Below are 72,089 nucleotides of genomic sequence, written 5' to 3'. Positions count from 1 at the left end.
GTCTCGACAGCACCAACCAGCCTTGTCTGATACTGAGACTACAGCAATACTCAATGCTATAAAACTGCATCACATAGTCCTGTTCAGGAGGAGCAAACAGCAGCTGCAAAAATGGACCACTCTGTGGACCGAACTAGTGGCAAATGTTAACAAGCTGGGTCACCATGGGTGAACCTATGAACAGGTCAGGCACACGGCCACTGACCTTATCCACCATGCCTGGCAAAGGGCTGAAGCTGTGGCCAGGAACTGTACAGCCACAGGTGGGGGTCCTGGTATGCAGGCCCCATTGGGACCAACAGAGGGGTTCCTCACCAACCTTGGGGCAGCCATCGCACCACAGGAAACCATACACACCTATGTCATGCAGGTGTGTGGCACCCAGATAACAGGCAAGGAGTGTCCAAGCAAGGCCTCAGTGGACATCACTTCAATACTGTATCATTCATATTGGGATCCTTGGAGTATCTAGATGCATATGTCAGGACAAACTGCATTTGTGGGTGGAGTTTTGTAATGCACCCAAATGCACATCTATAGTGAATGACGGCAAGTTGTGTAGTATCAGAGCTTGTACTGTCAATGTTCAGAGTTGGATCAGTTATCCTGTACCAGTACCACATGTGAATGTGCTGACAATACCTCTCCCCCACAATTAGATAGGTCCCTCTGGTCTAGCTGGGGAACAGCAGCCTGAAGCCAGTGAGTATGGAAATGTCTTGTGGCTCACCGATACCCTAGGCATGTTAAGGGTGTGCATTTTCCATGCACACAACTGTTACTCTTAGTGATATTGCAATATGTGCATGTTCACTTGTAGTGGGGTTAACTGCAGTGCATCACAGTGGTCATCATTGGACCCTATTCACAGGAGCTGTAAAATTTCTGTAGGTGTTTCCACTCTGCTATATAGGGGTACATCAATATTGAATACATTGGTGCAGTGTGTGTGTTAGGTGAAGGTCCATGACCTAGTACCACTCCTCATGTATCGCAGAGGTGTATATTATTAGCAACATTAAGTGGACAGTGGACACAGCTGCACTGCATGTTGTTAGGGGCCTGTCCAGAGTATGTCTGTTGTGGTCTGAATGTGTGGCATGCATGTCATCATTCAGAAATAGTGTGGTCTGTATAATGCCTTTGTGCCACCTCACCTGTATGTGTCTGTGTGCATGCATGCGTGTGTGAATGTGTGAGTGAGTATACATGTGTGCATGTGTGTGCGTGTGTGTGTGTGTGTGTGTGTGTGTGTGTGTGTGTGTGTGTGTGTGTGTGTGTGTGTGTGTGTGTGTGTGTGTGTGTGTGTGTGTGTGTGTGTGTGTGTGTGTGTGTGTGTGTGTGTGTGTGTGTGTGTGTGTGTGTGTGTGTGTGTGTGTGTGTATCAGAAAACATTATAATGCTCATATTAATTTACATATGTTGTCTTCCTCTCACAGGTGAACATGGGGGTTGGTGTCTCTCCTCCTCACAACCTGATGTCAGTGTCTTTGCTGACTCTGATGATGATGGTGGTCATAGTGAGGCACAGGTGGGATTGTTGGGGGCTAAATCTGTGCCATTGGTTAGTATTCCACTTCCACCCACAATGTCCCCGCACACATTCAGTATGCCCACACACACCCAGTCCCCTGCAGCTCAGATAATGAACAATTGGAGGATAGTGGCATGGAACAGGCTAGTGTGGTGACTATGGCAAGTGTGAGAGCAGACACTTGCCATAGCCAGGCAGCAGGTGAGGTCCCACACAGGCAGATGGATAGGAGTGCTTGAAGGAGGACTGCTGCCCATCAAGCCCCTGTCACAAGTGTCACAGCATGTGTCACCAGACACATGTTTCAGTCCATCATGGAGGCACAGGCACATTCTGAACAAATCACCAGACAGATGCTCAGAGTCATGAATTCAACATTTCTGCCATGCATGATGACCTACACAGACCTTGGCGATGCCATATGTTATTATGCTGATTTCTTGGATAGATGGTGGGATGAGACATTGTCATTGCTTGACCGAGCAATATCTGTGTTTGAGCATGTGGTGGGAGTAGGGCATCAGCCACATGGACATAGGTCAGCAGCAAGATCAGTTGAGAGTCTACATCACCATGCACATTCACACTCCCATAGTGGCAGTGCCATCAGCACTACCACAGGGAGGGTGTTGTCCACACCACAATGGAGCAGGCCATGGGTACGTGATCCTGGCCAGTCCTGTCATGGACATGGATCCAGCAGACAGCAGTCACCATTGAGGAGTAGTACTTCATCTGGCCTTGGGCCTGGTGGTGCCAGTGAGACTCCTGGCACAACCAATTCTTGTGTCTGTGGCCAGAGACGGTGAGCTGTTCATTCTGCTATGTATGGTCTATGGCTGCTCAACATACCCCTGTGTAGGGCAACCACATGGCTTGACTGTGTGCATATAAACACTCACACATCTCTATCACAGGCAGGTCACCACCAGACACACACAGCTCGTCTGCATGGCCCAGTTGAGCAACACCCCTCCAAACACACTCACATGATGTCAACAGTATGGCCCAGCCTAGGCCTCTGGCAAACCCAAGCCATACCCTGTGCATGTGTTGACACCTGTGCCACATCCCTGTTATCAATACCATCAATGTAGAGACATGCTAATATGGGTCTGATGCACAGGGTAAATATAGTACAGTGTAGTATGGTGCTGTCTGCTGGCAATTGTTATGGGTACACATCAAAATGTATGTACCATTTTAGCCATGATGCATTATTGCTGTTAGTACTGCTGTCTGACTGTAGTCTCACATACTGTATTCTGTTTGTATACCAGGTGTCTGTGCATCTGCAGTCTGTGGGCCTGCTGACATTGCCAATGATGAGTATGGGGGTGTGGAAACACAGTCATATTTTAATAGCCAAAATACAGCTGTATATGTACATGTTTACAAGGTGCGTATGCATGCAACAGTGTGTGAGGGACACTGGGGGCAGAGAGTGTGACCTTACCTTCATACTCCTTGACACAGCCAGCTAGCCTTCATACATCACCTGGGTGTTCTGCAGTACCACAGACTCATACATACAGGGGAGGTTACTTGAGTACTGGCACTAGGTCCTTCACAAGCCTAGCCATTACTTTAACCCCAACAAATTCACCTGTCTTGTGGGCTCCAGGTAGTCACAGGGCCTTCACATGTCTACATTTTGCACACACATAGGCAACACACAATGTGTGTGTGACATTATCAAATGTGGAGTGTGGGACACAAATTATAGAAATGAGACAGTTGGCAGGACATAGCATGCCCATGGCAAATGCAACATACAGGACTTCCTCTGGTTTGCTACTATGACATCTTCTTTGTGTGAAATTACCTTAGCTTAGAGTATTTCTCATAACATTAAGGTGCTTCTGATGTGCAATAACTGCTCCATGCAATTGGTACTGAACTGTATGACATGTTTCTTGTCCAAAAGTCTTTAACCTCTTTTCACTGTTCAGTTGTTGTCACAGGTTACACCTTGCCAAACATGGACTGTAATCTGTAGGGTGGTACAGACATACCTCTCAGCTGTACAGAGTTCCACAGAATGTCTGGATTCTTGCCTCATATTTTTGGTCCATTTTCTTATAAACCTGTGTTTTTCTGGCAAATCATTGCCAAATCATTGTGGATTGATGTCAAAAAATAATGGCAGACATTATGAGTTGCAGACTTCATACCTTTCACTCTATCTATGCTAATGCAAAACCTGTTATTCTAGCACCTTTATAAGTTTGTAGGAGCAATATCTGAAAAGTGTCCCTGTTATGTGGCCTTTGTCACCGCCTTATTTATGGGTTTGTAAACATTTCTTGCTCTAAGAGCTTGGAGGCATGGGTAAACATGGTGGCCATATTTCTGACCTCTGCATATATCTGCAGATTGTCCTGATGTCTGACACATAATTTCTTTCCATCTGTAATAAACATGTGGTTTTCTGGCCAATGTTTTGGAAGATTATGACAGACTGGCATTGTGGATTAATGACAGATATTGTCATGTAACAAAACTTACCCTCTGGAAAGTGCATTCAAATGCACAACCTGTTCTGCTTCCCATGTGTGTCACAGCAACATGTGAAGTGTGTTCTCAGTGTTTTCTGTTTGCCCCAGCCTCCCATATGGCTTTAACCAGATATCGTTCTGTGAGTGGTTGAGAGGTATTCTGGTACATACATACACACACACACACACACACACACACACACACACACACACACACACACACACACACACACACACACAGTCATGACCTGCCCCTGCTGATAGCTGAGCCTCTACCTGCCCAGTTTCACAAACGATACTGCTAGACACATAACAGATATAACACAGATATAATGTAGTGTTGCAGTGTCTGCCACTACTATTCAAGTGGGTGGCAACTTCAGGGGCTGTTAGGTTCATAGGTTCATAGGTAGGTACTAGGCTATTGGCCCAAGGGCCTATGTAAGCCTAGCCAGCAAGGTTCCCTGGCTTATGCCACCCAAGAAAGTTATTTTCCTGTGCCACTATCGAGCAGATACACAGAAGTGATCCCTGGGGTGTATTTTCTATTTCCCATCCACTTATCAAGATTTTTCTTGAAGAGTGCTAATGAAGAACTTTGCTTGACATAGATGGGTACCCTGTTCCTGAGTATGGGAAGTCTCTGGAACAGGAATCTATCCCTCCAGCATGTCCTGTTTATTGTGGTGATAAGGTGTAGGTCCCTAGAGCATGTAGCTCAGAGGGATTGGGATTTCTTTAGGTGTAGCATGTCCAACAGCTCTGGGTTTGACATAGCTTTATATGTTAGGCAGAGATCACCTCGAAGTAGGTGATATGCTATGGAGTAAAGCTGGAGTTTTTGAGGCAGTCAGTGTAGGGCATTTGATTGAGGCCAGTAATCCTCTTTGTGAGGTACTTCTGTGGCCTTTCCAGCTGCTGCAGATGTCTTGTGAGGTTCATTCCAAAAGGGGCGTTGTACTCTATAATGGGTCTAATAAGTGTCGAGTAGAGGGGAACAATGACCTCTTTTTTCCTGGATGAGAACCCTTTTATGATGAGGTGTGCCATGTAGAAGGACTTCCTGACTACAGTGGCGATGTGACTATCAAAGGAGAGACTACTGTCCACCTGGGTCCCAAGGTCTCTTATCACACATTCAGTGTTAAGTAGATTGCTGCCTATGTGGTAGTTCATGGGTACAGAGTTTTTACCAAAGGGGATGACACTGCACTTTTTGGAATTGAGCTTGAGGCCATGGCTCTGACACCAGGCATCTGTCTCAGTGAGGCCCTTCTGTAAGATGTCCACATCATTTGGGGACTTGACTATAGCTCCTAGTTTGCAGTCACCTGCGAACTTTGTTAGCCAGAGGCCTTCTGTGTTAGCCTGTACTTCAGAGAAGTCAATACCAAACAGGAGAGGTCCCAGGACGGAACCCTGTGGTACTCCACTTGTCACTGCTTTGAGGTCAGATTTGGAGTCTGCAACTTTTACAGTGTGGGTTCTGTCAGTGAGCCAGTTGGCAACCCATCTTGTGACATAGGGATTTATACCTAGTTTAGTGAGTTTAGCTATAATTTCAGAATGGGGGTGGTGTCAAAAGCCTTGGCGAGGTCAAGATAGGCTGTGTAAACCACCTTACCCTCATCTATGGCTTTGGTGACTGCCTCAAAGAAGTTGATCAGGTTCAGGAAGCATGATCTGCCTTTCGCAAACCTGAACTGCGTGAGATCCAGAGTTTGGAGGTTACCAATGTCTTTATGAGTTCCATGATTATACGTTCCATGGCCTTGCAGACCAGGCTTGTCAGGCTAATAGGTCGATAGTTCCCAGGCTCAGTGGTGGCTCCCCCTTTGTGGAGTGGGATAACTGTTGCTGTGTGCCATTCAGTGGGCACAAAGCCTGATGCGAGGCTATTATTGAAGATGGTGCTTAAGTGGGGAGCCAGTTTGTTCTGAAGTTCATGTAAAACGCAGCCTGGGATGTTGTCCGGTCCCATGGATGCTGTGTTTTTGGCTTTACAGAGTGCAGCTTTTCCCTGCATAGTTGTGATTACAGGGACTCTGCATTCTTCCTGTATAGATATGGATCCTTTAGAGGGTGAGGGGAGGTAAAGTTAGCACTGAATCTATCTGCCAGGATGTTGGATTGCTAATGAATTAGTATTGCTAATGGTGGGATCAGAGGCCTTTAACATGGTAGAGCCACCTGAAACACACAGATACACACACACACACACACACACACATACACACACACACACACACACACACACACACACACACACACACACACACACACACACACACACACACAAACACACACACTCACACACTGCTGCATGGGGACATGCATTGAAACACACATGCACATGGAGTTGACACATCTCATATTAGATGACCCACCTATCTATGTGCAATACACAGTGATATGACAATTGCATGCATCACAGTGCATTTGTATTAGAAACTGTGTGACTGTGCTTGTAAGGTGGATGACATCTGTATGGGCTGCAACTAGGTTGGCAATGGGGGAGTTAACAGGGTGGAAGAGGCACACAAAATGGCATAACCATCACATACACACAGTAAAGACATTCACGGGGGATGTGCATAAAGAAACGCATACACAGTTGCCAATAGATTACTATCCCTACGTATCCACTTGTCTGTACTACTGTGCTACGTACAAATTACATGCACCACAGAGATTATATGCCGGGGACATCATTTACTACCTCTTACAGCAAGTAATCTTGGGAATGCCTTCATGGATGCTGGGATAAAACACCCAAAATAGCAAACAGTCTCATATATTGCTCTTACATACATGGACAAGTTACAGAATAACAGACTTTGCATCAGCATGATGTTTCAGACAGGTACGATGTCTGATGCTGACATGTCTGTCACTATGGTAACTGTGACATATTTTGCAATGATTACTCACAAATGCCCAATGTTAGGGGGCACAGACCACATATAGGTTGCAAACATCTGGCTATTCCATATACATCTGTACAGATGACTGGTATGGCCTGCATAGTTAACATGGTGCATGTAAGGCAGATGCCATAACTGCCTCCTTAAAGTAATGCCATGGGGAAGGAGTCAACAAGCCTTAAAATGGTATAACCAACCAACAAAACAGCCACAGGGGATATGCTTTATACACAAACACACACAGTACTGTAGTTGCCAGTATTGAGATTAGAACTCCTACCTATCTAATTATTTGTACTATAGTATTACACAGTTATTGCACATGCCACAAAGCTTATAGGGCTGAAGAGTATATACAGGTACTTCTAAGGTGAATTACATCAATGGGCCTTGTAAAGTATGGCAATGTGAAGTGTACTGGGTGGGAAAGCCTTCAAAATACTTTAACCTAGCAACACGTATACACACACATTTGCCAGAACTGAGATTAGAACCCATGTCTATCTAGTTATTTCTTTCTATACTGTTACATAGGTATTGCATGCACCACTGAGATTACAAGGCAGAGAGCTGTCCAAATGTACTTCTTGGATGAATAACATCAGCACCCCTTGTAAAGTATGGCAATGGGAAGTGTATTGGGTGGGAAATGCCTCAAAATATTTTAACCTACAAACATACACACTTACAAACACACACACATTTGCCAGAACTGAGATAAGGACCCCTGTCTATCTAGTTATTTGTTCTCTACTAGTATTTTGTTATTGCACACACCACAGCGCTTATAAAGTTGAGGACTGTCCAAAGGTATTCTAGGGTTCAGGACTCTCCAAAGGTACTTCTAGGGTGAATAACATCAACAGCCCTTGTAAAGTATGGCAATGAGAAGTGTACTAGGTGGGAAAGACCTCAAAACACTTTAACCTACAAAGATACACACACTTATACACACACATTTGCCAGAGCTGGAATTATAACTCCTGCCTGCTTAGTTATTTGTATTATACCGGTATGTAGTTACTGTACATGCCATGGAGATTCTAGGGCTGATGGCTGTCCAAAGGTACTTCTAAGGTGACTGACATCAGCTGGACTGCTAAAGTAGAGCAATGGGAAGTGTAGTGGGTGGGAGTGGCCTAAAAATCATTAGCCTACAAACACACACATGCACACACTTACATTTGCCAAGACTGAGATTAGAATCCCTAGCTACTTAGTTATTTGTACTATAGTGTTACACAGTTATTGCATGCACCACAGAGCTTACAGGTCTAGTAAGTGTCCAAAGGTACTTCTAAGGTGAATGACATCAGTAGATCTTGTAAAGTAGGGCAATGGGAAGTGTACTGAGTGAAAAAGGCCTCATAATATTTTAACCTACAAACATTCAAAGGGGATCCAGTGTCTGTCAACCTGGAACGACATGCTCGACAAGCCGCGTTGCTTTGCAAGAGATGGCTTACACCTGTCACCCCTAGGCTTTTGAATACTGGCCAAGGCTCTTGCGGCCTCCATAGTGCCTTTAATAGACAAGGCTCAAAAGTCAAACCCACCTCGATAAACAGCACAATTAACAAAAAACTGAGGGTTATGCTACTCAACGCCAGGAGTTTAAATCTCAAAATGCATGCGCTCAAAGCACTCCTCAGTATGGAGAACATCAACATCTGTGCACTAACTGAAACCTGGTTCAAGGCTCCAGAGATCACCCCAGCACTACCGGGCTACAACTCATACCACACATTTCGGCCACAGAACACAGACTGAAACACAAAAGGAGGGGTTGTATCCATATTCATCAAGGATACCTACACCTCCAGGTTAGTGGCGCAGCATAATAACTCTGAGATCATCCATGTGCAACTAACATCGGGCAAATCTGCAATGCAAATTGTGGCCTGCTACAGATCACCCTCCATGACCCAGGACCACCACTTCACCTTTCTGGAGACACTGGAAAACATGAAGGTCCTACCGAACACCCTGATATTGAGCAATTTCAATTACCCTACCATTAGCTGGGAAAACTACTCGAGTACAAATTCCCAGGCCCAGCGCTTCCTGGAATTCATCAACTCAAATGCCCTGGATCAGCTGGTAAACTCCCCTACCAGATGTGAAAACATATTGGACCTGGTCATCACAAACATGGGGGACAGGTGTTTCACACTGGAAGTCAACCCATCACTGGTTAGATCAGACTGTAAACTAATCACTCTGAATGTCCACACCTCACCACCACCCCCAACTAAGGAAACCACAGTAAAAACTTTTCTAAAGCAAACTTCACCTTATTTAAGACAGAGGTGGTAAGTTTCACAGCCCCCACGCTAAAGGATAATGCTGCCCAAGATGCAGAAACCTTTACAAATGCACTCTATTAGCACCTACAAGGATGTATGGTTCATGCCATCCCTATCAAAACCAAGACTCACTCCTCAAAAAGAAGGAAACCAGTCTGGTTGACCCCTGCCATAAACAGGCTATACAATAGAAGGAGGAAACTAGTTCAGAAAAAAAGCAAATCCCAAGAAGGAAAGACATCCCTGATCAGTATCAGTAAAAAACTAAGGTCCCTCATAAAATCATCCAAGGCTAACTTTGAAACAAAAATAGCCAAGGATTCAAAAGATAACCACAAAGCCTTCTTTAGCTATGTTAAGAATCTAAATGGCAACTCGCAGATATGCATTGAACTAGTGCAAAATAGCACAAAATATACTGGACCTACTGATATTGCCAACATCCTGGCAGATAGATTCAGTGCAGTGACCCCCTCTCACCCCCAAAAGGGCTCACAACAATACTGTAAAAGTGTATTGTCCCAGAAATAATAGCTGCACAGGTGAAAATAGCCCTTTCAAAAGCCAAAAACACAGCATCAATGGGGCCAGATGGTGTCCCAGGCTGCTTCTTGCATGAACTACAGAACAAACTAACCCCCCACCTAAATATGCTGTTCAACCTCAGCCTCTTCACATGCTACATGCCCATAGAATGCTGCACAGCAACAGTTATTCCACTCCACAAAGGAGAGGCCACAACTGACCCTTGTACCTATCGGCCCATAAACCTGACTAGCCTGGTCTGCAAGGCTATGGAGCACATCATCATGGAACTCATTAACAAAGACATTCAGAACCTCCAAACATTTGACCCAACCCAGTTCGGCTTTGTTAAGGGCAGATCATGCCTACTAAACCTGGTTGACTTCTTTGAGACAGTCACCAAGGCCATAGACGAGGGAAAGGTTATTCACACAGCCTACCTTGAGCTCATCAAGGCTTTTGACACCATTCCCCACTCAGGTATTACAGAAAAACTCACCAGCCTGAACATAAACCCCTACATCATGAGATGGGTTGCCAACTGGCTTACAGACAGCGCTCACACGGTAAGAATAGCAAGCTCCAGGTCCAACTCTAAATCAGTCATAAGTGGTGTCCCACAAGGCTCGGTCCTCGGACCCCTATTGTTTGGCATATACTTCTCAGAAATACAAGGAAGCACAGGAGGACTATGGCTAACAAGTTCACCGATGACTGCAAACTTGGGAGCCATAATTGACTCTCTGGCTGACATGGACATCCTCTGAAAGGGCCTCACTGAGATGGACACCTAGTGTCAAAGTCATGGCCTCAAGCTAAATGCCCAAAAATACATAGTCATCCCGTTTGGGAAAAACAAAACACCCACAAATTACCACATAGGTGACAGCCTCCTTAATACAGAAGATGTAATAAGAGATCTGGGGACCCAGGTAGATAGTAATCTCTCCTTTGACAATCATATTGCCAAAGTAGTTAGGAAATCCTTCTATGTGGCCCATCTAATTACTAAAGGGTTCACATCAAGAAATAAAGAGGTTATAGTGCCCCTCTACTCGTCACTCATCAGACCCATCATAGAGTACAATACCCCATTTGGGATGTACCTCACAAGACACTTCCAACAGCTGGAGAGACCAAAAAATTACCTCACCAAGAGGATTACTGGCCTCAAACATATGTTCTATGCAGCCCGACTGAAAAAACTTCAGCTGTACTCAGTGGCATATCACTTATTCAGAGGTGATCTCTGCCTGACTTACAAAGCCATGTCCAACTCAGAATTGATGGACATGCTCCACCTAAAGAAATCCAAGTCACTGTGAGCCACACACTCTAGTGAGCTAAACCTTACCACAACAATAAATAGAACATGCTGGAGGAATAGATTCCTGTCATAGAGACTCCCCCATGCTTTGGAACAAAATTCCAAACTACATTAGGCAGAGCCTCTCACTAACACTCTTCAAGAGAAACCTTGACAAGTGGATGGGTAACAGAAAATACACCCCTGGGATCAGTTCATTGCCTCTGCTTGACAGAGGATCAGTTAATTAATCAGTGGGGTGGCAAAAGCTGACACACTCTGGCTAGGCTTATAAATGCCCTCGAGCAGATAGCCTAGTACCTACCTATGAACCTATGAACCTATGAACAAATGCAGGTGATGTGATATTACAACCCCTACCTCAGTACTATTACACAATGGAGCTCACCTTCATGCTAGCACATGACTGTTTACAACTGGTATGCAACTGTCCGCAGCAGGACATCAGTCTATACCTTTAAGGATATCCCTGTCTGTGACTCACTCTCTATGTATGTCTCCAGGGTTTGTGTGCTTACAGCCATACCTCTCAACCCATTAGTGCAAGGAATCTGAAGATAGCCTGCCAAAATGGGGGGAAAATGGCCCACACATAGGGAGATACTGTAAATATTGCTCTTATTAATGTGGAAATTTGCTAGTGTAACAGGGCTTGTTTTAGCAGACATTTTCTGACATATATGACATCTGACACTGAAATGTATTGTGTCATTACTTACTGACAGAAATTCTCAGATCATCGCAGTGATTTGCCTGAAAAATACGAGATGCATGATGGAAGGATCCAAAATTATGAGCCAAACTATGGTCATTCCTGCCCAATCCAGTCAGTTGAGAGGTGTGGCCACAGCCGATTGGCTGATGAAACTGTGTAAACAGTCCAGCACCTCAGTGATATACTGGCTGGGGATCACCTGCTTGTGTGTTATTCTTCTTAACTCAAAAGTCATATCCTGTGTGACTCAAACCTTTCAACTGTACAGTTTTTTGCAGACTGTCCAGATGTTTGTCTCATAATTTTGGTCTGTTTTTCATAAAATTGTTGCTTTCTGGCAAGTTAGTGGCAAATAATTAAAGACTGAAGTTAGAAAATAATGACAGAACATTTGAGTTTCAGACTTCATAACCTTCAAAAAATTCATGCTAATGCAAAACCTGTTGTTCCATCAACTTTCTAAGTTTGTGAGAGCAATATTTAAATATCGTCCCTATTTTTGGGCCATTGTCCCTCTTTTATTTATGACCTTGTCCAGATTTCTTGCTCTAAGATTTTGAGAGGTATGGGTGTGGGTACAGATTGCATTCTACTGAGCAGAGATGTCCATTATATGTGTGTTATATTTCACATAGCACTGTGATTTCCAGATATATCAGTGGCAGAGCAGTATAGGGTAATGTGGGGAACCAGTAACAGACATTTGTTTATAGGTTGATAGGTTGATATGAGGTTACTAGGTTATTGGCCCTGAAGCCCTTATAACCCTCGCAGATGAGAGTGTAGCCCAGGTTAAGACATGTCAGCACCCAGAGCTCCAGTACAGCAAGGACACAGGTGGAATCACAGGACTGTATTTTCTGTTTCCCATGCACTTATACAGAGAGCACTTCACAAGGGGTATTGAGGCACTTGGCTTGATGTGGATAGGGAGTGTATTCCACAGATGGGGGAGTATGTGGGACATGTAGCTGTCACATCAACAAGCCCTATTGATATCACAGAACAGGTTGATGATGTGCCTACAGGTTGATTGAGTGGGCCTTGGCTTCCAGATGTGCAACAGTCCCATCGAGGTAGGGTCTGGATTGCTTTGTATGCCAGAGGTCACCTCTGAGTCTGTATGGAACTGAGTAGAGGAACAGTGCTGTTAGCTTATCTGTGTAGGGTAGGTGTTTGGGGTCCTGGATTCTCCTGGTGAGGAACCTCTGTGGTCTCTCCAGCTGCTGCATGTGCTTTGTGAGGTACATACTGAAGGGGGCATTGTACAAAATAATTGGCCTTATAAGGTTAGAATACATGGCTCTTATGACCTCTTTGTCCATGGATGAGATACCCTTACTTTTGTGTTGACCCATCTATGAAGCTTTCTGTACAATGGAAGCAACGTGGTGCTCAGACTTCAGGTTGCTTTCAACCTGGGTGGCCAATATGTAGGACATTGCTGTTAATGGGTAATATGTGGGGGCGTCTGTCTCCCCAAAGGGGATGATGATGCATCTGCAGGCATTTAGCTTGATGCCATGTTTCTGGCAGTATTCATTTGTTTTGGTGAGACCTTGTTGCAGGATGTCCACATCACTTTGGGTATTGATAACTGTTCCCAGCTTGCAATCATCTGCCAATCTGGTCAGCCATAGGCCAATGTTTTTGGCCTGCACCTCTGGGAAGTATATCCCATAAAGCAGAGGCCCCAATGCCAGTCCCTGGGGTATGCCACTTCCTGCTTGACTTGGCTACCCCTATTATTATTATGTGGGTTCTATCAATGAACTAGTTTGCTACCCATCTGGTAACATATGGATTTCTGCCTAGTTGACAGAGTTCATGTACTATGGCCAAGTGAGGAATAGTGTGTATGGCCGAGTCAAGGTGACCAGAGTTCACCATCTTTCCATCATCAATGCCTTTGTTGGCTATCTCAGGGAAGTCATCCAGAGTTCACTGACATACCTCCCCTTGAGAAAGGCAGACTGTGTGGGTCAAGTATTTGGAGTTTGCCAATGTCCCTGTTACTGAGGTCCATGATACTCCATGATGATCCATAATGATAATACCTCAGATGGTTTGTGTTGCTATGTTATGATGCTACATGTAGACCCTAACTATCAACCTGTCACAGACTGACATCTGTACAGCCCATATATAACAGTCAGACACAGGCACACACATGGGGACAGGGTGTTAATAATGCTCTTGCAAACATAGACAGATGGGAGACCGGTTTGGTATAAGTTTGCTTTTTCTTATGGGTATGACATCTGCTTCTCCACTGTCTGCCATTGATGTTTTGACATGAACCTTTCTTGTTTGGCAGGCAATTGCAATGTTAGGACAAGCAGAAGAGATATATGTGGCATACTTTTGATCCTTCCTGTTACAGCCTGTCATTCCAGGGTTATGGATGTTGGCCAGTGACTTGTTGTTAGTGCTGACACAGTAAGGTGGTAGCCATTTAACACCTGGCAGTACACTGACTTTCGGATACCTGTTGTCCTACTAGGCACTGTGTGAGTTACTCCAAGCTGTGTGCTGTCCATATGTGTGCCCCCCTGTCCCTGACTTGTCCAGCTTTGCTGCAGTGACAGATATTGATTTCTAGACAATGTCTACACTTCCTACCATAGGTGTAGCTGCATGCAAAATAGTTGGCACAGAAGGTCTTGGGACATGGACCCTGACAACCACAGTACTGTATCTAGGCCAGTAAGCCACAACAGCCAAGAGTAAGTGCTGCCCAGCTCCTGACAGTATTAACCATGCATATACATGGCTCATTGACCCCTGCATATTGTGGACATGAGAAAAGTTATCAAGTTGATTGGGACAGCCCTGGGAATGTTCTTTCTGCTGTTAATACCCTACAAACATACATGTTACTGCATTTCTATGGGAACAAGGGTATGTTTGGGAGGCATACCTGTCAACTGTACACATTTGCACAGATTGTGCAGATATTGGCTTTACATTTTTGTTCCATTTAGCATAGTGTTGTGCCTGCCTTGGAGAATACTGGCATATCACTTAAGACCAAAGATTAGAATGTAATGGCAGACATTTGAGTTTCAGACTTCCTACCCTTCAGAGACTTCATGCAACTGTAAGACCGGCTGTGATATCACTGTGCAAGTCTGTAAGAGGACTATTTCATCATTGTCCCTATTTGTGGACCTTTGCCAGGCATGTCTTTATGGTTTTCTATGGCTGACTTGCTGGGAGAGGCTGAGGGGTGAGTATGGGACCCCAACATTGACATCCTTGCATGTGACCTATGACCCCCTCAGTTTATTTGTTCCCCACATACACTGCACTGAATTTTATCACCTGGGGGACTACAGCATACCCTGTGGAAGCCAGTATTGGGCAGACATTTCCTGTTGCCCCACATAGCTGTCAGTTGTCTGCTGCTATCCCAGTAGGCCATCCCATTCCCTTGCATACATGCAGCAATACTTTAGATATGCTACCAAAATGTACTACTCCATTCATCCATTGTTAAGAAGAGTGGCTTACCTTGTGCCTGCAGCAGTTGTGAGGATGGTGCTTGAGGGCTGACTTTGTCGGATGCATGCAGTACACAGCCTATGCATGGTAAGGTACAGGTAGTGTGATGTGTGTGGCCTCCATTTTGCTGTGTGTGTGTGTGTGTGTGTGTGTGTGTGTGTGTGTGTGTGTGTGTGTGTGTGTGTGTGTGTGTGTGTGTGTGTGTGTGTCAAAGAGAGCTGTCAGTCCCTGGGTCCCTAGGGTGTCAGTGTATGTGCTATGCATTGCCTCTTTGCCAAGGCCAGGGCATATTGGACATGCCTACATCTGCCTACAGGGGCAGGCTCAGGAGGTTCCTACTCCAAATCCCCTTTTGCCTGTGGAGACCTTGGCAATGGTGGGGGGCTGTGTGCCCCTTCCCTGTGATGTTCCTGTTGCAGCTGTTTCCACAGGCTCATATTGTGTAGTATGGCACATACTATGAACATGTGTGCACATGTGGCTGGAGAGTACTGCAAGGGTCCACCAGATATGGCAAGGCAGCGGAACTGTGACTTGAGCGTCTCAAACACATGCTCTATAATTTTCCTAGTTTGTGTGTGTGCCTCATTATGGCATTCTTCAGTGGATATGTGTGTGCATTTCTTATGGGTGTCACCATCCATGGTTCCATTGCATTGCCAGCATCCCCCATGAGATGGCCATATGGGATGTCCCCCCTGACAAATGCCTGGTACAGCTGTGAGGCATGTCAGATGTGGGAGTCATGATAGCTGCCAGAGCTGCCAGCACACACATTCATGATAAACTGCACGTGACCTGGCAGTTGGAGTGATAGCCCTTGCGGTTGACATGCACTCTACTGTCTTGACCGGGTGGTGCTTTGATGTGGATGTGAGTGTAGTCTATGGCACCCAGTACCTCTGGGTAGTCTGCTACATGATGGAAGAGATGCATATCGCTGATCATCTCCTCAGGGGTGCTGGGGAAATAAATGTGGTAGCATGGCATCCAGGAACTGGTGGAGTACTCTGAATGCAGATGACTGTGAGACCCCCATGATGTCACCAGTAGGTCTTTGGAAAAGTACCTGTAGCTAGTATTCTTAAGGCTACACATACCTTGGTTTCAACTGGGATGGGTTTACCTCTGTTGACTCTGAGGCTGACAGAGCTCGGTGAGTTGCTGAAGTATGTCTCTGTCCACCCAGTAGTGCTCTAGTATCTCCAGATTATGTAGCCCCTGGAAGGTTACCCTGCATCTGAACACTCTTCTCCTCCTCAGTCTGGGCCGGTTGTCAGCATTATCCTCATCACCGCCCTCAGTCTGTAGCACATACAGCTGTAGCAAAGCAGCAGCAGCCCCTATCATTTTGTCAACTAAAATTCCCAAGTGTGTACACCAATGGTGCAGTGTTTGTGGGACAAAACGGACTGAAAGGCGTTTGCATACTTTATACTGGTGTGCTTCAAATGCTGACTGTGTGATTGGCTGACTCTGATACATTCCACCTGCCAGCTATATTATTGAGGGATTTGATTGGGCCACTATGAGTGGCAGAGTCCGTATTAGTGATTTGTAGTTCATTTCCTTTATTCTGCTATTTCCTTTTTTTCCTTTATTTTCACTGTGTTTAAACCCCATGGTGCACCGCGCAAACTGTTTTAGCTAGTGTAAACATTGCTGAGCAGAAAAGGTCCTTCCTTGGACACATTAGCTGAGTGCTAATAGGAGCCAAGGAGCTCCAGTGTGCTTACACCAAGCATGACAGACCCCCTTTTCATGTCAGCTGCTTCTTCTCCTTACACCAATACATTATAGCTCCTACATGGTCCGTTACCCATGAACACGGTCTCCCATTTTGCTATTCAATAAATTAAACTCATTTACATACCCCTACTGGCTTATACCCTAGTTACACCACTAGACCAGAGCCTATGTCCTTAGCAACCACTGTTACCTGTTATTGTTATGAGTCTGCATGCTGCTCACTATAATGGCAAACTTACTGTTTCACATTTAGTTGCCATTTTGCTAATTTATTTTTATTTTCTGCAAGGTCACGTTTGCACATCACTGCTCTCCACTTAAACGGCCAAAATCAGCCAAACAAATTTTTGATTTTTGCAATTTTGCAACACTTTGGCATGTCAGTAGTCATAGTTTTGGCCATTGGCATTCCTAATAAACATAATACATGTTTTACTTTGAGCTGTCATGCCCCCATTTTGATTTTTGCAGAAATGTACACGGTTACTAACCGGATACATTTCTGCTGCAGACATGGCTCTTACATGGATGCCTATATGCTTCCTGGATTGCAAATTTACATCATTTCCATGGTTTTCACCAGCAAATGAGGTGATTTGCATTATTCCATCACGTCTGTGCCGTAATAGTGCTGGGAGACTCGTGCATGCCGCCAGCCTTGTTTACTGGATCACTCAGGCTCCAAACTCCATGTTCAAGCCGTGGCAATATGCTTATATGGAGATTAGCTCCTTGTAAGATTTATTGAATTCCTCCCCTTAGTCTACCCCCCAGTCAAGAATTGCATGACTTATATAAAGGAAACTTAATTATCCACCAGAGTTTCCATAGTATAGAATAGAAAAATGTCAGTAACAATAATGACTAGGAGTTTGTAATCCTTTAAATGACTGTTGTATACACTTTGATAAATGTATAATCCACTTGGACCACAATACAGACACACATCTAGTGAGGCTTTGAATCTGTTAATGAACCAGCACTGAAAGCTTGAAGAACAGAAAGTTTAGTCAAAGCTCAGATAGTAAGAATCAAGTCAGTATTTAAATGTAATTGTCGGAGTGGCTAATTGTGAAAAGCACTTTTTTTCATTTAAAATGAATGTAGTTACTTGGGAGTGAATTTAGATGGACAGCATTGTTTCTGACAGATGTATTTGATTTTGTGAATGCAGCATGCAGAATTATGTTTGTTGTGTTTTACTTGATATTTAATCTATTATTATTGCTGTTGTGTTAATTAAATGCAGATTTCAGATTGCAAGATCATAGGGAACATGTTAAGCTATCTGGGTATTACTTGTGTATCTTTGTTTGGTATGTAAGGTGTGAATTGCCACTTTATAGCTAGTACTGTAAATATGGTGGGATTAAGTGGTCATGGCATGAGAGGACCAGCTGTCAAATGGGAGATAAAGTAATAGAATACCAGCTGTTTTAATTTAGAAGAATGTGAAACAGATGCTCTTGATAACTGTCTTATACTTAGGTCATGGATTAGCAATGCCCACAGGATGTATTAAAAGTAAAGAGCTGCCTGCGATGCTCCATGTGTGGATGTGTGCACCCAATGTATAGCATGCACTGCATACTCATCCCTCCATTCGATGAGGTTGGTAAAGCTATACATCTCTTTTAACAGCAATATGATGGCCCTAATAGCACCAAGACTCACCTGATTTCAGTGACCAAAACTGAAAAAAAAAGTCCATATCATTTTTCTTCTTAAAAGTAGGTACTGACCCTACAAAAGTACAGCAGTGTTAGGTTTCACCTTCTACAGCTGCAGAAAAACTGAGTCAGCTTAAATCCAGGTAAGGCCAACGTCAGTAGTGGTAAACATCAGGGGTGTAGTCAGGCATACTCATTAAACTCTGCAGAGTACATTTTTTCTGAATATCCCTTAAAAATGGCATAGCTTTTTCAGGACCAGAAATATCTGGGTGACTGTCTAAATTAATATCCCCAACAACTGATACAGAAGTTTAGACCATAAATCCTTTCTGAAATTAAGGCAATATATTTAATAGATTTAGAGGGAACCGGTGCAAATAATGCATGCATTTATTAAGTGTTTGGGAGCAATGATTTGTGAGATGTGCACATTTTTAATGTCAGGTTAGTTTGTAGGGCAACAATAATAGATTGTGAGTACAAAATAGAATTCTCTGGCCATGGCTTGGTAGACATTAAAGCCTATTAACCTAAGTATATAAACAAATGACACCAGCCAGAAATTAGCCAAGATTTGACTGCACACATCATAGTTGTTTTCATTCTAATTTCTTTTCAGAGAGTAGTGATGATTAATTTTGTAATTAATTGCTATGTTAATCAAATTGTTAATTGCTATGTAAATCCAATGTAACTATTGTCTGTATATTTTAACTGTGGTGCTTTTCTCCCCGGGCCTCCACTGAAAATGGACCTACATCCAGTCGGACACTCCAGGTCAACAAATGTAAATAAATAAATTAATAAATAATTTCCTGTGATTCATTTCAAGATACCTTCTACTGAAATGGTATACACTTAGGTATATGGATGTTGAGTAGGTTCTCTTGAAAATTGGATACATATTTTTTCTGCAGTTTTTGCAATTTTCGTGATGCTCGCCACACAAAAAAATCTACATTTTATAATCTATAACATATTTTAACTAAAAAATGCTGAAAATATTCAAGCAAATCTAAAAAAGGATAACAAAAGATTGAAAAATGTTGTAGTATGTGGTTAGTGAAAAACAAGGTAATTCATTTTTGAGTGATTATTTCATGCCTGGCTTTATTATTTAGGCTATGTATTATAGCTTCATCACATGAATCCTGACAGGCATCCAGAGTACTTTTCATAGGTTCATAGGTTGGTACTGAGCTATCTGCCCAAAGGCATATATTAGCCCAGCCACGTTGTGCAGTATTCACCACCCCTTTAGTAGTTCCCTAGACCCTTGTACTAGCAGCTAGTACCCTTGGCCCCTATCTAGTAGTGCTGTTGGTGTGATCCCCGGTGTAAACTTTCTGTTACCCATCCACTCATCAAGGTTCCTCTTGAAGGGTGATAGTGAGGGGCTCTGTCTTATGTAGATCGGGACCCTGTTCCATAGTAAGGGAAGTCTCTGTGAAGGGAATCTATCCCTCCAACATGTTCTATTCATTGTTATGTTGAGGTTTATATCCCTAGAGCGTGTAGCTCGTGTAGATTTGGTTTTGCTAAGATGGAGCACGTTCAACAATTCTGGGTTAGACATGGCTCTATACATTAGACAGTGATCGCTTCTGAGAAAGCGGTATGCAACAGAGAACAGTCTAGCTTTTTCAATCGTGCTGCATAGGGCAACTGTTTGAGGCCAGTAATTCTCTTGGTTAGGTACCTCTGTGGTCTCTCCAGCTGCCGGAGATGTCTAGCCAGGTACATTCCAATTGGTGCATTGTACTCAGTAATGGGTCTGATGAGGGAAGAGTAGAGGGGCACCATTACATCCTTAGATCTTGATGCGAACCCTTTCATGATCAGATGGGTCACATAGAAGGATTTTCTAACCATTTTGGCAACATGCTTATCAAAGGAAAGCTGGCTATATACTTGGGTCCCTAGATCCCTTATTACTTCTTCCAATTTCAGGGGATTACCTCCTATGTTGTAGTTTGTGGGTACTCTGTTTTTTCCAAAGGGGATTACTACGCATTTTTTTTGCATTTAGCTTGAGACCATGGCTTTGACGCCATGCATCAGTCTCATTTAGGCCCTTCTGGAGGATCTCCATGGCGGCCGGAGACTCTATTACAGCACCCAGTTTGCAGTCATCTGCAAACTTAGTCAGCCACAGCTCTTCCGTGCTTGCCTGTACTTCTGAGAAGTATATGCCAAACAGGAGGGGCCCCAGGACAGTAGCAAAGAAATACATTAGGTATGAAAAGAAATGAAAATGTCTGTGTTCACATAGTTGAGACAATGACTACAAAGGTGTATTCTGAATGGTTGCATTTCTCAGCTAATACTGGTTCATCCTAAATGTTATTTTAGATATATTAGAAGAAAGTGTATGAGAAGTTAAACTGGCTTGTTTTTTTACACTGTTAAATGTGTTCAAAACAGATGAGTTCACTGACTCTACGTTCAAATGACCTAACTGTGTGCTTATAAAATATAAAGAAATATACATCAACACATTTACTAGTTGCCTTTATTGTGAAGGTTATGCACTTATCACAGTTTTTGACAATGTATGTTCTTTGCATTTAAATGATTTAAATGGAATTTTGCTAAATATCTTTTTGGGTGTGCAGTTCACTGACTGATAAATAAATTCATGCCCTCTCCCATTTCCAAAAGAAGCAGAGCTTTTTAGGTTCCCACTATAATCTGTCCAAGATGGCATACCTGAATGAAGTGTTATGGCATACCTGAATGAAGGGTCTATTACAAATGTTTGTTTGGGTTAATGGCATAATTTTAGATTTGCGAAAATTTGTCTATAGAGTTTAAAATTTTTTCAAGTTCCGTTGACGGAAGTTCTAAATAGATGTTTAAATCGTCTGCAAAGGCAATGTATTTCACTTGTATTTTATATAGGTAAATTGAACGGTGAAATGTTTTCTGACTTAAATTTAACAATAGAATTTCAAGATAAATATTAAAAAGGTAGGGTGAGAGTGGACAACCCTGTCTTGTTCCATTTATAATCTGGATTGGCATGGAGTTTTTTTTTGTTTATATTTAGGGAAGTGGAAGCCTTAGTGTAGAGGGTTTTAACCATTTTGATAAATTCGTCAGGGATGGAGAAGTATTTCATGGTTTTAAAGAGGAACTTTAAGTTTACCTGGTCAAAAGCTTTTTGGGCATCAACAGAAAGAGCATATTTGGGGGATTTGTCGAGATTTGTTATATATGTTATGGCTTCAATGGTTAGAGTGTTGTCCCAAACATGCCTATTGTTCATGAAATCAAGCTGGTCATATGAAATAATATGTGGTAATACGCTTTTTAGTCTATTTGCTAAGATAGATGATAAAATCTTTATGTCAATCTTAATTAAGGCAATTGGACGGTAGTCATTTGTGCTGGTAATGTTGTCATTAGATTTAGGTATAAAAATGGTCATAGAATTATTAAGATATAAATCCTAGATGCCAAATTGAATAATGTAATTATAAATTTTAAGCAAAATGGAAGCAAGAATTTTTTTGAAGGACTTGTAAAATTCTGACACGTAACCATCTAGATCTGGCGCTTTCCCTGGCTTCAGTTTGCTTATGGCCATCAAAATTTCATGTCTGGTTATAGGCGCCTTAAGTAAATTAGAGTGATTTATACTTATTTTAGGAAAGTGTAACCCATTTAGGAAAGAGTCTTGAAGGCCTGGTGATTCAAGTATTTGGGGGCCATAAATTTCCTCATATACTTCCTGGAAAACCAGAATAATTTCCTTATCTGTGAAATATGATCGACCCTTGTAGATAATGTGATTAATTTTAGTAGGCGGGGGTCTGATATTTATAATCCTAGAGAGAATTTTCAAAGGTGTTTGCACCCATTCAGCATACTTATGGATAAGTCTAGATTCCATAAGTGAGTATTGATTGAGGTGTAGTTCGTGAAGTTGCTTTTGAATGTTGGATATTCATTTCTCAATGTCAGGAGAGAACTTAGTTTGAAGTTCTAATTCTAGATTTTTTAGTTCTGTTTCTAGCACCAAAGTACAAATTATGCCATTAACCCAAACAAATCAATAATCTTTCTGCTAAACCCCCTCGCACACAAAGAATTTTTAATTCCAGAAATATCAATCAAAGTTAACTATTCCCTATAATATTTGGGTATAACCTTCACTCACCCCCAACAAGAGCTAATAAAGTGTAATTTGTACAAAACTTGGACTAAAATCACTGAAGATCTCACAAGATGGAAGAGTTTAAATCTTTCTTCTCTCAAAAGTAGCTATTATAAAAATGAATATCCTTCCCAAACTTCTTTTCCACTTCTTCGCTCTTAATCAAAACATACCGAACACTTTTTTTTTCAAAAATAAAAGTTGCACTAGGAAAGTTTATTTGGCACCCTAAAATTGTTAGAATCAGCTACAATAATCTTACACTTCCCAAAGATAGAGGAGGACTGGCCCTTCCGGACTTTTTGTCATATTACCATATAATTAATGCCAGTCGTATTATACATATTGCTAACTTCCAACAATCAAACAAGGACTGGAATCCCTTATGGACAAAATTGTACAATGCCCATATAAAAGTGTCTAATATCAATCCTAGAGCAATTCTCTTTCTTAACAATAAAACTCTTAAAGAGCATAAAATTCACCCTATATTAATAAAAAATATAAATGGGTTCCAATCACTGATAACTTCCCTTGGCTTACGATACTCCCTAACGATGGCCCAGCCAATTCATCTTAATCCAAATCTTAAATTGGGTAACAGCATGTTAAATCTTGATAATTACCCTCTCATTAAGAACTGTACAGTCTGGGATTTCTACTCAGTTAAAGACTTACCATTTAATGAAAGCATGTCCTCTTTGGCAGTGAACAAGAAATACTATATAGTAATCAAACAAATATTTTACCTAATTTCTTTGATCACTGACACAAGGTCAGCTACCCCCACAGGGTACCATCTTTATCAGTCTCTAATAACCCAGCTTCTATCAAGGTCTAAAATGCTTTCCAAAGTCTGTAGTCTAGTAATAAAGATAAAATACCAAGACAAGTTCCTATTTTCTAAATATTGGGATGGAAAAAATAAGGAAATTACACTTAGCCAAAAACTCGATGCGATTGATGCTACAATAAAGTTAACCCCTTTCAAAAAACTAATTTATACCCAGTTCATGATAAACAATAACGCATATCACACTCCATCATTCCTAAATAAAATTAACCCAAACAGCTCGCCTTTTTGTCCAACTTGCCCTAATTCTGTTGCAGACATACTCCACATTTTTTGGTCCTGTAAAAACGTGTATAAACTCTGATGCTCCTTAAGAGCACGACTGGAGAAAATGGGTTACATGAAGTCAACCCTTTCCTGGGAAATGGCACTATTAAATGTCTGTCCAGGTTTGTTTAAATCTAAAACTAAACATATCATAGTGACACTGTGTGCATTACTCAAAACGTACATTACCTTTAACTGGCTAGACAGAGCCAAAAGGTCCTGGAAGGATTTTCAACTGATGACTGTTAAACATGTTTTGGCAAGTAAACTAAAAACTACAAGCAAAAAGAAGTTAAGTTACTTTCAGAAATATTGGAATAACCTTCTGGACGTTCTAAATCATTATCCTACTTAGGTTGTTCTCCATTTCTCCTCCTACTATCTGTAAATACCTCTTCTCCTCATTGCTTTTCTCCAGCAGAACCTTTGTAGAATTACAATTATTGCGACCCTTTATGTTATCTTTTCTTACATTTGTGCAGGCAATACATTCTAGTTTCCTTATACTAATTCCCTCCCACTTAGTGACAGTCACTTATATATATTGTATATAGTTAAATCAAATAGGATTTAGGAATATTGATATATCTTCACACTCCTGTACAAACAAATACCTCTCAGCAAATCCTTTCTACACTTTCTTTTTGTGTTTTTAATCAGCTAGTATCCTATTCACTTGATTAAAGAAGCTAAATATTTATTTTTGTTATATCAGTACTGAATATATCTGTTCTTAAGCAGGATTGTATGAAGGTTTTTTCATTTATCAGTTTTGAACCTCTTTGTATTGTGTGAATTACGGTTTTGTTTTTGTATTTGTGTTTTTAAAAATGCTAATAAAAATCAGATTGCAAAAAAAAACAAGTGTTTGTGTGCTACTAGTTTGCAACATGCTTGTTTGCTACATTGGTTTAGAAAGCAAGCTCTCTAACTCCCACTAGCTCAATTTTACTTGGCTGTTTAACCCTCGCAACATGTGAATGTACTACACTGTATATCCCTATCACATTGTCAGCCCAGCTATCTGGAATATTTAAATAAGTGTATGTTATTTGAGAATATTAATATGACTTGTATAGAAGTGTGACAGAATTAGATGCTGCCAGCACAGCTATCTGGAATTTTGTAAATAGTTATATGTCATTTGTGAATATCAGCAGGATCCAGTTGCTTGTGTTACCACTATATTAGAACTGTATGCCCTATTGCAGTGACATGTCTGGGAAGAGATATTTTTATATACTACTGTAATTGTTTAGATGTATGTGTTTTAACAGGAGATTAGCTTGCAAAACTTAAGAATAGTTGACAGTGAAGTACTTTATTGATGGGCCATAAACAAGGGATGTTATCTTTCATTTTCAATCAACAGGAGACAGGATGTCTACACTAGGGGACTCTCTCTGTTGTTATGTAAGTGTTTTATTGTTTTATGTCTTCTAGCAGTTGCAGACATCTGAAGGCTATGTATTTTCACAGAGAGATATTAAATGCTACCAGCTGCAGTGGGGGTTTAGCCTGGGAATTGAAGTCAGGTGACAAAAAGTGATGTCATGCTGCAAGTATCCCGGCAGTAATATTTGATATTAATTTAAGAACTCTCTAAGAGAGCAAAACAGGGCATTTTGTACTTTGTCTTTGACCTAAGAAGAACATCCACTCACCATCTCTGCACTAGCCTTGCTGTAAGTAAGTTAACTAGGGCACAGTAATTTCTTTTAGATATAGTTAGGAATATAGTAAAGGTTGGTTTAGATGGTTTCTGTATTTATTTGAGACTGTCCTGCAATGTTGTTTTAAATATATCCATTTGCCAGTCAGGAGTCTTATTGGGGATCTGCAGAAAGAAGGAGAAACCAGCCCCAGACTGACTGTGATCTCTGTGTGCTTGTAAGGGAAATTGCATTTTACTGTGTGTGTGTGCTTGTCATCCTCCCAGTGTGTACATTCCCCACTGTTGCCAGTGGTGAGGATTGAGGATCCTTGATTACTGGGCCAGTGCAGGAGCATCACAATCCCCACCAGTGCCATAGCTCTTACCTTAAAACTCCCATCCACTTTGTAATCCAATTCCTTATTCCCTAATATTAAGACTCCACTCCCCCTCCCTCTACCTAAACCTAAAATCTATGATCGCTCCTTAAAGCTAAAATTCTAACCCCTCCCTAAACCTAAATTATATAATCGCTCCGTAACCCTAAACACCTATCTTTCTCCCTAAGCCAAAAACTCCCCTAATACTCCCAAGTTCTAAAACTTCCTTCTCACCTCTAAATCTCCTTCTTGCTTCCTAACCCCAAAACCCATCTTCTGTTGCCTAACCCTAAAATTCCTTTCCCACTCCTTAACCCTAAAACCTTACTCCCTCCCTGCACTTGCCACACATATCTTGTTCAAATGTGAAGAATGTGTTTCGGTAACGTGTGGCAGATGCTTGTTAGAACTCATATTTGAGTTTGAGCACAAGCGGCTGCCTGAATGAGATACTCATTGCTCAAGTCCTTGATTTTGAGATAGGAGCATTTGTAGTAGAACCCTGAACCTGATATGTACATGTTGCATTGCTTCTGACATTTGGAGGCCTTGAAGAAGTACTATATAATGTTTAAATTGCAGTGTATTAAAGAGAAACTTAAAATGAAAGCACCTACTCAAGACAGCACATCTGCCTAGTAACCTTTGTGGTTAATAAAAGCTACAGTATACAGTATAACAAACTATTTGAGGGTAGTGGGTTCCTATAGCGAAGCCTCTAGTTTTCTTACAAGTTTTACAAAATACTTACACACTTATTGATAAAAAAGTCCCTTTTTTGGTGGCACTAATGATAAACAGAGTACTTGGTAAAGAATCGAAGACTGTAGAATCTTACAAAAGAACAAAGAACACTGTCAGTAATGAACGCTCATCAATATTTGCCTCTATTTCCCTTAATTAAATCCAACGTGCTTAAAATAAGTATGTAGAATGAGTATGGCAAGTAATAGGGAATAACTGTTGTAAGTGGGAGACCAGTTCTCTGTTCTCTAGAGGTAAGCTTGTGTGATATACATTTATAATTGGTGCAGAATCAGCAGCTGCTAATGCTACATTCTTATCAACTGGTAAACCTTTGCACAATACAAAATATATAGTAAGTCTAGGCAGGATAAATGTCAGCAGATGAAACCAAAAAAAAAAATTGTTAAAGCATGGGGATCATATCAAATGGAGTCTCAAGTATAGTTTTCAGTAGTGTATGCAAAAAGCAAAAAGGATGTATAAAATATGTAGTGTTAAATATATATACATATATATATATATATATATATATATATATATATATATATATATATATATATATATATATATGAAAACAAATCAATCATGAGAAAAGGGCAGTGGGCATTAAAGCAGTTATCTCTCCTCTCACAACTTCATCTTGTCTCTTTTGTCTTCTTGATTGTAACTTGGAAAAGCATTCCAGAAAAAAAAATACATGAATATATTTACTTGTAGTCAACAAAGAACAAGCAGGAAAATATAACCAATCTTCAAAAGTTTTACATCATTACATTTACTAACCTGACTCATGCATCATTATGAGACTGCTGTTCAATGAACTCTAATTCAGCTTCCTAGGCATATTTGAAGACTGCTCCTGAGCCATATACACAAACAATACAAGAATTTTGACCACATTTCTAAGTTTTTACATTGCATCTTCCCTGTATAATCCTAATAAAGTGCTATATGAGGTATGTAGTCAGCATTTGCTGATTCTAAAATATTTATAGCTGTGTGCGTGCTTATCCATCTTAACCTCCACTTTTGTAAATGTATTCATACTTTATTTGCAGACTGCTTTGATAATTTTAAATCCCTATGATTATAGACTCCATCAGATTTGTATTTCTTTACTCACTGCCTCCTTATCAAAACATTGCTTAAATCATATTAAATTTCTTCAAAGATATGATAATCATATGGCTTGTTATTGAGACTTGGTTTAAATCTGCAGAAAGTACTGCAGCAGTGCATTGCTGCAGTGCCTTCCTCACATTTAGACCAAAAGCAGCACAGATAGTGGCTAAAGGTGGAGGTGTTTCGATCCATGGTAGCAACAAATACAAATCCAGGTTGGGTAAACAGGATGATGCCCTGGAGATCATCTATGTCCAATTCTCCATATAAAAGGCTCCTTACCATGTCCTGGACAGCTACAGGTCACCCTCTATGACCCATGTAGCTCACAACTCTTACCTAGACCTACTAGAGGCACTCACCATCCAAGCAAATACCCTATTCATGGAAGACATTAACTACCCCTCAATAGACTGACAAATGTACACCACCTCTAACTCATAGGCAAGTTTACTACACTTTATCAACACAAACAGCCGAGAACAGACAGTGTGCTCTCCAACCAGAGGATCAAAAATATTGGACTTAGTACTCACCAGCATAGGAAAGCATTGCACCCCTCCCTCCCTGTTTCAAGTCCTCATTGGTGAAGTCAAACACAAAGCTGTCTCCCTCAAAATAAAAATCAACTCAGAAAACCCATCTACACTCATGACATTTAGAAACTATTCTAAAGCAAACTACATCCTATTAAGTGATACCCTGATAACACAGCTATCTATGGAAAATTATTTACAGAAAACATGCAAAAACATGTAAATGGCTGCAATGAGGCTACCATACCTTCGTAAAGTAAACCCAAATTTAATACCTAAAAAAAACTCTGTTGATGGGATCCTTACCCTTAGTAGGGTATATATCAAATGAAAAAAGTCATGGCCAAAATTAGAAACAGCAACTCTCATAGAGACAAGAGCTCCCTGATTCAACTAAACAAGAAACTAAGAGGTCTGATGAAGTCCAACAAGGCCAAGTATAAGGTCAGGATAGCCTCCAGGCTAAGGACAACCACAAGGCCTTCTTCAGCTATGTCAGGAACCTTAAAGGTAACACTCAGCAGTGTGCATATCAGGTGATAAATGGTACAGTTTCCACTAATTAGGTGACACAGTAATTTACAGGATGATAAATTTAGCTCTAACTTCACTAGCCCCACCCCCCAGTGAAATTTCTTCTATCATACCCCGCCAACTATCATCAGGGAACAAGTCCTAGTGGTACTTGCTAATACCATAAACATTCCTTCAGTGGGCCCCAACAACATCACCTGGTGCCTCAGAAACAGCCTAAAATATGACCTAACAAGACCACCTGAAGCATTCTTCAATACTGCCTCAAAACAGGTAAAGTGTCAGGTGTGTGGAGGGCCACAATGGTTATCACTCTTCATAAGTGTGGTCCATCAACTGATCCCAGGGATTACAGTCTCATCAATCTGACAAGTATAATATGCCAAGTCATGGAATATCATGGAAATGATCAGCAAGAACATTGGCAACCTACAGACAATGGACCTATCCCAGTTTGGTATTGTTAAGGTGAGTCTTGCCTACTCATCCTAGTAGACTTCTTTGAGAGGGGCAGAAAGACTATGGATGAGAGGAAAATGGTGCATACTGCCTACCTTGACTTGGTCAAGGCATTCAGCATAATGCCCCACTCAGGTATTGTTGCCAAACTCACAGAACTAGAGATAGGTCCCTGCATAACTTGCTGGATTGCTGGCTGGCTCACAGATAAGACCCAAGAAGTCAAGATCAGTGAGACCACCTCCACCAGGAGACTGGTCACCAGTGCACTATCCCTGGGCATGGTGTTTAGCCTGCTCATGTTTGGCATCTACTTCTCAGAAGGCAAGGCTAATGTCAAAGGCCTCTGGCTCACCAAGTTTGCAGACAACTGTAAATTGGGAGATTCCCCCATGACAAAAACATCTTGGAAGAGGGCCTAACACAAAAATTACTTGTGGCAAAGCCACAGATTAAAACTGAATGTGAAAAAATGCATTATAGTACCCTTTGGAAATTATCCACCTAAGCTACTTACTCCATTAACAAAACATCCCTAAGAGTTAACCTGATAGTTAATTATCTGGGAACATATGTAGACAGTAATCTGGACTTTGACCAACACATAGCCAAAATAGGAAGAAAATCATTCCATGTCACCCAACTCATAAGCAAGGGTGTGACATCCAGGTCCAAGGAAGTTATACCATCACTCTATTCAGCCTTTATCAGACCCATCATTGAGTAAAACACCCCCTTTGGCATGTACCTAACCAGGTATTTGCAACAATAGTTGAAGTGCACATAAAGTTTCCTCACAAGGAGAATCCAAGGTATGAATATCCTGTCCTACACTGATTGCCTTAAGGCCTTATCTCTGTACTTAGTCCATTACAGGTTACTGAGAGGCAATCTATGCCTGGCATGTAAGATACCCTCAGATCCAGCTCTGATGGATCTCTTGCATATCCTCAAAGTAAAAGGCACCAGAAACACTGGATCCAAGGACCTGAACTTTGCCTGTGACACAAAGTAAAAATGCTGAAGAGACAGTATGTGTCTCAAAAGATCCCAGTGCTATGGAATAAGATCCCCATCTACATGAAGCAGAGTTCATTGCTGACCCTATTCAAAGTTCATTGCTGACGCTATTCAAATCAAATCTCGGTCACTGGATGGGAAACTGCAAATTCACCCCCTGCCTGGCTCCCATGTCTCTTTTGGACAGAGGCCAACAGTAAGTAAATTAACCTCCAACTAACATATATCCCACATAACCCTTAGCTACCTTTTTTCTAATGTAACCCACTATACAGGCAACCTCAGCTCAGGGAGAAAACCGGGTTGAGTTACAAGGCTAGTCTTGTAAAGAGCTTGGTTCATAGGTTCATAGGTGTGTACTAGGCTAATGGGCCTGGAGCCTTTACAAGCCTAGCCAATAGAAGTGCCCTGGCATCATGCCACCCAACGTTAGTTCCCAGTGCCTCTATCAAGTAGAGGCACTGGAGTCATCCCCAGGGTGAACTTTCTAGTTCCCATCCACTCATCAAGATTTCTCTTGAAGAGGGCCAGTGAGGTGCTCTGCTTGACATGTATGGGAAGTCTATTCCATAGCATGAGCAGTCTCTAGGTTATGAACCTGTCCCTCCAGCATGTTCTGTTGATTGTGGTAATGAGGTTGAAGTCTCTGGAGCATGTGGTGTGGAGGGATTTCTTTAGATGTAGCATTTCTAACAGAGCTGGGTCAGAATGGCTTTGTAAGTCAAGCAGAAATCGCCTCTTAGTAGATGATATGAGACAGAGAATAGCTGGGGTTTTTTGAGTCTGTCCATGTAGGACATGTGTTTAAGGCCTAGGATCCTCTTCATGAGGTATTTTTGTGGCCTTTCCAGCTGTTGCATGTATCTAGTGAGGTATATGCCAAATGGGGCATTATACTCGATGACTGGCCTAATGAGCGAAGAGTAGAGAGAGATGATGACCTCTTTCTTCCTGGATGCAAAACCCTTGGTAATGAGATGTGCCACATAGAAGGACTTTCTGACCACAGTGGCAATGTGGTGGTCGAAGGAGAGGTTGCTGTCAACATGTGTCCCCAGATCTCTTATAATGCCTCCAGTGTTCAGTGGGCTCCCATCAATGTGGCAATTAGTAAGAACTGAGTTTTTCCCAAAGGGGATGATGACACATTTTTTTGGCATTAAGCTTAAGGCCATGGTTTTGACACCAGCCATTGGTCTCAGTGAGGCCTTTCTGTAGGATGTCTACATCCCTTGGGGAGTTAATAATGACTCTCAGCTTGCAGTTGTCTGCAAACCTGGTCAGCTAGAGTGCCTCTGTGTTGCCTGGATGTCTGATAAGTAAATGCCAAACAGGAGACAACCCATGACCGATCCCTGTGGGATTCCACTCGTGACTGGTCGGCAGTCTAACTTGGAGTCTGCTACTTTCACACTGTGGGTTCTATCTGTGAGCCAATTTGCAACCCACCTAGTGATATAGGGGTTGATGTTTAGTTTGGTGAGTTTATCAATAATTCCTGAGTGGGGAATGGTATCAAAGGACTTGGCCAGATCAGGTTAGGCTGTATGAACTGCCTTGCCCTCATCCACAGCTGTGTTGACTGACTCAAATTAGTCAGCCAGGTTGAGCAGACCTATGAACCTATCAGTGAGACTGATTGAGACATATTGAACCAATCCATCAACATATACTACTGTATGCTGCATGATGAAAGTGGGGCATGATGCTAGTATACATTTTCTGACTGAGAAATAGGGTGTTTTGTATAGTGGTGGGAAAAATAATAACATTGCCCAATATACTAGACGATCATTACATAATCTACCATGACTTAAAATAATTGTTTTTATGTTGTAGGCATTCGCCATTCATCCTCACATCATGGAGACAAAACAGCATTTTTGTTTTCCAGCCATGCTGGCCTCAAGCACCTCGAGAACTCTCACAGCCTGGTATGTACCTTTGTTTCCAGCTGGTGAGCATCATAATATGGGCTAATCAAATTTTTTCTTTGTTTATGACACTCTAGTAGCAAGGTCCCAAAGTACATAGTACACTTTGACTCCATCATGAGGATGTACGGGTCCCACTACGGATGTGTCCACTACTGCTACCTTGCTATATTTGTTTTCATGCTGCACACAGGTATCAAGTAAATTACTGCTAAGCATCATGAAGTCCTGTCTTCTCCAGAACATGGGTTAATTGAGATCTGTTCCGTGTCTGTTCCACTCATTGTAGACACTCCAGGCCCTAGACTGACCACAAGATCTTATATGTCCTTCACTTCAGACTGGAACAAAGTTGATACACAGCAGGACACAATAAGATGTGCAGCCTTTAAAAGTGATAATCAGTACTGCAAAATTGTGCTAAAGTCTTTCTCTGTGAATATGGCGCACAGTTTTACATCCTTGCATACTCATTCCACGGTGGTGCAGCGGTAGCGTTGTTGCCTCACAGCAAGAGGTTCTCCCGTTTGTTTCTCGGCTGGAGTGCGGGGAGTGCCTCCTGTGTGGAGTCTGCATGTCCTCCCCGCAGTTGGATGGGCATTCGAAAGACATGCGTAATGGACGTGCCTTCGTTGAAGGTTGAACGTCGAGCTGGCACCTCGGCGTTCGTGAAAAATCTACTGCCAATCATTAGCGGACCGGAGTTCCGCTGTGGCGACCCCTAACTGGGAAAAGCCGAAAGACAAAGAAGAAGAATGCTACAGATTGCATAACTTTACATCTTTACACTTCTAGAGAATTTATTGCATATTCATGCATATCAGCTTAGTGACACAGAACAACTTGGGATGGAGAAATAAGTAAGCAAGTAAGAAATCAATACATGCCTGCATACATATATGCATGCAAACATAAACACATTTCCAGTGGAGGAAAAATACATGGGACTTCGCAGAAGGTGTTTGTTCAAGTACTGTACATTTTGTCTCTGATATATATTTAAACAATGATCATTAATGGTAAGTTTTGTATTTGAATTTATGAAAAAGTATTAATTCAGCATCTTGCGTATTACAACTTGTACCAAATTAATACAGATGTTTTCATTTCAGTAGTCTGCTCCCACAACGATGAAGACACTTAGAATTTTCAGCTTTTTTGAAATTCTTGATTAGCTTTTCAGATATGAAATGGAATGATAGACTGTTAACATACTGGTTAAAATAATTTGTCTAATGCCTTCCTGATAGGGTCAAATATTTAATAATATTACATTAAACATAATTACTGATGGCTCAATATTCAATTTTCCTTAAGCTGGTTATATACTTATTGTTGTCCCAAGAGATTTACTTAGCTTCCTAAGGAAAAACTCTAGATGACATAGTTAATTTTGTCATGTCATCTGCAAGGACAGTGATTCTAGACTCAATGACCTTTTCACAGAATCATTTGTCACTTTCCATTTGCTCAGTAATACACAGATGTGACAGTTCCATCAGAATGTGTGAAGCAGTTCTACTTAACTGTTACATATAATTAGCAACAGGTACAAACCATTTAGATAACACATGAAAGTCACACTTGAAAGTGCTATCATATTTCCATTATATGCTTCATGAAGTCAGATCAAGTGGGTATTCATTGCATTAACAGCTTGGTTAATTAGGAGATTATTAAATTCTAAACAAGAAAAAAACCCCACAAAAAAACATGTCTGCATTTCTCTGTGTGTACATATATACCACAAACTAAACTGAGAAACAATGCATATATGCTAGATATTCCTCATGAATGTCATTACTGATTTTTTTACTTTTAATTACAGCCAAAACAAATGCAACAGAAATGTTTCAGATTTATTGGCAGTTTTAAAACTGCATACTGCCAGAGTTCTGCAAGTTTTGACAGCAGTGCTAAATAATTTCTTCAGATGGCGAATGATGTTTTAAAATTGTGTAAAGTGACAGGTACAGATTACTGATACTAGGACACAGTTTACTGAATGCACAATTAAGACGTATAGTTTAAGTTATTTAAACATGCCTTAGGATACAATAGCACAGCCTTCTTTTATTGTTCTACCAATGCCATTTAAAACACTCTGACAGTAGGGATCATGCTGACCTTGACTCATGTAAAGCAAGGTATTAAGTTTAACAACAGTAAGAGATGACATGGTCATTAATCAGAGCTGAAGAAAGACATAAACTGTTACAAATCAAAAATGTTGCATGCATATAGCAATGTATATTTTGACAATAAAACAACTGCTAATGGCTGTTATGTACCTCTAAAACAGATTGTATCAGTTGTTCACTGATGAATCGCAACAATATTTGTAACCATGTGTAGTATATGTCACCATATTTTAAAATTGTACTATGTTCTACAGCTGTTTTACATCTATGTTTTATTCTTGTCTTGCGTCCTTAGCTGGACTAATGTTTATATTATATTTGAATGCTATGTTTTTTAACTGTATAATGCAAATAATACTTAATGTGGAGCTTTTCTCCCCGGGCCTCCGTTGAAACCGGACCTGTGTTCAGTCGGACTCTCCCGGTCAACAAATGTAAATAAATAATAAATAAATAAATAATAAATAATAAATAAAAGTTTATCAAATTCCAGTTGTACATGTTTCCTATAGCTATAGATAAGCAGACTTGAGGTGTAGTCATGTAGCAGAAATGAGGACTGAAAGATGTGCCTCTCAGACAGCCTTTTATAACTTAATGTTGTGTCTTTCGACTTTTCCCGGTTAGGGGTCGCCACAGCGGAACTCCGGTCCGCTAATGATTGGCAGTAGATTTTTACATGCCGAGTTGCTGGCCCTGATGCACAACCTTCAACGAAGGTACGCCCATTCACGCATGTCTCCACACAGAAGATGCTCTAGCTGAGAATTGAACAGGACAACGTCTTACTGTGAGGCGACAACGCTACCGTAGCACCACCACCACAGTCAGCCTTTTAGAACTTAATAACGTAATAATAAATTAAATGCTGTTTTAACTATTAGCAAATGAGATAATAAAAACAACCCATTTGTTATAGTTGTTTATCCAATGCATACAAACTAAATAAGGAGCCTTCTATTTTTCTGACTTTATTTATCTTTTGTTGGCTGGGTTAGTACCATTAGTCTAGCAGCCTCTTTCCAGGTTAGACTCAAGAGGGTATTACATATTAATAGTGGAAATTTGGCAAGGGCATTAGAGAACTTACCATGTGATCTTTTACGTCCACCTGAGCTACCACCAGCTCAAGCAGATGGGACCACAGTTTAACATCTCATCCAAAAGGCAACATGTGCAGGAGTGCAGCAGAACTGGAATCTGTGAGAGAAAGATGGCTAGACAAAAAGTTATAACACAGCATTTTGTGTAGAGTCACTTTCCAGTCTATACAGGATCCAGTACTATTGCACTAGTGCTGGCAGCACACGGCTTGTCAATATAAACTGTGGATTTGGATCTCCCACTCATCTCTTGGATATTAGGTTAAGGTAAGACCTTCAAAAAGGGACAAACATCCTGAGTAGCTGAGGACCTGGTTATTTCTGGGTCAAATACCTGGGACAGGCTCTCAGCAACTGAGCATTCAACTTTAGGGTCATCTGGAACTGACTGGATATGCCTCAGATTGCATCTAATTATCGCACCATCCTTACTTTGCACTATGTATGGCCTCAGTAATTTTTTTTTTTCTTCGACACCAGCGCAAGTTTTTTTCCCACTTAATCTCTGCCTTCTAGCTTAAGGCACACTGGTTGACTTGGTTGAATGGGAGCTAGTGATTGGTTGGAATGCTATCTATTATCGAGTATTTTGAAGAAGCACTAGCTCCTTGGTTATTTTATACTATTAATTCATATGGAATAAGTTTTGGCTGAAGTTTGGATTCCAGCATTGGTATATTAGCTCTAATACAGTGGTGCACAATGTCTGGCCCCGGGGCCAAATCCGGCCCTCGACACAACACCATCTGGTCCCCAGAGAGTAACTAAAAATTTTTTAAAAAATTGAAAAAATGCTATGCCTTACTCCAGTCACACAAACTTTCCAGCACGTGCATACTTAACTAATTGCAGTTACACACACCTCTAATTTTAGCTGCAGAAGTAACTATTCTTTATTATTTATAACCTGTAGTCTGTAAACAATAGTAACTTTCTGCAAGAGTTTGTAATAAGTCATGGCTGCAAAACAGAATGGAGTTAAACGCAAAGTTGATGTAGAAAACAGGCAATTTCATGACTGCTGTCTTAAGTAAATATATAAATCACCTGTACCTATTGTTAACTCACAATGACTTACAATGTTTTGAGGTGGCCCGCAGATGCATTAAGAATTAGTGTAATGGCCCTCCCCACAAAAGGGTTGTGCACCACTGCTCTAATGGGTTACTCCTGTATCTCTGTATGGAGTAGCTCAATATGACATAAGAGCTCTGTGGGGATCAAGCTGTTACAAGATATTTTAATCTGTTTGGATTGCTCTCAGATGGTTCATCTGATTGAGGATAGCAATGACTCAACATAGCATGACTGAAAACATATCCAGCAGTAAACTGCTGGAATTCAGTTGCCACAAACTACATGCCATAGTCTGCAATCAGTTCAATACTTTTTGTTTATACCTTGGGAAGACTATTTTGAATCTTGTGATTATTTGCCTGTTAGTTATAAACAAAACCTCTATGTCACAGCAGTAATATTCTAACACTATTACCTTGTGGTAATATGGGTGACAGAAGCAATGCTCTCTTTTTTGAGTTTGTTGAAGCATGATACAGAACTGACACTTTGATACAAGCTTTGGAACACCCAGGTTAATGGTTGGCCACCCCAATGCCATTTTGCCTGTTTTATGCATTTTAGGAGTGCTTGTAGTCCTTTATTTAACTGCTAACACCTTGGCATGTTATGATATGGGTACTACTACTCTATGTTGAATCTGAAACAAGACAACATGTTTTAAGAACTGTACTCTGATGCTGTAATACTAATACGTCAGATTTTTTTTTGACTGTGCCTACCACTTTAAACATCCAACTCATAATGCTTCATCATTTTTGGTAATTTTTTTCAACTTCTTTAGTCTCCTTGTAGTTACAAGTTGTGGTGTAATAATGCTGTGTACATAGTACCATCCACCTCAGTATCTGACAGCATCTGGTCATGTATAGGACTTGTGGATAACATTTGCCACAGTCAGTTGCTTTTAGCACATGAATTGCTCTAGTTTTAAACTGTCTCAGTCTTACAAGTAACCTTTGACATCTGAATCTCACCTTGTTCAATTTGTAAGCTTAATCAGTGGAACCAATGCTTTGTGCCCAGTCTGGAGTTGACAGCTCTATATCCCTAATAGGTATGTAGAGAATTTCTCATATGCTCATATGCTTGCAATGCACTCTGTTTCAGTTTGTGAATAGCTATGTTCAGCAATGATTAGTAATCTAGAGTAACAAGCAACATGATGTAGCAGTTGTCCATCCATTTAGAGTAAGGCTACACCTAGGCCATGACTGCTAGCATCAGCACTCACTGTTGCTGGTTTGTGACTTTATAGTACACATGCACTGATGCTGTTAGCTTTTTTTTTTTTAATACTTTGCTCAAGGCTATGGCTTAAGCCTCTCTCCATGATTCTCCATGACCACTGCGCATATTTCTTTGATAGATCTCTCAGTAGATGTAGTATAGTAAACAGACCTGGCTTGAGCCTCTCTCCATGATCCTCCATAACCATTGTACAATTTTCCTTGACAGATCGTTCAGTATATGTAACATAGTAGACAGACCTGGCACAAACTGTCAGAGAAATGTATCATGTCTATCGCTTGTCATAACTCATTTACACAATTTGGACTTTTTACTTTATACCACTACTCTGACCTTGCATAAATCTGGTGTCATTCCTCTAGCCCATATTCTGTGACTGCAACAAGGAAGCTCTGTCTTTCCGAAGCAGCACTTGTTACTTTTCAGACTCAAGCTTGAATTCTTAATAATGTAAAACACTGCGTCCAATTTCAAAACATTTGTCTGTTTTTCAGAACCTACCAGTATGTCACCCATGACAACAGCAGCAACAAATGTATGCCCTTTAGGCAACTCACTTATTTTAGGATGACATAATTCTGGTGCTGAAGAAATACCAAATGGCAGTCTTCTAAAACAGAGCCTCCCCACTGGAGTAATGAAGATTACCAACTTTTGATTATCCTTCTCTAGGGAATTTGCAAAAACCCACTTGAAGCACCTAATGTGGAGAGCAATTTAGCATCAATCAGTTTACATGCTATGTCTGCTAGTGTGCATAGAATAAATACCTGTCACATGACTGAATCATTAAGCTTTTTCAGGGACACAGATTTACTCTTATAAAAAATGAAATTTTCTTTTCATGCGACAAAATTCAAGAACTGTAACTATGATTTTTTGTACAGTTTTCAGTCATTTTTGAGGATTTTATTATCATTTTATTTGTGCATTTATATATATGCAATATACAAACAGATTTTCTGCAAAGAGTACTGAGTAAAGCATTCTGACAGAATTATAAGTAGCAAATATGAGAAGAAATACAGATGGGGTAAATGAGTGTTCTGGCTTAAAATAATGAATTATCTGAAAATGATGTGCTTGTCTAATACTATGATAGTCCATGCTTGCAATTTACCAGTATTTCTACAGAAAAAAATAAAAATCAGTGTCCTTAAGCTTTGTCAAATCAACACATAGACACTGCTATTCTCTTAGCAACTGGGACCATTGCTGCATATCATTCAATCCGTTCAACTATGCCTTTAATCACATTAAGCTCTTGCATTCTTTTAAGTTCTGCTTCTTCAGACAGCATAAGGAATGGCACTCTCTTGGATTTGGTTAAGGTGTAAGGGTGAGGCTATAATTTTAGCTTTACTGTTTCAGTTCAGCAGACTAACATCACCAAACTTGTCTATACTAATTTTATTTATTTTGACAATTAGCCCCATATCAAATGCCACAACTTGACTGCCAGCATAAGTGGATAGTTTCACCATTACTTGAACTCAGTTTTAACCAAAACATTTAATCATAATATTGCAGTGACTGCAAAATATCATAATAATGAACAAACAAATAAAAAGATGGTCAAATTATTCACTTGTGATGGACTGATGCATCCATAAAAATGGTGAAACGTGTTATGTCTACAGTTAATGGGGTTTAGCTTTATTGATCTGAATGAATTAAACACTTGTAAAAATTAAAAATTAAGGGGCATTCAGAAGCTATGCAGCTGAAACACCTGTATGACCTCAAGGGGATAATTTGCATATTTACTGACCCTCTCTTTTATAGGAAGTTTAATGAATAACTATAACTAGGGACCTCAATTTTTGCCAACAGATAAATACAACATGGTGGAGGGACAGGTTTGCAACCCAGCACCTTCCAAAATTTCTGAGATAAATTTATGCTATGTGTTAAGAAGTATGGCTCACTACCATCCTTTAAATGTAGACTAGATGACAAGATGGGTATACACAAATTTACTAGAGGACTTGCTGATATGGCCATGCTGAAGAAAAGAGATGCTGCCTGAAGGTGGGTACTGACAGCATGAATTTCATGGGACTTAGTAGCTTGGAACATCAATAAATCTGTGAATCATCCATCGAATGACAGCAGCGAATATGATAAAAAGTAAACAAGAAGGCAAGACTAGAAAGACAGTGATGGCTACAAAGCAAAATGTTTTTGTTAAGTTGTTAAATAGGATAAACTGTGTGACATTCACTACAGTGAGCATTTAAAATAAAACAAAAACTGAAATGATACATATCTGTTATACATGCAAGTAAGGAACAAACACATACCAGGGGTAGCAAAAGAGGCAACATTCAACCTTCTGTATCTGCTTCACACACGGTTTAACTTCCTTGTGTGTCAAAAACAATTAGATGTTTCCCTTCTGTTCAGATGCAATACGACCCCTTTCTCCAAAGATGGTGGGTAGTTCAAGTAGCAGACATGGGTGCCGGAACCATAGAGCCAGGGGGAGTGGGAGCCCCCCCCCCTTTTACAGCTGCAAGACATGTCGTGAAAAATTAATGAAGTGGAGTTTTCACTCTAATGTGGATTTGTGCAGGGAAGTTAAACTAACTATCTAAACTAGCTGTTCTTGTTCTCTTATTGCTCTGTGTTACAGGAGTTATGCTGCAGCTGTTCCATTTGTACTTCCAGAGTCATGCTGGTAAGGAGAGTTTTGTTCTTTTATTTGCAGAAGTTATGCTGCTCATGTGTGTGTGTGTGTGTGTGTGTAAAAAATACCCCAGTTAGGTACACCTCGTGGTTAGTGTTACTCAGGCTCAGACAAGAGCCTGAATTCTCTACCCATACCACCACTTGTGATTCAGGGAGTTGAGTCCATAGCTCTCCACTGTCCAGATTTTCACAGAATATTTGGCACATACTTTTGGTCTGTTCCTCTTAAAATTTGTGTTTTTCTGGCAAATCAGTGAGAACTGAATTCACTAAATAATGATAGCTCTTTATGTTTCAGTCTTTCTATCTTTCAGGAAACACATGGTAACACAAAACAATTTATTTTATCAACTTTCTAAGATTATACAAGCAATATTTAAAATGTGTCCCTGGACTGGGTCCGTTGCCCCTCAATAAATGTTGGATTTTTCCAGATTTCTTGTGTTGCAAAGTTGAGAGATTTGAGTGTCAAGTGGATTTTACAAGGAGGTGAGAGCTTCAGGGGAAGAGAAGTTTAGTGCTGTTGCATTGTTAGTAGCACAACAAGTAATATACTTGCTTTTCATGCAGAAGGCTGTGGATACTACTCCCACAGTTTGCGGATGGATTGCTGATACTGGACTGTGTTGTATTTTAATGGGAGTGGATGTTGCAGTCCTATGAATGTCCTCTATTGGAGGAGTTACTTAGTAACTATGAATCCATTGTCAGTTTGCCACCCATTCCCTATTGCAAAATTACTAGCTTATCATTTTTTTTAATGTAGCATAGGTAATTTATTATTCAAGGGCAACAGGCACTTTATTTGTAGATGAAACAATGAAATATAAAGTTATTTGCTACCAGCAAACTCTCCATTAGCTATAGATCCTTTTAATGTGGAATTATTTAGATGACTTACTTCTGCAGAGATTTTGGATATTTACAGATATTGGGGGATTGTAATGACAGAAGTATGAGTGGCTTTTTATGGTTGAAATTTTCTGAAATGGATAGTTTTGTCATTATTGGTTCATAAATTTTGTTTCATTGCTCACTAGAAGACTGCTTCAAACTAAAAATTTAAAACACATTCTAACAAGTGGTGCTGTATTATACAAGGAATATAATTTAATATAATAAGGTTAATACAATCAGGAAGGTAAATCAAAGAACGTATGCACGTATGCTTGCTCACAGGATGCAGGAGATCAAAATAGGGGAAGAGACCAGTCACCAATGGTGTCCCCCAGGGTTCAGTGCTGAGAGATTTTCTGTTTGGCATATATATCTCAAATGTAAAAGGAAATACCAAAGGGTTTGGCCAACTAAGTTTGAGATGACTGCAAGCTAGGAGCAGTTACTGAATCCCCAAATGACTTAACCATCATGCAGGAAGGTTTGTCCCAAACAATAACTGGTGCCAGAATCATGAATTGAAACTAAACTCCAAGAAATACATTATCGCATCCTTTGGGAAGTCATCTACTCCAGGGAACTGCAAATTGACAATACCCCCTGAGAAATGATGCAGTTGTTTGGCATTTGTTAACTTGTGCGTACAGCGACCTAATTTTTGACCAACATGTGCCCAGAGTAATAAGAAAGTTTTTCTATATTGCACAGCTTATAAACAAATTGATTGTGACTTGATCTAGAGATGTTATTGCCCCCCTTTACAAAGCCCTAATTAGGTCATTCATTTTGTATAATGCCCACTTTGACATGTATCTGTCCAGATCCATGCAACAATTGGAATACCCACAGAGATACCTTACTAAGAGGATACAAGTCATAAACAGTAGGTCTTGCATGGACCACCTCAAAGATTTATCACTATGCTCAGTATCCTGCAGAGTGCTTAGAGGTGACATGTCTGACATACAAGCCATCCTCTGACCTAATACAGATGGACCTACTGACTATCAGCAAGTCAAATAGCATCAGAAATGCTCAGTCCAGGTATCTAAACTGAAGGTTGTGGAGAGATGGATATACATATATATATATATATATATATATATATATATATATATATATATATGCAGAACAGACAATCCATTCAAATAATACAAAGCTCATTCCTGTCCACATTCAAATGCAACTTGGATCTAAGGATGGGTAATAGAAAATGTGCTCTAGAGTTACCCCCCGTGCAACTAATGGATAGAGGCAGTTTCTAAATGCTGCATCCCTTACATGGGTCCCCTCAAATTATCTACAGTGTGATCATATTTATTCTCACTAGGGCTAATATACAATTATCAGCGATGGGATAGGTAAGATCAATCAGGAAATGTTAATTCAAGCACCAAAATGGAAATTGGCTAAGTTTAAAATGTCCCCCAAGTTAACCTATATTGTGGTAGTAAATAGTTTTAAAAGATTGCCCTTTTTAGATCACTAAGTGTCCCTGTCATCCTCCAACCCCCCCCCCCAGTCTTCAACAGCTTCTGACGCCTCTGCTAGCAGATGGTGTGGCTAATGTGCTGATGGAGCTCTTTGTGTCTTTATTATTTATTAACCTGTTTGTTTATTTGCTTGCTTTCATACTGTGGTAATGAAACTTTGGGTAGATGTGTTTGTCTGTTTATATATTTATTTATTTACTTATATATGTGAAGGGATTGATACGGAATACCACACCACTGTTTCATTGCTTGTACCTAGAGATATGGATAAGGGTTGTTTTACAACTTAGTAACTTAAATTACACATTAAGATAATTCAAGTTTATGACATATGTATTGTTAAACTTTGATGAGATATGGTATGGATAAGAGTTGTTTTACAACTTATTAACTTAAATTGCACATAAGATAATTCAAGTTTATGACACACGTATTGTTTAATTTTGATGAGATATGGTATTACAAAATTCTGTACACTGGATTTAATTTGTTTTTGAATTTGTGCGAACTACTTAAGTTGATTCTTTTTTTAATTGCACAGTTATAAATCTATGAGAACAAACTTTCCTGGATGTAACTTACTGCTTATGATCAGGAGATCCCGATACTCCCATTTTAGATTTCCACTTTGTCTTGTTGTAAATTCATGTACTCTGCTTCACCTGGTATTCTAAGAGTCCCTGTACCTCATTCTTAATCATCAGTCCTGAATGTCTCAGACTAATATGCATTTTTAAGAGCCAGATGTATTTGATTTCTCCCATTATATTACATTTCACTTTTACAAGCTTCTTGCCCTCCTTCCTACCAGTATTTATAATATCTTGATCTGAATAATATAAAGCTAGGGGTCCCACCTTTCTATAATGCCATTTCCTGAAAAAACATGCCACACCCCATGCATAATCTAGCCACACCCATTCCCATTAATAACCGTATCCCTTTTTATCTAACAACGCCCTTCCGCACAAGTCTGGAAAACCACATGCAGTTACTACTAAATGGAAAAAATATACAATGAATCAGATGTAAAGTAAACAACTTTATTTAGTAGTAATTCATTCAAAGCACTACATTGTTAAGGGTTCCCCACACACAACATTACATCAAAAGGACACCAAACACTAAAGGAAAAAAAGATAAATAAGCATGGGAAAACTGAATATGAACAGAATATAAAATCATGCATCACATTACTAATTTTGTAGAAAAAGTGAAAAATCAGTCTTGTCACAATTATATATATATATATATATATATATATATATATATATATATATATACACACACACACACACACATATATATATATATATATATATATATATATATATATATTTTTTTTTTTTTTTTCCCAGCAAGACCAGGCCCCTTGCTATAACCATTGCTTATATCTGAAGCCATATTTTGCATTTGATCTGGCAGCCTCTAGTAATGTCTGGTTCCGTTTTACAAATGTATAAAATTGTGAACAATTCATATCAAATTTTAGCTTAATCTGTGACTCAGTCTTGACAAGAGACACAAGCATTCTGCTTCTTGTATCTGTCCATGAATTTCCCATAACTGAAAATCCCCTCACAATCACTTTCAGATACCTCCTTGATCTGTAACAGGGCTGTCAATGCAGCAGTTAAAGTGCAGTAGTCTGAGTATAGTGCTTCAATGTCCACATCCAATTTGAAACATCTGTATTCATACACAATTCTGCCCATATTACAAGCTGTTTGAGGTTGAGGACCCGCATGCTTTAAAGGGGCTGTTATCAAAGTCAAACCACTTCTGCAGATAACAAAGTGTTTTACTATAAATATTACAGGATTGATTACCTATACACCTGCTGTGCCACAGCTGGAGTAAAGTGCTTTAAGACAGATGAAGCTTTAGCATCAAAAAGCTGGTCATTTAGCCTTCTCTGAAGCTCATCTCTAAGACTTATCATCACTGTCTCCAGCTCTAGAGCAGAGAGTATATTACTTTTAAGTTTTGCTATAGACATGTGGAATATCTGCAGGATGTAGTGCATTAAATGTATGCAGCACTCTGCCTCTGAGATATCCCCACTGATATCATCCTCATTGGCCTCCACAAATCTCCAGATAAGGGTGACACTCCTCAGGCCCTTGGCTAATAAAACAATGGATCTATATTACTACCTCAAAACGTAATTTCTCTGAACACCAAAACATCAACACAAAAACAGCAAAATATGGAAAGCAAGAACGGCCACTTCCGTGAACTTTTACACAGGGAAAAAATATGCTCGGCCAACCAACAGAAAAACAAATTTTCAAACCCTAATCAATTGGGGGGCTTTGCCCCCACCCACCCTCAACTAAATTTACAAACTCTGAGATTGTTCTACATTGGAGAAAAGGGCAAATTCCCGATAAAGGAAAAGCAAAAATTTTCCCTGTGAAGATATTTGCGGAAGTGGCCATTCGTGCTTTTCATAGTTCGTTGTTTACTTGTTGATGTTTTGGAGCTCTGAGAAATGAAGTTTTGAGGTACTAATATAGACCCTAAAATAACTTGTAATAGCAGGCCAGCATTCTACCAGCCTCGCCACAGCTGGGAACAAAGACAGCCACATTGTGTCAACATGCTACACAATCTCCTTAAAGTCCTGGTATAGAAAAGAATAGAAGTCCTTCAACAGTGCCATTTTTTTTGCAGATGTTGAAAACTCCCTGTGCACTTTCAAAGCCAGCATCTCCGCATCAGACCTTTCAAGGGTCTTGCCTCTATGCTTTGCAGAGTCATGTATCACATTGCACAAACAGAATGTGAGGCACCTCAGCTTTCAGATGTTTAAAAACAGACCTGTGCTTTCAATAATTAATTGAGGCATTGTCTGCAGTATAGCTAGACATGTTTTGGACTTTTAACCCTTTCTGAACAAATATGTCCTTTATTTTTGTAGAGATGTACTCATCACTTTTGTTATGATCCTCATAGAAATCCAAAAGTTTCAGTTGTGTACTGTGGCTGTGAATTAAGTACTGAATAACAAGGGGAACAATTTTCTGTTGCTTTTATTGGATGCATCTGATCAAAGTGAGAAATAAGAAGTGCCAAGTTCCTTTAGAAGGAGTTCCTCTGAATAAGGTGCAAGTACATTCATTACAATCCTTTCAGATTTTGTCTTCCCAAAGCTAAAGTTTGAAGTTATAGTAGAGTAATGGAAAACTGTTTGGACCAGCTTATCTCCACATTCCATGGATACATATGAGTGATTGTGTTTCACACCATGATAAACTGTTGTAACCTCAGCTGCAGTTACTTTGGAAGCTTCACTGATTGCACAACATGGCTGACTAAACTTTGTCATTGCAAAGTTGTGCCTCTGGAGCTGAAGGCTTTGCTGATGTTTGTTTAACTTCTGGTGGCTTTTCAGTCCTTTTCTCCATCCCACTTAATAATGAAAGTTGTTCCACAGGATGTGCACTTGGCCATGGTATCTACATTTGGAAAAGATTGCACTCATGAATAACTTTGCTCCCATGCATTATTATAAGTGCAGAATACTTTTAACTTCTTAGGAGACATTGTGCTGCTTCCAGTATCATGCTGATCCACTGACCTTTTCACAAACATGATTCTTGCAGGATCCTTGCTCAGCATCACTACAATAAACCAAAACAGTTATTAATATCAATCCAGACAAGCCTGTTAAGTGACCAGCGATAACAGTGCCTCTGGGGCCTGTGCCTTAGGCACTAGTCAGAGATACTTGTCAATGTCCCATAACATGAAACTCTCCAGACTTGTAGTACACCTTGACATATAGCTATCCATAAGAAAAAAAACACAGCATGTGGGTGGAAGAAGATATAGACTCCACCTGAAAATTAATATGTAGGTCAGGCAATGTAAGGTAGGGAAGGATAGTCTTTAACTCTCATATAGAAGGTACAGGGTTTGATGCTAACTGGGGTGGGTTTTTGGAAAGGCTTGTAATAGTTACAGATTGATAGCCTAGTATTTATATATGAACCCATGAAATAACTCCTGTGCCAGAATGACCTTCTGCTGCTGTTACACACATGATCCTGGCACGGACAGAAGTACATGCAGATCCAACACAGAAAGCATTCAACTGAGGTTAAAATCTGTGGATCAGATGCTGAAGCAGCAACAGTAATTAATGTGCCAAGTCAAGACCCTCAACTGTTACACATGTGAACCTGATGCAGAGGTATCCAGCTGAGAATAAAGTCAGGACACAGAGTGTGACAGCATAAGGCAGACATTCAGAGGCATACCGTGGGCTGACAAGATGATAAAGATGAAATACACGGTAGCTCAGCAATCATAATATCCTCTGCAACTGTAATAACTTATGTAAAAACAAATTAAGACAAACTAGGCATGCTCTCAAATGTACAGATTTTCAGAGAATGTCCAGATTTTGCTTCAAGTTTTTGTTCTGTTTTTAGAGAACAATTGTAGTTTTCTGGCAAATTAGTGGAAAATCATTAAAGGCTGAAGTTAGAAATTAATGACAGACAGTTGATTTTCAGACTTCCTACCTTTCAGAAAATTAATGCTAATGCAAAACCTGTTGTTCTATCAACTTTCTAAGTTTGTAAGAGCAATATTTAAAAATTGTCCCTGTTTTTAGGCCTTTGTCCCACTTTTATTTATGGATTTGTCCAGATTTCTTGCTCTAAGAGGTTGAGAGGTATGTTGTAAGTACTCAGATGTTGGTCCAATTTGAATAAATTAATGCAAAGCCAAAAAGAATGCATTTGAATGGCAAAAATATTAGAGACAGACTTGCTCTTACAATCTTAGATAGTTGGTAGAACAGCTTGCTTTATCATGCACTTTCTTAAAGATAGTAAGTCTAACAGACAAATATTATCATTATTTAGTGACATCAACCCTTGAAAATTTGTTAGAAATCCACACAGTATGAGAAACAGAACAAAAAGGTATGAGGCAAAAATCTTATACATTCTGTTCTAGACAGCATCAAAATACCTCTCAATCTCTTAGCACAAGAAATCTGGACAGCACTAATCAGAAGTGGAACAGAACTAATACAGTCTTAGAAAGTAGCTAGAATAACATGTTTTCTCTATCATGTAATTCTAACACACAAATGCCATAATTATTTAATGTCTTCAACTCTCTATGATTTTCTAGAAATCCATACCGTATGAGAAACAGAACAAACAATATAAGGCAAAAGTCTGTACATTATGTTTTAGAAAGCATCAAAATGCCTCTCAACCTCTTCAAACAAGAAATCTTGACAACACTAATTAGAAGTGGACAAGATTTCTACTTATAATCTTAGAAAGTCACTAGAATAACAGCCTTTGGTCTGTTGTTCATTTCTTCAGAGATACGGAGTGTAACACTTAAATATGATTTATGCAGTTAAACCTCCCTATACCTTGACCTCTTAGCACAAGAAACTGGAACAAAGCTTAAAACAATGAACACACTCAAAATGTTGCTCATATAAACTCAAATGTATGTCAGTGATTTGCCACTACACGTTTTCTGAGGAACAGATTATTTGTGAAGCAAAAATATGGGCTTAGCACAAGAAATATTCAAACAGACCGAAAATCCAAAGTTGCTACAATAAAATAAATTTACTGAAGGATATCATGTTTAAAACTCTTCAACCCTCCAACTGTCTGCCAGCATACCTGGACTCTTAGTGCAATAAATATAGGGACACATTAAATATTGCTCTTACATTTAAAAGTTGCTAGAATAAAATGCTTTGCATCACAATACATTTTCTGAAGGAAAAGTTATTCACATAATCGAGTCCTCTCATTTGCCAGAAAAAAAAAACATATTTTATGAGGAACAAACCAAAAATATCAAGCAATAATCTGGACATTCTACAAAAATCTGGACAGTTGAGAGGTAGCCCTGCCAGTGCCATGAAGTAATAGATCAGAATATTTGGCAAAATAGGACAGCCTGGCCAGTTTCACTTACCTCCCACCCGAATTCTTCTCCCCACTAGCTGACTGTTTCTGTGCAAAGTGATATTTTTGTATTAAAAAAAAACAGCCTTTTCCCTGTGGCTTCCTGGTATGATTGTGATAAGGGAAACAGCAGCAGGCAGTACAAGCAAGCCCCAAGAATGACAAGGCTACAGCAGCAGCAGCCCAATCTGAAATTCAATTAAAATGGGTCTGTCCTGTCCCTCTCTGTCCAGTGAAAAGCATGTATCCACCACTGTCCTCCAGAAGCCGAAGTAAACTTCTGAGCAGAGCTATTCAGTAAATCAATTTGAGTCTGTCCTAAAAAGAAAAAAAAAACACAGCAGACCATGCAGCCTGCAGACAAAAATCCCAGTGCCTTACCTTTTCCAAAAAAAAAAAAAAAAAAAAAATACCAAATAGCAGAGATCCCCACTTTTTATTCCTTAATTTTCATGGGCTTCTGCTTCTTGGCAGTCTATATTGTTGACTGGCTGCTTGCTGTGTTGGGAAAAGAGCGTGTTGATTAGCTCTTTCTCAACATGGTAAGCAGCCAATCAACAAGATGCTGATGTTGTCTTTCATCAGCGTACAATATGTGCTTACAAAGCAGTGTTAAAAAAAACAGTATAAATTGCAGATCTGGAGAACCAGAGAACTACTATCATTTCTGGACACTTGAGGAAAAAATGGAGGGATGGCAACCATAGTTAAAATCAACTAAGTACAACTCAGTACTACGTTAGCTATAGAAACAATGCTGATATGGTCTTTCTGTAATCTTTTTTTTTATTATTATTATTTCTCTGTAATGCTGAAACATTTGGTTCTGTTTTTTTCTGTTTATTGCTGCTATGACTTCTATTTACCAACACCACCTTGAAAAGGTGAAACAGTTTTCTGTTCTGTAGGACTGTTGTTCTGAAAGCTTATGTATCTTCATTATATAAAATTATTTTGGGGCATTACATTTTTCTGTTTTATGTCTGAAAAGAGTCAATGCAGTGATGCTGTTTATATGTGTATGGGACTGAGCAGGAATTAAAGTCTAAAGTAAGAAAAAAAGAATATGCAACAGTGCCAGTTGAGCTGTTCCATAAGGATCACAACTTCAGATTAAAAAAATAAAAATAAAAAAAACAAACACATTCACACAGGAATGCTGAGTTCTCAAAAGCAGTGAGAAAAGAAAGCATGCCAGGTGTTCTGACTCTGGCCTTAAATTTAATAATAATAAAAATGTAGTTTAATCACATTTGGGAAATATGTTTTTATTTATGATTATCTCATAAATGGTATCCCATTTCAGGAATATGATCTTTACAGATCTAGTGAATTTAGTTGGCACTGAATTGTATTCTGATAATCATGTATCACTTACAGTAAAATAATATCTTTTCATTGCCTGTTTAATATTTAAGGGAATACTATAATGACCAAAAGATGCATTAGTTTCCAATATTCCTCCCTTTATTAGGCAGAATGTTGAATGTTCCATTTGGTATGTATTTCACCAAATGCATCCTAGTTTGAAAGAACTCAGTGTCTACTAACCAAGAGAATTAAATTGCTAGCCTGTCTTGCTTTTCTGCAAACTTCTTTTCATATTATACTCACTCCTACATGACAATTTCTGCCTTGCCCTTTGGACCATGAAAGTCCCTGTTTTACTGCACCTTCTTTTCCTCATTAACACTGGCAATGTTAGGGCCACTGGTTAAAAAAAAAACCTCAGCGTACATGACAACATAAGTATAAATTCTTAGTAGTCACTGATGAAACCATGACCAAGATTCAAGTCTAGATTTTACACTAAGCTCATATGCACAAAGAGCACCAATGAGTGTGCTGTTTTATATTCACTAAAGAGCACTGCACATCGTGCCCACCTGCAAAACAATGGTAAGAAGCAAAATATGCAATGAAGGAATAAATAGGTGAATTACATGCTAATGAAGCAAATCAACATGTCAGAGCAATTCGGGAATGGACGGATATGTTTAAGGTGGAGGTGGGATTACATCAAGGATCAGCTCTGAGCCCTTTCTTATTTGCAATGGTGATGGACAGGTTGACAGATGAGATCAGACAGGAGTCCCCGTGGACTATGATGTTTGCAGATGACATTGTGATCTGTAGTGAGATTAGTGAACAGGTGGAGGAGACCCTGGAGAGGTGGAGATATGCTCTAGAGAGAAGAGGAATGAAGGTCAGCAGGACTAAGACAGAATATATGTGTGTGAATGAGAGGGAGGATAGAGGAATGGTGGGGATGCAGGGAGTAGAGGTTGCAAAGGTGACTGAGTTTAAGTACTTGGGATCAACAGTTCAGAGTAATGGTGAGTGTGGAAGAGAGGTGAAGAAGAGAGGGTAGTGAGACCAGCTATGTTATACGGGATGGAGACAGTGGCATTGACAAAAAGGCAGGAGTCAGAGCTTGACGTGGCAGAGTTGAAGAAGTTAAGATTTTCACTGGGTGTGACGAGGATGGACAAGATTAGGAATAAGTATATTAGAGGGTCAGCCCAGGTTGGAAGGTTTGGAGACAAAGCCAGAGAGGCAAGATTACATTGGTTTGGACATGTGCTGAGGAGGGATGCTGAGTATATTGGGAAAAAGATGCTAAGGGTGAAGCTACCAGGTAACAGGAAAAGAGGAAGGCCTAAGATAAGGTTTATGGATGTGGTGAGAGAGGACATGCAGGTGGTTGGTGTGACAGAGAAAGATGCAGAGGACAGGAAGAAATGGAAACAGTTGATCTGCTGTGGCGACCCCTAACGGGAGCAGCTGAAAGAAGAAGAAGAAGAAAAATAAAACCCACACCTACACACCAATCACTATTTCTGCCTAATTTTCAATACTCTTTGGAATACAGATCAAAAGAAACCTAGAAAAAAATGCTAGGTGTTGCTGCTATCATTAACCTGTATGTATAACAGGCCTTAATGCAAGGTGCTGCTCCTGTCAGATCTCAGTCTAGAAGGAGAATAGTGTGTAGAATACATTTGTCCTATCATGGACTTCATGATACTGAAATAGAGAACTACAGGGTAGACAGGGATACTGTAGAACAAATATTCAGCATCTGCCACCATCATCTGAGGACAAGGGAAAATCATGGCTAACCCATCCCAGTGGAAACCAAGGTATGTGTAGCATTATGTATACCATTTCAGAGACCCAGTGGAAATATATTAGTGGTGTCACATTTCTCAACCTCAAGGATATTACAAAACTTCTCAATGTAATGCTACAACATTTAAGGAGACATGTCTTGTTTCCATGTACCCCAGTGGAGAGAGCTAACACCATGCAATATTTCTATGCCATACTGCATTTCCTGAATTTCTGGGGGTCATAGACTGAAATTACATATAACGTTAAGCCCCAACTGGTGAACAGGGAAGGAATGATATCAACAGAAATGGCCATTCTCTATTAATTGTCAGGTTGTCTGTAATACCCAATGGAGAATTTATAATGTGTGTGCAGACAACCCTAGCAGTTTCCATGACACCCACTTATGGCATACCTGTGACCTGTATTAAAGGTTTTCTAGGGTTGCTTTCTACAAGTGCATCTAGTAGGGGATACAGGTTATGCAATAAAGGCTTAGCTCATGACACCCATGAAAGATCCACACAGCCTCATGGATCAAGGTTGCAACAATGCACATGCTCAAACACAAAATATTATAGAGCATGTTTTTGACTTGCTCAAGTCAGATTTCCAATGTCAAAACATGTGTATGTGCCCTGCAGTATGACTCAGCTACCTCAGCCAAAATACTGATAGTCTATGTCATATTACATAACATCATTGTTAGGAAACAGTTGCAACAGGGATAACAAGGACAGGGACCACATTTCCCAGCAGCCCAGGCAGAGCTAGTGGGGCCAGCTCACACAGATGAGGAGTCAGATGAAGAACCAATATCTAGGGATGATCCCTGAAGACAAAGTTGTGCATAAGAAGCTATGACCCTGGATAAGAGGCAAAGAATAGCAATATGCTCACTATATTAGTGAAAAACTATGCACATATAAATGGCAACAGTGATTCATGCTGTATTTTGTGAGCATCAGACAGACTTAACCCCAGAAGAGGCAACCAGTATCATAAGCATTAGCCAAGATAAGTGAAGAATCTGTAAAGAAGAGATAAATGTTTACCCTCATCTGCATGTCTTGTGCTTCACTAAGATAAAACATTGCTTAAGTGTGCAGGATTTTAAGCAGTAGCTCATGAGTGATATATGCAACATAAATATATATAAACAAGTAAGCTATTAAAAGGTATATACAATGACTTTTCACAGCATATGTAAACAGGCTTTCCGTCAAGTCAGAGTAGGGCCATGTTAAAATAACCCCCACAATTTTATGTCTGACTTCACAATTTTCCACATAGGTACATAATCAAGAATACTTACGCATCCTAAGAAAAAGAAAACATAGCATATGTATGCAAGACACAAATTAGGAATATTCATAGGTTCATAGGTAGGTACTAGGCTATTGGCCCTAGGGCCTATACAAGCCTAGCCAAAAAGGTACCCTGGCTTTTGCCACCCAAGAAAATTATTTTCCTGTGCCCCTGTCAAGCAGCACCACAGAAGTGATCCCTGGGGTGAATTTCCTATTACCCATCCAATCATCAAGATTTTTCCTGAAGAGTGCTAATGAGGAGCTCTGTTTGACATAGATAGGTAGTCTGTTCCAGAGTATGGGAAGTCTCTGGGACAGGAATCTATCCCTCCAGCATGTTCTGTTTATTGTGGTGACAAGGTTTAGGTCCCTACAGCGTGTAGCTCAGAGGGATTGGGATTTCTTTAAGTGGAGCATGTCCAACAGCTCTGGGTTTGACATAGCTTTGTATGTTAGGCAGAGATCGCCTCTGAGTAGGCGATATGAGACAGAGTAAAGCTGGAGTTTTTTGAGTCGGTCTGCATAGGGCATCTGTTTGAGGCCAGTAATCCTCTTTGTGAGGTATTTCTGTGGCCTTTCCAGTTGTTGTAGATGTCGTATGAGGTACATACCAAAAGGGGTGTTGTACTCTATAATGGGTCTAATGAGTGATGAGTAGAGGGGAACAATGACCTCTTTTTTTCTGGATGATAAACCTTTTGTGATGAGGTGTGCCATGTAGAAGGATATCCTGACCATTGTGGTGATGTGATTATCAAAGGAGAGACTACTGTCCACCTGTGTCCCAAGGTCTCCTATCACACTTCCGGTGTTAGGTAGACTACCACCTATGTGGTAGTTCATGGGTACAGAGTTTTAACCAAAGGGGATGACAATGCACTTTTTGGCATTGAGCTTGAGACCATGGCTTTGACACCAGGCATCTGTCTCAGTGAGGTCCTTTTGTAGGATGTCCACATCATTAGGAGTTTTGATTATGGCTCCTAGTTTGCAGTCATCTGTGAATTTAGTTAGCCAAAGATCTTCTGTGTTAGCCTGTACTTCAAAGAAGTAGATACCAAACAGGAGAGAACCCAGGACTGAACCCTGTGGTACTCCACTTGTCACTGGTCTGAAGTCTGATTTGGAGTCTGCTACCTTCACAGTGTGGGTTCTGTCAGTAGGCCAGCTGGCAACCCATCTTGGGACATAGGGATTTATACCTAGTTTAGTGCGTTTGTCTATAATTCCAGAGTGGGGGATGGTGTTGAACACCTTGGTGAGATCTAGATAGGCTGTGTGAACCACCTTACCCTCATCTATGGCTTTTGTGACTGCTTCAAAGAAGTCTATCAGGTTTAGGAGACATGATCTGCCTTTTACAAACCAAAACTGTGTGGGGTCCAGTGTTTAGAGATCTCCAATGTCTTTGTTTATGAGTTCCATGATGATACGTTCCATGGCCTTGCAGACCAGGTTCCTCAGGCTAATGGGGCAGTAGTGCCCCCCCCCCTTTGTGGAGTGGGATAACCGTCACGGTGTGCCATTCAATGGGCACAAAGCCTGAGATGAGGCTATGACTGAACATGGTACTTAGGTGGGGTGCCAGTTCATTCTGTAGTTCGTGTAGAAGGCAGCCTGGGATGTTGTCTTTGGAGAGTGAGGTTTTTACCTGTGCAGCCGTGATTACAGGAACTTTGCATTCTTCCGGTATAAAGATGGGCCCTTTAGGGGGTGAGAGGGGGTAAAGTTAGCACTGAACCTATCTGCCAGGATGTTGGCAATATCAGTTGGTTCTGTATATTTAGTGTCATTGTGCTGTAACTCAGAGCAGATCTGAGTGTTGCCATTGAGATTCTTGACATAGCTATAGAATGCTTTGTGGTTGTATTTAGAATCAGTGGCGATTTTTTTTTCATAACTAGCTTTGCAGGATTTTATGAGGGATCTCAGCTTCTTACTGAGGCTGACCAGGGAGTTCCTCCAATCATGAGATTTTACTCTTTTTTGCAACAAGTTCTTACTTCTGTTGTAGAGTTTGTTTATGGCAGAAGACCACAAGATTGGCTTCCTTTTTTTGGAGGATAGCATCTTGGTTTTGTTAGGGATAGCATGATCCATGCACTCGTGTAAGTGCTTATAAAGTGCATTTGTGTAGGATTCAGCAGTTGTACCTCTATTGTCCATCTGCATTCTATTCAACAGAGTAATAAATCATATATGTACTGACCAAGAACATAACCTAGGCCTGCTCACTACTGAGCACCCAAACAGTGACCAGGGCATTCTCAGCATCATCTGTTCAAGGTGTTGAGCAAACAGCAAATCATAATTAATAGGACTGTATTACAAATAGCATTGCAACAACTGCAATTAGGAGTACAACCTAAACAAAACTCAGTTGAATTTGAGCAAAATAACAAAAAGTGCATTCAGTACAATACTTTTGACAAAAGCTAGCATCTGAATAGACAAACATTAGCACTCCACTCTGTGCATAAGACGTAGGCAACCTTAAGTCAGAAAAAAATGTGCAAATGCCAGGGTACAGTCATCAACATTTGCACAGGGTGGGGGAGGTGTTACAGAAGTGCAAGCCAGACAACAAAAAAGAAGTGTGTGTGTGTGTGTGTGTGTGTGTGTGTGTGTGTGTGTGTGTGTGTGTGTGTGTGTGTGTGTGTGTGTGTGTGCATGTGTGAGTGTGTGCGTGTTTGTGTGTGTGTGTGTGTGTGTGTGTGTGTGTGTGTGTGTGTGTGTGTGTGTGTGTGTGTGTGTGTACATGTGTGAACTCATGTTAACAGCAAGTATGTCAGGATCAGTAGCAACAGATGTAAAGGAGTCAATATTAATGATTTTTATATTTACATATCTACATATGTGTGTGTGTGTTTGGTGGCATGGGCAAGATGAGATGTACTGTGTGTAGTTCTGCAGAAACACAGCCAAAGCAGTTGTGTTAGCAATGCACTATAGCATTCTGGACAGGTGTAAGCTGTGCATTCAGTTCAGTGCCACAACCCCCCCCCCCCACCCAATCATGTGAACTATCTCTATCAGGAGATGCACTGCTAGTTCCAAGGCCTTGGCTAGAAGTCAGGGAGTTAACTGAATGTGAATGATGTCTGCTGGATAAGCTCTCATCATGACTATGTCCACAGTCATGGCCATGTGATCTTCCATGTATGGGTGTGGACACCTCAATCACTGACAGAGCAGTGGAAGTAGTCCACTATGGAAGCAGAATAAGATATGAGCATGTTGGCTGACATCGAGCAATGAAGTGGCTCTTCAGCCATGTGGATGCTGACTCTCCCCAGCAGGTGTTGCATAACAGACAATGCATAATTCAGTGTGTCATTCATTTTGTCAAAGGACTCACTCACATGGTTCATGCAGTTGCACATGTCAGAATGCATGACATGTAGTACTCCAGCTCTTACAAGACCCTGGTGGAACTTGCCTGTACCTCCATGCTAGCCTTAAACATACATTGGGTGGTACGTATTTACACAACATCAGGTAGAGGGTGGAAAGCATGCCTCTTCTGAGCACCTCTACTGTCACCCCTGTGTAGTAATTCATCCTAATGATGGTTAGGGGAAGACTCCACCACCTCTGCAAGTGGAGTAACCACAGTACCCTGACCAACCATGTCACCCTCAACCTGCCGTTCTCAGACAGCTCCATGTCATGGGTATGTGTAGACATACTGACTGTATCCAAGCTCTGTGGAAGAGACGTAGGAGCCACAACCTCTTTGTCAGACTGACTCTCTGCACCCCCAGATTGTGCCTCTCCATTGCTGCCATCATCATCAAAGGTTATCCATACTCTGACATTAGGTGGTAGGAGCTCCAGAGTGCTGTTGGCAGGTTCACTTTAAATTATAGCAATTAAAATGCAACAAAAAGAGAAATACAGGAAAAGCTGATGAGAAATATGCTACCTAAACTTAGGTAAAGAAATACTAGTTTCAAATGCAAGTAAAAATTTTGTAAGGTAGATTTAAAGATTAATATATAAATGAATACAAATAAAAATGTATGCCCATATCACTTGTCAGGGATTTGTCGAACCTCAGTATCAGATGTGTCTAGACTAACAAAATGGAGAGGGACAAATGTATAATAAGCATTAAGGAGAAGATGGCACATTAAATACAACCTTTTTAAAACTCTAAAAAAACTATTTTACAAAATCTCTCTCTCTCTCTCTATATATATATATATATATATATATATATATATATATATATATATATATAAATGCAGCATCAGCAGTAGACACCCTTTGGCTGTCTTCCAATTTGCACCCACATCCGTCATGGCACTGGACAACTCCTATATGCTGCCTGGATTCCTTACAATTGACAGGAATTTCTCTATCCCAGTGAGAACTTGTTCAGTAGCAGGACAATCTCCAGTAGCTCTCAGTTCCTGTGCAACAGCGCACTCTTTCTCTTTGGCCTTGGTGATCATATCACTGGCCCAATGTCTAACAGAGTTGTAGTCATGGCCTTTGCCACCCACAACATTCACACCATTGACCACTTACCTCCACAAAATGTCAGGGAAGTGCTTGTCAGCTAGGATTTTCAGTAAGAGACATGAGCCATATTGGTGGAGCACTTGGACTATAACCTCATTCACAGCATCTGAGAATTTAGGCTTATATAACCGAGATTTTTTAGGTGCTATATCTCTGTATGAGAATAAATAAAAAAGTGTGTAACAGACAAATCAGTATGGCTTGTGTGCTTACAAGGTGTTCTACACTGGCCAGAAAACAAATATGCATTTATGCTAGTATCATTAAAAACTTGTACATAACTGATCTGTATGAATACATATACTTGTAATTCACCCCCCCCCACTGGCAATAACAGAACCGAATAAAGGGAAATAAATATGTTAATCCATTGTATATAACAGCTTTACTAATGAAACAAGTGAATGAAAAGACATTTTTAAAATAAAATAATGTTTTATATTCAGATGTCCGTTAATGATCCAAAGATTATTAACAATGTGGGCACAACTAAATTTTTGTATATAATACAAGTCAATGATCATTTTGTAATAGCAGCTGTAAATTTTGCTTATAAAAAGAACATTTGCAAGTTGGCACAGAACATTCAGTTATGTAATAAAAATAAAATACCCCCTACAGAGGAACCAGTCCCCCTAATCCCAACAATCACAATCCTCCTAATGGGATAACAGTTATTTATGTCAGTCATATACAACACCTTTACCTTAGAACTTTTTTGGAAATGTCACTTTAACATTGCTACTTCTACTAAGTTTGAAATGTTTTCACATCCTTGGAGAAATGTTTCCATAAACCCGTGCAACATAAGATGAGGATCATTGCAATAGCAACTGTTACACCTTTTATACCAACACAAATGGGCAAAGTGCAGATGTCACATTCAATTGTCTAGGAAAACAATAATAAAATCATAACTGTAAGTATATATAACATACACTGACAGAATTTGTAATAAGTGCAATTGTTGCACTTTAACTTAGCAGCAGTACCTTAAGTTGGTAATCAAAGCAGTCTACTAATTGCTATTATGATGCAAGCGTGTTAGCCCCATATTTTGTGTATATGGTGTAGCTTAAACCCTCTGGACATGCTGAATATGTAAATCAGGTATCATCTCATTATCATTCCTAAATCACTCAATCTACTCAAAGTGCTAGGCCAGAATATGTTCCATGAGGACCTACATGATGCTGTGCACATGGCCTGGCAATGCAAGAGCGAGTACTCAGAACCATGGCTAGCAAGTATCACTCATTAGCATTGCAGCACAACTAATTAAGTACTTAACACCTCTGCTGCTTTGAAATATACTTACAGAGGCAGTGTCAGGGGCACAAAGTTTTTGATTACACTGATTGACTTAGGAGATAACTGTTATATCACCTTTATGAAAATATGCTTAAGAGTTAACTGTACTGCTGAGTAAAACATGTCAGATTATAATGCAATCATGTTATAAATGTATCAAACATGATTAATTCTCACAAAAGAAAAGGGTGAACATGCTCTTGTATTGCATACATTTGTTTGTACTGCAACATGCTTCAGTAACTTAACTTGTGCAGATATCCCATTTATCAAGACGTCTATTGTGAAAGGACAAAGGACAAGTGTGGGAATGTGTGTATATTCCTCCCTAAATGTAAAATGTTACAATTACAAAGCTTGAGTATATGTATTCTACATTCTTTACCTCATAATATGCATATTGATATGGTAAACATTGTTCATCTCATCAGTGTTTCATTCTAATGCCATGTTTTCATGGTTTGGTTCTAGAGATGGTGATATTTGTGTATATTTAGGGATCCTCAGTGTCTACATTTTAATGGCATAAGACCACAGAGTTGAGAAATCATCTCAATGAGATATTTTGCACATTTTTTGTCTTCATCATTTGTGCAATGTCTGGCATTGTACATCAGTGACTGTCAGTGGTCACTAGACACGAAATACATCTCAGTTCCCTAGACAAAAATGTAGAATTCTATCAGTAGTGTAAATTGGATTGTCAATAATGTGCTTCAGGCAGCACTCTGGACAGAATCTATTTGCCAAAAGGACACCCTTTATGCAACTTTCTTCGTGGTTCAATATGTCAATGCAGTATATTACGAGTGACCCCTCAAATAATGCAGGGTTTGATTCCAGAAACACTTGTGCTCTGGAAACTGAATATTGACAACAATAATAGTATATTTTTATATGCATGATGTATGTGCATGTGTTCCTCACCAAAAAAATACAGGGTATAATCAACATGTCATATGCAGACCGATTGAAAGTTCTATCGCTGTATTCAGTTTCCTACCAGTTATTGAGGGGTGATCTGTGCCTGATCTACAGTGCAGTCTCTGAGCCAGCCCTGATGGAAATGTTGCATATTCACAAAACTAAATGCACAATAGTTACTTGCTCCAAATAATAAATATGAACTCTGACATGAATAAATCATGTTGGGAAGATATATATGTGTCACAGAGATTGTCCCTCTGAAATAGAATTCCTATTCACATGAAGCGTAGCTCTTCCCCGCCCATCTTCAAGTGCAGTTTGGACCAATGGGTAGGTAATTGCAAATTCATTCCTGGGGTGGTGCCCCTGTCCCTTATGGACAGAGGCAATCTGTAAAAATAGTCAAAACCCCACTTGCTGACACTTGTTATCTTTCTCCTAGGGATTGAAAATTGGGTAAAATCTAGGTAAAAGCTGTCTAGATTTGTAAGGGCTCTTAAGCTGTTAGACTACCAATCTGCCATGAACCTATGAACCTATGTAGCAAATCTGACATGGACCAAAGTGTAAGCAACTAAAATCAGCAACATAATGAATGTTAAAATACGGATACTTAATCAAACAATCGTAAATATGTCAGGGCAAGTAATCATGGAAGTAACACACTTCCTTCAAACAGGTGTAAATCTTATATGTATATGCTGGGTAAAAATTGTCATCACATGAATGCATGATGATGTATTATAGAAATGTTAAGTTATCATGTGTCAAACAGTATCAAATGAATGAATGTTTCAGAGTAATGCCATAGGTATTTTCTAAGGCCACCTACCTTTGTACAGTAGGTGGCAAAATACACCTTCGGCTGCCAGTGGTCACAAGCTGTAAAAGACAGTTAAATTCTGAAAGCAAAAACTCTTTTAAAATCTAATTTGGAATGCCATCAGTAGCAGAAATGAGACTGGTGCTTGTGTACTTCATTCAGCAGTCAGGACAGTACTGAGTGCAGAAAATGCACCTGTTGGGTGACTTTCTTTTTGGCTCAATATGTTAATGGAATATGTTTTAAGTTACAGCAGAGGTAATACAGAGATCAAATAAATTTAGATTATAGATTGCGTTACTAAGAATAACTATTGCACAGACTTTTATTAGTAATTGAACATGAAGTACAACTGTCAAGTCGCAAAATGTAATTTGAGACAGAACTGTCTGTAATGAATGCTAAATAAGTTAACTATACTCTTTGTGAAGTATGTTAAGCATAACAATGATCTTAGTTAATTTAAATTATGCTTCTATTTGTATAATTTTACCAATATTAATTGAAATAAAGTATGACTCAACACAAGTATCATTATTAGGCGTGCAGGACAGTATGTCATGTAAAGTATGTATAGCCGGTTCCTCAATATGTTTTATCAAGATCATCATCAATGCAAAGGAGCTTGTTTTGCAGCAATAAGTAATTCCATGCAAATTTAATTCAAATAACATAATAACAGAAAATCAAACACATACAGGCTTCTTATAATTAGATTTCCACTCATATTTGAAATGATTACACCTTGACTAAGAAACTAAGTGTTAGTTCTCTTGCAGGAATTAACCTGTGGGATTAACAGTTAATAAATGAAAAATTGCACTTCAGCCTTCATTTTAGTCATGAGTTCATTTCCCAGGTGCTATCAATCCCATTCTGTAAAATGGATTTCCCACCAAACTCCTTATGTACCAATTTATATTACTATACTATTACCAATACTGGTTTATGGCAGCATCATAGTAAAGATCACGTCATATCAGGGTTTCACAAGAGTACATGCATGATTACCAACCTCTATAACAGAGAGCGTGGCCAAAGGTGACAACATTATTTCAAAATGTAATTCAGATATCTGTGACAAAAATCATTTGAGGATTTCAAAGTGGAACATGTGTGAATACAGTGATCCTTACATGAGGTCAAGTCTCACTGCCATGTCCCACAGCTGCAGCGTACTTTGAAGAAATCATACCCAAAATCTCTGTGAGGCAAATTATCTGCTTTTAATTGCACAGATGTGATTGACAATGTTGCCCATTGTTGTGCACAGGCTGGTACATGCGAGGTCTGAACTAGGACCCAGTTCCCTGCCATATTTCCAGATATCCTTCAAAAGACATGGCAGACAATGGTGAGGGTGACGTTCCATTTAGAGCTCAGAAGATGGTGTCAGGAAGATTCCAGGATCTTAGCTGCACTCACTGTAAAGTGCTGTTGTTATAGGCTTCTGCAGGAGTACTGTACCAGGACTCAGTACAAGTATGAGGCTTGGAATAGCTGGCCAAGGCTGCCAACAGTGCAATTGGCATTCCATGCACTGGAGAACAATGCTGTGACCATAATAATGATGTATAAAGGTGCAAGCAGGATCTTATAAGCCATTGGGATGCAGAATTTACAACAGCTAACACCCCTGAGCTGTGTAAGTTTAGTGACCAATCATCAGTCAATATAATAGCATGGATTGTTAAGACATGCATTATTTCATTATGCATTTTTTCTGCTTTTTGTTCAGTGCAGCTCCTGAATAGATAGCCCAGAATAGGAAGGCACATCAGGAATGACTGTCACACCTTAGAGAGGGGCGGGGTAAGTATATCTCAGCAAAATCGTAATACATAAAAAATGTTAATTTTACCAAATTTCAGGACATCTGTCCATATGAGCTGGCAACACACACACACACACACACACACACACACACACACACACACACACACACACACACGCACACACACGCACACACATGCACACACATGCACACACACGCACACACACACACACACACACACACACACACACACACACACACACACACACACACACACACAGCTACTGAGTAGGAGTACCATACCTATATATCAAGTGTGCATGCCTGCTTCATTTTCTCTTGATCATTGCATTAGGCAATGTGTAAATTACCTGAGGTATATGTGAGTTCAATTCCAAGCCACAAAAATAGGTTATGTTACAGAATAATGCATACAGTCAATTTTCTGCAATCATTAGCTAGCATTACACTTTGCATCTTTGTAAAAGATTTATTTAATTGGAATCCTTATAAACCATAGTCACCTAACTGCCTAATGTATATATCAGTAATGGAACTGATGTATTTTATGACACATTTTGACTTCACATTCATAAATGGATGTGACAAATGTTACCCTATGTATTTGTATATTTGTATATATTTTAAAATATTAAAATGAGATGGAATTGATGATATTTATACATTATCTCACCCTCCACCCTATGTCTCACTCTCTTTTTTTTTTGCTTTTGTTTTTGACATAATTCTTGTTCCAACACAAATGCCCATCAGCACAGGGAATTAACTGACCACAGGGGATCAGACCATCATAACTCTGCATATTGCTGTGCTGGCACCATCACAGGCAGTACACATACCCAGCACATCTGAGTCAGAAACTGTCAGCATTGCCTCCACAACTGTTGCACTACTTGCTCCAAAAGCATCAGATAGCTCTGCCCTGGGACTAGTGATGTGGTACCCACTGGGAGAAATACTAGCGGAGATGGTCATTTCGTCAACTGTCAGGAACTGATAGGGCTGTTGGAGGACATTGTGGAGAGCATCCTAGGTGCCAAAATCAGCAGTGAATAGCCAAATTGATGCCCTGTCCAGCACTGACTCAGGTGTCTGTGACAGAAGACAGATGTCAAATCTGTGAGTGAAAAATAGATTCTCACTGTAGTCATGCTTGGAGCAGATATGCTTCCAATGCCCCCAGTCATGGTGTTCCCCAACCATTTCTGTCCATCACCATTCTTGTCCATCTTACATGCCCTATATGTATGAACCTGCTATCTTACCTACCCCACCTAATTAAGTCTCTTATTCTAACCACCTTCTCCAGCATTCCTCTCTGTACAATAAAAAGATGAGCACATGTCCCACAAAAATTCTACCCTATACATAGGTCTCTAGTTTGCCTATAATTCTGTTTGACACATTTGATTATTTCCAAACCAAAGAGTAAAAAGGTCACACAGACAGACCAATTAGTAAAAACAACAAGAAAAACCTAGCCAAGCTAGAGTTTTCACTGCGTGATAACTTAAACCTCCTGTAACAGTTCAAAATGGCCATTCAACATTATTCAATTGTTGTCACCAACCTCTGATGTTGTGACTATACAAACTCATCAAATTATTGTTGCAAGTATGCATTCATCTTGTGATGAAATGGACAGCTATGGTGCTCTCCTATCTCCATCTTGCCATGTTAAATTATGGATACATATGTTAATCCATCAGAATTCTGGTGCTTTACATGTTTCACAATCTTCACAGTGTTGCTCATAACTTACAACAATAAGTGCAAGACTTCTTATCAAATCAAGGAATTTTGTGGTGGCAGTTATAGAACACTAAACACAATTTAAAAATATTGCTCCCATACACACATAAGGTGTTATTATTGCATCTTAACATTACCATACATTTTCTGAAGTATTTCAAGCTTGATGTGTAAATATATATTATCATGTAGTGACCTTAGTGGTAAGTGATGTGATAGAAACAAATACATTTGCATAAGTAATGCTACAACAAGCCTTAAATGTGTGGACAATCAACAGATATGGCACTGTGCAAGTATGCGCCTGTAATATCCATACAATAACTACTTTGCTGCAGTGATCATGACACATGTAAATGATGACACAGCAAACATTAACGTAACATACTACTGTTATAAAATGGCTCAGAATTATATCTAGCTACATGTCTGTACTACTTATTTATGTGAAGATCAGCATGGAGCACCTTAAATGGCTGCTAATTCCTATTCTATGTTCAAAAACTCAAACAAACAACTATGCATTTGCTAATACGTTGCCCTCATTCACAAAAAAATTACCTGGTTGGCTTGTTGTACTTAAAGATATGAGGAGTTCCCTGTAATTTTGTCCAAACACTACATAGTGTAAATTATGTTTGCACACCAACACATTATACTTGCACATGATGTGCAATTGTGAGACCTTTACACATGTACTTGCTGAGTGGAATTGAGTGGTTTCCTTTCATAGAGTAAGAGGGAGGTTGGCATAATGGTTAAGATATTTGTCTTACACTGCACACTTTACACACATTTTAAGATATCCACAGTGACATAACCGAATACTATGATCCTGAACTGTGCAGTCTGAAATGCTTAGAAGTCACTCCAGTGTTAGACATCTGTGATTATCACCCATCAACACGATCAGTCATGTGAAATAGTTACATCTCAGTCACACTCCCACAATGTCCATGAATGAAGTGCTGTTTTGCCTGCTTATCAAAACACAATCCCTTTTTACCCAAAGATATACTGAACACTATCTGCTCTACAATACACCAACATCATCATTTCAAATGTGCTGTGATGCTTGCATTAAATGCAATGTACTCTAGATTATAAAACTAGTTAGGTTGGTAGTTCAAATTCAGCAGTGACTAACTATTATTATTGTGTGTGGTGTGTGGTGTGTCTGTGTGTGTGTGTGTGTGTGTGTGTGTGTGTGTGTGTGTGTGTGTGTGTGTGTGTGTGTGAATCTGATGTCTAGATGTACACCTTAAGAGGACTGTTCCACTGCTTTCTGCCCCGTTTTAACCCAGACAACACCTTTGGTAAACAATGATAGAGCCATTTGTTAAACTGTTATTATATTAAGCCAGGCTGAAAAAAAGTCTATTTACTAAAATGTTATTATAATAAGCCAGGCTGAAAAAAATGCCTATTTACCTCTAACAGTTTCACACTAGGCCTCTCTCTTCAACTCTATCTGTATCCTACTTCATGTAGTTTCCCCTCTTCCTTTTTCTGCTTTTGTACATATGCTACATATCATAATACTTCCAGTATCCCCCTAATATCGAGTATTCTTTCTAGTGTATATCCATGATGAGAATTATAGGCTTCTTTCTCCTACTCTATCTCTATCCAGTTTCACCCAATTCCCCCTCTTCTTTACCTCTTAATACTACAGATATTTTTTCTCTGGTCCCCCTCCACTTTACTAACTCTTCTTTCCTTCCCAAGTTGCATATTACTCAACCTATCAATTAATCTGTTATAGGTATTATGTTCCTTACTACTTTTTCTACTCTGAACCATTTATGTATCAAGTATGTATTTATTAATTATCTCTAGTATGTATTAATTATTCATCTTACATATGCTTGCATTGGTAAATAATGCAACTTTTTCTCTCTTCTGTGATAATCCTCCATCTGAAAAAAAAATGCTTTTTTGTTAAAAACCTCACATATAAATTCTTTGTGTGTAACTTTTCTCCACAGGCCTCCACTGAAAATGAGTCATTGGCCCAGTTGGACATTCCCTGTAAACAAATGTAAAATAAAAAATAAATAATGAAATAAATAAAATCTCACCCTAGTAGTAAAATTTCTCTTGTTTTGCCAGAAAATGAGAGAATCCTCTAGCATATGGAGTAGGTAGGCAGGTTTTTGAATCTGGCATTCTCTAAATGTTGTGTATCTATGCTTCTACATTTACAGGGATGACAGGATTATCAAGCACATGTGGTTGTGTGCACCCACACTCATGTAGGCTATTGACAGGAGAGAGAACTCACCCTACTCTTTTACTCATTAAGCCACACATGGTTTGCTGTTCAAACCAACGAAAAGTAAACCCGAATGCAAACATTCCAACCGGCCACAATGTCGACCCAAATGATTGACACATTTGAGTTGACATTGTGGCCGAAACCATCACGTGATAGCCTTATAGGAGCTGATGTAAATTAGACTCCTATATGACATATCACGTTTTTGCAGGGGGAGCAAGCCCACCTGCACCCCCTGTGGGGGGCTATGCCCCCCCACACCCCCCTACTAATATATTCTAACTCCAAGATCACACCACAGTGGAGATATGGATGAATTTCCAATCCCCACTGTACCGCGATCTCCGTGCATATAGTCGAATACACTTATGCAAATGCACTACTGCATTCACATAAGTGTGTTCGACTATCCCATCCATTTATGTTTTGTGCACGACATTCTGATTTTTGGCAGCAGTGCTGCCGACAAAATGTCATTCGCACAAACCATAGTAAACCACGACACATATACCTTACAACACAATGATGATGTCATGCCTTTAAATATGCTCTTTCTCACAGCTGTAGTAGGACTTTTCCTGTAATGCATGTGGTTGATACAATCCCTTCTGCCTCCTGTACTTAGACTGACAATTGTTTGAACTCGATAGGCACCAAGTAGTACGAGTGTGTGTGGAACTCTAGTGTTAGGAAGAATGACTTCCACCACAGTTCTGACATGTACATTTACAGTGGGAGAGGCCTTCCCTCATAAGTTTCAGTCTCTTTTAGCCCAAACTGTGTTGCTCCACAATGATTATGCCATACCATCAAACATATTCTGTATCATATTTGCGATAAGATTTTGCTAGCTGCATGTGCAGCTAATATACAATTTTCTAGATTGTGGTGTTGCATAGGTAGCTGTTTAAATCTAGCAAAGGAAAATATAGTGAGAGTGCAGTAACATGAAACTGTCTCATCTAACAGTACAAAAGATGTTCCATCACTTTTAGGTTCAACATTGGCCTTTCAACACATTGATGATTTTGTGCCATTCAAACAGGTATTCTGTGACCCTTTTAATGAGAGTTCTCCTGTGGCGCATGCATTTTACATTGTCCTCTAAAGCATGTGTAGTTAGATAGATATTGATTTAAATCTAGTAATGTGCATTTGCAAAACAATATTGATAGACAAGAGTGGCTGGCACAACAGTGATGCCACTAGCTCACACTTATGTGAACAGTCTTCTTCTTTCGGCTTTTTCCCAGTTAGGGGTCGCCACAGCAGATCACCTTGTCTGCACATTGAATGGCAGTGGAGTTTTACAGTGTCGAGTTGCCAGCCCGGCGCCCAACCTTCCACAGAAGGCACACTCACACACACACCTAGGGCCAATTTAGAGTGTCCAATCCACCTGCAGCATGTCTTTGGGATGTGGGAGGAAACCGGAGCACCTGGAGGAAACCCACGCGACCACAGGGAGGACATGCAGACTCCGCACAGAAGGCACCCCAGCCGAGGATCGAACCGGAGAACCTCTTGCTGTGAGGCGGCAATGCTAACCACTGCACCACCATGGCCACCCACACTTATGTGAACAGTAACATGGTTAAATCATTTTGATCTTGTGATTTAGATTGCAGCTGTTAACAGGTGTTCTTTCCAAGAAGTGTAGGGTTGCTTAGTGTTGTATATTCCATGAGTAGTGCTGCTCAGTGCACTAAGATGAATGAACGTGTAGGCTTAGTGGGACATATACATGCTTGTTAATGAATCCACAGGAACATATTTTATGTTATTCTCTATTTTCCTCATATAGCACTCTTTTTTTTTATTCTCTCACCACATCATTTATTTATTTTTCATGTCTTATTTTATAATTTTATTATATAATCTCCAGTTCCTTTGATTCACCATTTTTCCATAAGCACACATATTTTCTTATACTTTTGTTCATAAGCACTCCAGTCTGTCCAGTTTTCATAATGAAGTCTCATTGTCTTATTCTGCTACCATAAAATCTTACATTCTGTTTTTATCTCATCTGTTTTACCAGTCTCTCCAGTCAAAATTGTATTTCTTTTGCTTCCTTTATTACTTCTCTGTCATCCCCTATTGTCCATACTACTCTATGATTTGAAAATTCATCCATTTCAACCCCAGGTTCTCCCTTTCCTATCTTTTTGAATACACCACATACTTTTCTTCTTTTCAGAAAGTTTCCATTTTGAATGTTAATTCCCTGTTATTGTTTTTTTTTTGCTTATTTTGTGGTTATTGTCTACCCTCTATGTTTATAATTTCTCTTATTCATAGGTTCATAGGTTCATAGGTAGGTACTAGGCTATCAGCCCCAGGGCCTATATAAGCCTAGCCATAAATATTCCCTGGCTTTAGCAACCCAGAAATTTATTTACCTGTGCCCCTGTCAAGCACAGCCACAGACGTTATCCCTGGGGTAAATTTCCTATTCCCCATCCAGTTGTCCAAATTTTTCATAAACAGGGCCAATGAGGTGCTCTGTTTGACATGAATGGGCAGCTTGTTCCAGAGTATGGGAAGTCTATGTGACAGGTCCCTCCAGCAAGTTCTGTTTATTGTGGTGACAAGGTTAAGGTCTCTGGAGCATGTGGCCCGCAGGGATTGGGATTTTTCTAAGTGCAGCATGTCCAACAGCTCTATGTTTGACATGGCTTTGTATGTTAGGCAGAGATTGCCTCTGAGTAGATGATATGTGACGGAGTAGAGCTGGAGTTTCTTAAGGTGGTCTGCATACGGCATCTGTTTGAGACCGGTGATCCTCTTTGTGAGGTATTCTGCAGTCATTCCAGTTACTGCAAATGTCTTGTGAGGTACATCCCAAACGGGGTGTTGTACTCTATAATAGATCTAATGAGGGCTGAGTAGAGGGGGACAATAACCTCTTTTTTTCTGGATGAGAAATCTTTTGTGATGAGGTGTGCCACATAGAAGAACTTCCTGACTACTGTGGCTATGTGGTTATCAAAGGAGAGACTACTGTCTACCTTTGTCCCTAGGTCACATATCACACTTTCAGTGTTGAGTGGATGACCACCTATGTGGTAGTTCATTGGCACAAGGTTTTTCCCAAAGGGGATAACTATGCACTTTTTGGCGTTGAGCTTAAGGCTGTCACTTTGACACCAGGCATCTGTCTCAGCTAGGCCCTTTTGTAGAATGTCCACATCATTAGAGGATTCCATCATGGCCCCCAGTTTGCAGTTGTCCACAAACTTTGTTAGCCATAAGCCCTCTGTGTTGGCTTGGATTTCTGAGAAGTAGATGCAGAACAGGAGGGGACCCAAGACTGAACCCTGTGGTACTCCACTTGTCACTGGTCTGGAGACGGATTTCGAATTGGCTACTTTCATGGTGTGGGTTCTGTCAGTGAGCCAGTTGGCCACCCACCATGTGACATAGGGGTTTATGCCCAGTTTCACGAGTTTATCAATAATACCAGAGTGGATGGTGTTGAAGGCCTTGGTGACATCTAGGTAGGCTGTGTGAACTGCCTTACCCTCATCCACAGCTTTGGTGAATGCTTCAAAGAAGTCAATCAGGTTTAGGAGACATGATCTACCTTTCACAAACTCAAACTGGGTGGAGTCCAGAGTTTGCAAGTTACCTATGTCTTTGTTTATAAGTTCCATGATGATACGTTCCATGACCTTGCAGATCAGACTCATCAGGCTGATGGGCCGGTAGTTCCCGGGGTCCGTGGTGGATCCCCTTTGTGGAGTGGGATCACAGTAGCTGTGCACCATTCAGTAGGCACAAAACCTGTAGTGAGGCCATGACTGAACATGGTACTTGGGTGGGGTGCCAGTTCATTTTGTAGTTCATGCAGAACACAGCCTTGGACATTGTCAGGTCCCATGGATGCTGTATTTTTGGTTATGGCGAGTGCATTTTTCACCTGTGTGGCCGTAATTACAGGGACTTGGCACTCATTCGGTATAGAGATTGGCCCTTTCAGGGGTGAGAGGGGGGTGAAATTTGCACTGAACCTATCTGCCAGGATGTTGGCGATAGCAGCTGGTTCTGTATGCTTAGTGCCATTGTGCTGTAGGTCTGAGCAGATCTGAGTGTTGCCATTGAGATTCTTGTCATAGCTATAGAATGCCTTGTGGTTGTCTTGAGACTCAGGGGCGATTTTGTTTTCATAACTAGCTTTGGAGGATTTTATGAGGGATCTCAGCTTCTTACTTAGGCTGACAAGGGAGTTTTGCCAGTCTTGGGATTTTACTCTTTTTTGCAACAGTTTCTTCCTTTTGATGTAGAGCTTGTTAATGTCAGGGGACCACCAAATTGGCTTTTTTTTTGGAGGATAGCATCTTGGTTCTATTTGAGATGGCATGGTCCATGCACTCATGTATGTGTTCATACAGTGCATTGATGTAGGATTCAGCAGTCATACTACTACTGTCCATCTGCATGGGTATGAAGTTAACCACTTCTGTCTTAAGAAGCATGAAGTTGGCTTTGGAGAAGTTTTTTATGGTGGTTTCTTTAATAGGGGGTCGGGGTAGGATTTGGATGTCTAGGGTGATTAGCTTATGATTAGATCTGACCAATGAGGAGCTGACCTCTGGTGTGGAGAACTGATCATCCATGCTGGTAATGACCAGGTCTAGGATATTGCTGCCCCTGGTGGAGGTCTGGATCAGTTGGTCCAAGGTGCTTGAATTTATAAATTCCAAAAAACGCTGTGCCAATGTGTTGGTACATGAGTAATTTTCCCAGTTAATGCAGGGGTAGTTGAAGTCTCCCAGTATGAGGGTGTTGGATTGTACCTTAATATTTTCCAGTGTGTTAAGAAAAGTGGAGTGGGAGTCTTGGGGATGGTGGGGGATCTGTAGCAAGCTGCAATTTGGATTGCAGTCTTGCCCAGTGTTAGTTGCACCTGGAGAATTTCGGATGCATTATGTTGGGCAATTAGTCTGGAGGTGTGGATATCCTTGGTGAATATGGACACGCCTCAGCCTCTGGCGTTTCAGTCCAGATTACATGGCCAAAAGGTGTGGTGTGAATTGTAGCCTGGTATTGCAGGGGTGCTCTCTGGAGCCTTGAATCAGGTCTCTGTCACTGCACAGATGTCGATGTTCTCTATTTTAAGGAGTGCCTCGAGTGAGTGCATTTTGAGGTTTAGACTTCTAGCATTGAGTAGCATTACCCTCAGATTTTGTTTGCTTGTACCAGTTACGGTGGTCATTTTG

The sequence above is a fragment of the Protopterus annectens genome, chromosome 5.part1, assembly GCF_019279795.1.
Source record: "Protopterus annectens isolate FY-2018-M chromosome 5.part1, PAN1.0, whole genome shotgun sequence".
NCBI classification, from domain to species: Eukaryota; Metazoa; Chordata; order Ceratodontiformes; family Protopteridae; genus Protopterus; species Protopterus annectens.
Note: the sequence above shows the minus strand (reverse complement) of the source record.